Consider the following 69,121-nt stretch of genomic DNA (forward strand, 5'->3'; position numbering starts at 1 on the left):
GAAAGCCAATAAGAATCGGGTGGCCCGACCATGGATCATCACGATGGGTCACCGGCCTATGTACTGCTCCAACGCAGATCTGGATGACTGCACGAGGCATGAAAGCAGGGTGAGGTCCCTTCCCTGGGCGCCAGTGTGACGCATTGGGAGGATGGGCCTCCTCACCTTCCTGTTCTTCTCAACAGGTCCGCAAAGGCCTCAAAGGCAAGCTGTTTGGGCTAGAGGACCTTTTCCATAAATATGGTGAGTGACCCTGGGGAGCCCCGGCCCCATCTCTCTCCTTCCAGAAGCCTGACCGGCACTCATTCTGCCTTAGGTGTGGATCTGGAGTTCTGGGCTCATGAACACTCCTACGAACGGCTATGGCCAATTTACAACTACCAGGTGAGGCCCAAGGAAGACTCGGGACAAATGGCTGATGCTCATGTGGTCAGACCCTCCCCGGGGCCTGGCCAGCTGTGACCCACCGTCCACTTTGTCCTTTCCTCCAGGTACTTAACGGCAGCCTGGAAAAGCCCTACACAAATCCCCGAGGCCCAGTTCACATCATCACAGGATCTGCGGTGAGCAGGTGGGAAGGGACTAGTTTAGACTGGTTTAGATATGCTGATGGCGGCAGGCAGCGTTGTGAACTGGGAGACTGGGTGTTGCAAATGGAATGTTCATCGCACAGATGGGGACATGCAGACTAGGGTAGGAAGCATGGTGGGTCACAGGTAAGTAAACCTTTGAAAGCCCTGTGTGGTGGTGCGTGCCTGTAACTCCAGCATTCTGGAGGCTGCAAGCCAGAGGCCTGCCTTGAGTTCAAGGCCATACAGTGAAGTCCAGACCGGCCGGGACTATATACAGTAGGAGATCTTATTTCAAAAGGCCAAACAGGACTGGAGTGAGTAATGGTGCTTGCTGCTAACCCTGATGACCTGAGTTCAATTCCACATGTGAAAAGAGAATCACACACGCACACACACACACACACACACTTGCTGAATAAATATCCTGCCTTGAGCTCTAAGGTGCTGGGATTACAAAGCATACACCACCACGTTGGGCTTTGCGTTGTGCTGGGGATCGAACTTGGAGCTTTGTGCATGCAAGGCAAGCATTCTTTCACCTGAGCTACAACCTCAATCCAGTGAATTGATTTTCATTTGTTGTTGTTGTTTATTTTTGTGTGGGGTGCAGAGTTCACATGTGGGAGTCAGAGACAACATACTAAGATGGTTCCCTCCTACTATGTGGGTTCTGGGGCCCAAACTCAGGTTGCTAGGTTAGGTGGTAATGTCTTTATCTGCCAAGTCATATTACCAACTCCCAGTTTATTTTGTTTGTTTGTTTTTTTTTTCAAGACAGAGTTTCTCTGTGTAGCCCTGGCTGTCCTGGAACTCCCTCTGTAGACCAGCGTGGCCTCGAACTCAGAGATCAGTGCTGGGACTAAAGGCCTGTGACACCACTGTCCTGTCCCTGTTTATTTTTGAGACAGGATCTCCATAATCCAGGCTGGTCTGGACCTGATTATGTAGACCAGGCTAGCCTCGAACTTTGTGGCCCTCCTGTCTCAACTCCCCAAGTGCTGGGACTGAACGTTTGTGGCCAAGTGGTAACTGACATGCTCTTGGAGGCCGCAGAATCCTGGCCTGATGTGTTTCCTGCTGTGCCTGTGTCCTGTGCTGTCTGTCTGACTGTCTGACTGTCTGTCCTCCACAGGGCTGTGAAGAGTTGCTGACTCCCTTTGTTCTAAAGCCCAGACCCTGGAGCGCTGTGCGCGTGAAGGAATATGGGTACACTCGGATGCACATCCTTAACGGTACCCACATGCACCTCCAGCAGGTGTCTGATGACCAGGTCTGTTGGGCATGGGTTACAAACTGCACAGCCTGGCCCAGGGTATGCGGGAGCTGAGTGCTTAAAACCTTGGGCTCAAAAATAGATCAAGCTGGTCATGGTAGCACAAACCTTTAACACAGGACTTGAGAGGCAGAGGCAGGAAGATCTCTGAGTTCAAGCCTAGAGTGGTCTACAAAGCAAGTTCCAGGACAGCCAGGGCTACACAAAGAAACCCTGTATTGAAAGCAAAAAAGTAAATCAAAATACTGGGTGTGGTAAGGTATGCCTGCAATCCCGTCAGTCACTTGAGAGACGGAGGCAGAAGAATTAGGGTCATGGCTCAGCGTACCTGCCTAGAAGTGTTATAGCACTTGCCTGGAATCCCCCAGTAAGGGGCTAGGGGTGTGGCTCAATGGTAGAGCCCCTGCTTAACATGTGTGAGGCCCTAGGTTTAATCCCCAGCTCTGAAAAGAAAAAAACCAAACAAAATAAAATAAAAATATAAAGAGTTGGGAGGTTTAGGTAGTAGGAGCTAGATTTCAAGGCCAGTTGAGCTTAATAACGTCTCTGACTTCCCTCTGTGGTCTTCAGATTTTACTGAAATGGGTTGACCACAGATTCTGATTCACAGTGTGCCGTGGCCATGCAAATGCTAAAAACCCATGAAATGCTAAGAACACAACCTCACAGTGGGAAGCTAGACAAGGGAAAAGTTTTTCCGGAGTCACACAGGCTCCAGACAGCATCTGACCCATAGGCCACATTTTCAGCACAAACAACAAGCAGTGCACATACTGTTGTCATAGTGACCCTGTAGGGCAACATGGGCGCTGGACACACAGGAACACAGGTTCTTGACGGCTGATGACGTAGTCCAGATAAGCTAAGCACATGGCTCAGTTCGTAGAGCAATCACTTAGCAAACATGATGTCCCGGGTCTGATCCTCTGCACCGAATACATGATGGGTCAGCACCTAAGAGAATGCATGGGATGTTCAAAGTCATTCTTGCTTATATACAAAAAAATTCAGGGCTAGCCATGTTACGAGAAGCCGTATCTCAAAACAAAACCAAAAACCAACCAACCAACTAAATAAACAAAACAAAACAAAAAAAAAAAAAAAAAAAAAAAAACAAGCACAAAAACACCCATCCCTAGGGTTAACACTTTACTACTGCCTCAGGCACGAGGTTAAAACAGTGTGTTCCTACACAGCCCAGGCTGACCTGGGTCAGGTCCCTCTGCCTCTGCCTCCCAGGAGCTGGCATTACCAGTGTGTAACACACCACACTCTGGCTTCACCTTGACTTTTCAAATGAGGGAAACTGAGGCTCAGAGAGATGTAGGAACTCGCCCAAGGTCATCCAGCCTAAGAGGGGGTGGTGGGATTTGAACCTAGGTCAGCTGACCCCAAAGGCCAGGCCTCCCTTCCTCATTGCTTCCTGTTTCTGCTTCACAGGATGGCAAGATTGTAGACGACTTCTGGATAATTAGACCTTTGCTTGGCCGGATGATGTACCACTAGGACCTGGGTCTCCCTCATGAATACACCTTACAGCTGTGACCAGGCAGTACCCTGGCCTGGCTGGGGAGTCAGGGCAGGACCCCCATTCCCCTGCCATCCAGAAGCCTGAGGGTGCAGTCCTGAGAGAGGCCAGATGGCTCTTACCTCCTGGAGAGGTGGGGGCCCAGACTGCTTGGAGAGGGAGGGCAGGTCTGTGGGCACAGCAGGGCTGCCTTGCCGACATAGCCCCGCCCTCCTGCATCATTCTGACAGGGCGGGGGACCCATGGGCCTCAGAATAAAGAGGCTTACAGCCATGGCTCCATCGACTCAAACTTCCACGTGGGCCGGCTCTCCGCCTGCCCTCCCCTGAAGGGTGTCCTGTGCTGGGATCAGCGAGGTGGGCACAGCCCTCATGAAGGAGTTGCCAGCAGGGTTACTCTAGATCCGTTTCCCCATCCTGACTTGCGTGGACCTGCCTTATGTCCCCTTGTGCCTCGGTTTCTCAGCCAGTACTATCTTCTCCAGGCAGAGAGGATAGGGTGACACGGTGGCCTCCCACAAGGCATGGCTGACAAGCACACAGATCTACTACATTCTCCCCTCAATGGCCCTCTCTTTTTCTTCTTCCTTTGAAATCTCCCACCATGGTTTATTGAGCATCTGTTATGCGCCAGGAATGGAACAAGACAGACCTCTCTCCTCCAAGCATGGACATGGAAGCAAGGACTTGAATAACAAACAAACGTAAAAGGGATAAGTGCTGGGCGGTTGGGGGTGGGGGAAGCAACGTCGGTTTGCAGGGAGAGGGTGACATTTGGACTAAAGTTGATGGGGGGGGGGGGGCACAGGTAAGACAGGAAGGCCGCCCAACGCAGAGGCGTAGCCAACGCCAAGGCCCCGCGGCAGGCCGGTATGTTCCCCACTGGCTGAGGAGGCTGCTGTGGCTGCCACCCAGCAACGAAGGAGAGCAGAGGACAGAGCAGAGAGGTCACATGGAGCTTGTGGGCCACAGTGAGGGCTTCCGATGGAGGCGTGGGATGACCTAGGCTGAACCCAGCGGACTCCTGTCCCATGGCCACCTCATAGCTATTCTTCCATTGTGCTCAGCAGTTCATTTCTCAGCCTCTTTGGGTCTTGGCCTGGGTTGCCTGTCACTCAATCGGAGGGGACACACGGAGTGCTTTCCCTTTCCCTTTGCAAGGCCGATGCCCTCGATGTCTGAGCTTTCTGAGTTCATTCTCTGAAGTGCCTCATGGTTGGAAGCCCCCTCACCCCCTCACCCCCTCGAGCTTAGACAGGTCCTCATGTAGTCCAGGCTGGCCCTCAGCTCCCTATGTCCTTGAACTTCTGATCTCCCAAGTGCTAGAATTCTAGGTGTGCCCCATCATGCCTGGCTTGGGGTTGACATCTTTTCTGCCTTAGGTTTCCTCCCTGTCGACCCCTCCTCACAGGCCAGGTCTCGGGCTCCATAATTCTGTTCCCAATGCCTTCACTGTCTGCCTCAAGCATCAGTCATTGTCCGTGTCCTTCTTGGGCACAGGATTCTGCCATGGGGACCAGTGGCATTTGTTCACACTGGAGTGTATCACCTCCATCTAAACCTACTGGGTTGGACTGGGGCCCTTGGTGTCCCCTCCTATTGGGCCGTCCATGCTAAGAAGGGCAGGGTGCAGTGAGGCCCAGCATAACAGAGGAAGGATATCACATGCCGAGCTCCGACCTGGCCGTGTTGGGGACAGCGATGAATCAGGTAGAGAAACCAGGTCACCCAACCCAAATGATAAATGAGGAGAGAATGCTGACCAGTGATGGCATGTGGCAAAGGGCCAGTCAAGGCTGTGGAGGTGCCACTGTGGCCTGAACTGAAGGTCTCGTGCTCTGGGCCAGGCGGTGGACATGCCTGAAAGGGAGAGTAGCGTCTACAGAGAGCAAAGGCCTGCAGCTAGGCAGCGCTAGGGGCCAAGGCCCGCCTTGCCACTTCCTGTGTGATGATGGTAAGAACCTCTGTTCTTCATCTGTGTGGAGAGAGGGCAGCCTGTAGGGAGTAGCCTTGCATGGCGTGAAAAGCTCATCACCGGTCTGTATTATTCTTTCCTTCCACTCCCCTCCTCCTCCCCCCCTCCGCACCCCCCCCCCCCCCCCCCCCCCGTCTTGCTTTCCTTCAGTCTCCACAGGCTGGCCTTGATCTAGTGGTCATCTTGCCTCAGCCTCTCGAGCTGAGTTGTAGGCATGCACCATCATTTCTGGCTGCCTTTATTATTATTTTTTGGTTGTTTTTTTATTTTTTGGTTGTTTTTATTTATTTTTATTTTATGTGTATGAGTATTTTTCTTACATGTATATCTATGCACTATGTACTTTCCTTCAGACCATGGAGGTCTGAAGAGGGCGTCAGAGTCTTCTGAGATTGGAGTTACTGCTGGTTGTAAGCCACCATGTGGACTCTGGGAACCAAACCTGGGTCTTCTTCAAGAGCAGCTAGTGCTCTTAATGGTTGAGCCATCTCTCCAGCTCCCTAGCTGCCTTTTTAATTTTTGTTTTTCCAGACAGGGTTTCTCTGTGCAACTCTGGGTGTCCTGGAACTCACTCTGTAGACCATGCTGGCCTCAAACTCACAGAGATCCGTCTGCCTCTGCCTCCCGAGCGCTGGGAAATAAAGGCGTGTGCCACCAACGCCCGGCTAGGCCTTAATTTTTTTTAAAAATGTAATTTGCTGATACAGAATCTCACTGTATTGGGTTCAGGATCTCACTCATTGGGTTCAGGCTGACCCCAATCAAGTGCTGGTGTGATGGGCCATGATGCACCACATTACCACACCCATCCCAAGACTCAGAGATCTTAATTAACACCGTGTAAATGCATTTAAAAAAAAAAAAATCTGTTCTTTTTCATCTTCAAATCTTGAACTCTGGGAACCTCAGGAATTTCTTTGGATTCTGTTGCCTCCCCAGCCCAGGTCACTAGTCCATAGTTAGCTAGAGTATTGAGGAAGGAAACTGGAAGGGAAGCGTCCTCATTCAGCCCAGCACATCCCTCCAGAGCCTCACACAGAACAGCGAGGCCCCTGCTCCAGGTGCCTCACGGAAAGGCCAGCCATGGAGCTGCAGAGTGCTGAGAGGGAGACACATGAGCGCTCACACACATGGCCATTGTCACATCTGGTCCATGTGCCATGCCTGGGAAACCCAGGGGCTTTGGAAGGAACTGCTGAGCACAGAAATGTTCTGGCCAGTCCCACGAGAGTGTGTGACCTGCTTTTCCTGTCTGCTAAAATGAACATGGCACACATCACTATCTCTAGTGTGCTGTCTTTTCATGTTTAAAAATATGAGTTATCTTGGGGAATGGTTTTACAGACAAACTGGAGAGATAAAAGAGTTCCCACAGGAACCTCGAGCCCAGCTTTCTTTTATGATTAAAAATCTCGTATGATAGTACATCTGCTCTTTGGTTTCATTGTTTGGTGGTTTGGGAGCTTCTTTCAAAAGATTTATTTTTACTTTGTGTATATGAGTGTTGTGCCTGTGTGCCTGTGTGTGTGTGTGTGTGTGTGTGTGCTGCATATGTGCAGATCTCCTAGAACTGGAGTCACAGACAGTTGTGAGCTGTCATGTGGGTGCTGGGAATTGAACCCAGATCCTCTGGAAGAGCTGTCAGTACTCTTAACCATAGCGATATCTCTTCAATTCTTGAATATTATTTTTTTCTTTGTCTCTGTGAAGAATATAATGGAAATTTTAATGGGGATTGCATTGACTCTGTAGACTACTTTTTATATGATCATTCTTGTTAGTATTCAGGCATCTGTACTGGCCTGTCTTTGGGGTCCTGACAAGATACGCCCTCAGCTGCAGCCACTAAGAGCACCACCTGTGCACATTCACTACGTTCTCTTTTTGAAGGGCCCTGCCCACCTCCCATCTCTCTCTCTGCTTCTCTGCCCATCTCTCTCTCCTCTCTCCCTCTCTTTATCTCTGCCTCCCTTTCCTCAGAGGTCAGTCTGCCCTCTCCCCTCCCCCCTTACCATTTACTTCCCCCCCCAATAAAAACCCTCCACCCAAGCTCTGTCACATGGCATCTTTCTCTCAAGTGCCGCTTTTTAAAATTACAATTTTCCCAATATTGGTTGTGCCAATACACAAGCACAGGGGGTCTTTCTAGTTCCTGATCCCTTAATTTTCCTTCCTTTAGTGTCTTTTTTTTTTCTAAGACAGGGTTTCTCTGTTTTATCTTGGAAACCAGGCTAGCCTCAAACCCACCTGCCTGTGTTTCTGAAAACCACCCAGCTATACTGTTCACTTTTAAAGCAGCAGTCAATTGTGTCCTGTTATATCTCCATAGTAATATTTAAAAGGGTTTATAAAAAAAGATATGAGCTGGTGGCGCACACCTTTAATCCCAGCACTCGGGAGGCAGAGGCAGGCGGATCTCTGTGAGTTCAAGGCCAGCCTGGTCTACAGAGCGAGTTCCAGTGCAGGTTCCAAATACAGAGAAACCCTGTATACAGAAAAACAAACAAACCAAAAAAAAAAAAAAAAAGAAAGAAAGAAAGAAAGAAAGAAAGAAAGGAAGAAAGAAAGAAAGCCCAAATATGGCTTTGGCTATGCAGGCGTGTAAGTGCTGCTAGCTACCGCTCCAGCACTTCCCCTCTTCTGCCCCATCCCCACTCCATTTGTATTATTTTATTTTTATGTATACGTGTATGTCTGTGTGAGTGAATCCAGAGTGTGTGTGCAGGCACCAGAACAGGGCATTAGATTCCCCGGGGCAGAAGTTATGGGTCATTGTGAGATGCTAGACATAGGTGTTGGGAACCAAATCGGGGTCTTCTGTCAGGACAGTATGTATTCATAACCACCAGTCCATCTCTCCAGCCCCAAGCAGGCCACTCTTAGCTAGAAATAGCATTGGTGTCTCCTCCCCTCAAAATCAGTGAGCTGGAGCCCGTGAACACCGTCCATCATGTGTAGCGCTGTGACTTCACAATCTCTCTCCTCTCCTGGACTTCTACTCTCCTGCGAGGCTGTGACAGAATGAGAGGAGGGACATGGGCGCTGGTATTTGATCACCTTGCACTTCACACTCCAACCGTTGATCTGATACAGCACGGCAACTGGGCGGCCAGTGTGACCGGATGGACACACGGATGGAAGGATGCTCAATGTATAGACTGGTGAACATAAACAGGAAAACGAAGGCTGGCGTGGTGGCTCACAACCGCAATGCCAGCACACTCATGAGATGGAGGCAGGAGGCTACAGTGAGATTCATGTCTTTGTTTCTCATGTAGCCCAGGCTGGCCCACAAATCCAGCTGAGGATGGACTTGAACATCTGCTCCTCTTGCCTCTGCTTCCTTGGTACTGGGATTTGAGGGAAGTAGCTCCACATTCCTGCTTGAGAGGGAACCTTTCTATTTCCCAGGGTTCCCTGCAGCAAACACCCCCAACTCCCATCAGCCTCTGGCATAAACTAATCGACTTTTGTCACTATAGGTTAGATTTGCCTTTCTTACAATGCTGGGAGTGGAGCTGTGCTGTGTTAGACTTTTGTAAATGGCTTCTTTCAGTCAGTCCATCCATGCTGTGCTCCACAGGTCAGCCAGAATGCCAACCCCTCCCTCACTGGGGGATTCTATGGAAGTGATCTACCGCTGAGTCACACCCCAGCCCCTCACTGGGGGATTCTAGGCAGTGGCTCTACTGCTGAGTCACACCCCAGCCCCTCAGTGGGGGATTCTAGGCAGGGGCTCTACCACTGAGCCACACCCCAGCCCCTCACTGGGAGATTCTAGGCAGGGGCTCCACCACTGAGCCACACCCCAGCCCCTCACTGGGGGATTCTAGGCAGGGGCTCTACCACTGAGCCACGCCCCAGCCCCTCACTGGGGGATTCTAGGCAGTGGCTCTACCGCTGAGTCACACCCCAGCCCCTCACTGGGGGATTCTAGGCAGGGGCTCTCCAGATAAGCTGTATCTTCAGCCCTACATTTTTTTTAATGGCCATTAAGGAGTATCTTATGATACATAAAATACTTTCTAGTCTTCATCGTTTTATGTTGTGTTTTAAAAATTTTATTCATATCATTTTTTTTCTCTGGGAAAAAAAGTGGTCTTAAGTCCAGACTCTGAAGTCAGACTGACTATGTGATTTTGGAAAAGTTACTTACCTTCTTTGTGCCTTTATTTGCATATTTTTTGAATGTGGATAAACAATAGTGGATACAGTTTTTTGTGATGACTTCAGTGACCCCAGCCCTCCAAATCTTAGCTAGATTTTTAGCTAAGTCATCTTCTAGCCAATTTCCATGCCAAACTGCAGCAAGACAAACCACCCTTCCCAGGCTCAAACAGCATTTGCTGACACCTACAGTACAGTATCCTTCCCTAAGGACCAAGAAGTAACCACATTAACACCTGGGCCTGTAGTTAGCTGTTTGACCACTAGGTGGCGATCTAAGCATTGGTTTATATCATTTGGGGGTTAACCTTAGAGCACCATTAAGGTGTGGGGTGGGTTAACTTGGGGGGGGGTCTTTGGTCATTTGTAGCTCTCCACCATCCCATAAATAACCCCCAATAAACTTGTGTGTGTTATTCCATTGGCTGTTGATAAGTACCATCCCTGTCTGGAGACAGATGTTAATTTTACATCTTCCTGGGTGAGCCCCACCACAAAATTTAAGGAGTGTATGTTACATGATTAGTACAGGGCCTGCAGTGTAACATGCTCTGTCAATGTTGGCGTTATCAATATTCAATGTGATTGGCTCACAGTGAGTGCTCAGTGGGTGGGTGTATTTATGGAGCCAGTGTGAGCAGACTTTGATGTCAAACCTCAGTTTAAAATCCAGTAAGGCAGCTGCAGAAGAAGCTCAGTACAGTGGGTTAACACAGCTTGCCACCAAGCCCCATTGCCTGAATTTAATCCCAGGAAGGAGCAGAAATTCTCTTCGTTCTCCTTGTTTTGGTTCACACTAACAAACAGTTCTAATGATGTAAAAAGGAGGAAAAAACAACTTAAACACTGGAAAGGATACTTTAAATGCAGGCTCAAGTGTGAATCCCTAGCGTACGATCTTGTAATGTGCATGCCCGACCATGGGGAGGCAGCAGAGGGTGGTCAGTGAGTGAATGAGCAAGAAGGATTCTCCCAACTTAGGTCTCCAGAGTCAACTGGAGACCAATAACTCCACTTCAGCCTAAAACTCCTGGTGCATAAAAATGTTTGGAATATCAGGGCTGGTGGTGCATGCATTCAATTCCAGCATTGGGGAGGCAGGAGCAGGCAAATCTCTGAGTTTGAGGGTAGCCTGGCCTACAGAGTTCATTCCAGGATATCCAGAACTACACAGAGAAACCCTGTCTCAAAAACCCAAACCGAAACAAAAAATTAGAGGCTTGTGCCACCACCTGGTGCAGATAATGGTTTATAAAAGCCAAATGCTCAACAAGAAAATGTGGTTAAACAAATTAGAGTTCTTTGATAGGATGGCTTCTTCAGCAGCCCTAAAATTAATCTTCTTGAAGAATACTGAGTGACATGGAGAGTCACTGCAGGTATATATAGTCTTGGTTTTAAAAGGTATTTTCTATGGCTGGAGAAATGGCTCAGTGCCTGAGACCACTCTTTTTGACTGAGGACACTGCATATACATGTGTGTCATATGTGCATGCACACACACACACACACACACACACACACACACACAAGAGGGGAGTAGAAAAATTTTTTTTTTTTTTTTTTTTTTTTTGAGGCAGGGTTTCTCTGTGTAGCCCTGGCTGTCCTAGAACTCATCTGTGGACCAAGCTGGCCTCGAACTCAGAGATCCGCCTGCCTTTTCCTAAGTGTTGGGATTAAAGACAGCAGCACCATGCTCTGCTAAAATAAATATGGTTTTTAAAAGAAAGTTATACTATTCTGTCCAGTCTTCCAGGCATAGTGACATAAGCCTGTATTCCCATTGGCAGAGCACTCTTTTAGTGCATCAGAGACCCTGGGTTCAACCAGAAATAAGATGGAGAGGAGGGAAGGAGCGAAAAGCAGGAAACAGGGAATATCTCATCAGCAGCCCTTCATTCATGCTCTCTGCAGATGTAAACAGAACGCGGACATGTGTCTGGCAGTGTGCACTGGTGTAGAGGACAGGCAACAAGCATTTAACCAAATCTTTTTGGTGGAATTACCCCTTATTCAACCAGCCCTTCAGCAAATATGTACTGAGTACTTACACGCCAATAAAGTCATGGCCGAGCCGTGAGCAAAGATGAGTTCAAGGTCAGCCTGGGTTACAGAGCGAGGTCCTGTCTCATGAGACCAACAAAACCGTCAAACAAAAGCAACGTCAGCCAAGGGAATTAAGCAGAAGTGGACAAAGGGTTTAGGACAGAGGTGAGGATGCTGGCTCCTCCAGAGAAGGTGGTGTTTGAGGGAAACTTGACAGAGCCCTGAGCAGGAGCAGGAGGATCCCTTGAAGAACAGAGGAAAGAGCCAGTAATAGAACCAAGAGAGCCAGACCGGTTGGGGGCAAGCCTGTAATCTCAGCTTCCCAAGTGGCTCAGTGGTAAAGCACTGGCCTAGAATTCTCTAGGCTGGGGACTGCTTGCCTCCCACCTATGAAGGCCTAGGCTCAATGCCTACTGCCCAAACTAACAAACAAAACCCTCAAAAACCTCAAGGTGAGGTCTCAGTAAGACCATAGATCCAAGGGTGCATTTATGGGTTTCTTTTTTCCCCAGTGATTTCCATATTGACTAACTTTAAATTTTTAAGTTATGTTTATTTATTTAATTAATGTCCATGGCTCACTTGTAAAGGTCAGAATGGAACTAATGGGAATTATTTCTCTCCTTCCACAATATAGTTTCAGGAGATCGAACTCAAGCCGCTGGTCTTGGCAGCAAGTACCTTTTACCCAATTATCGACCTCACACCCCCGCGACTAATTAAAAAAACAAACAAAAACCCTAAACTTATTAAAATGATTAAGATCAAGTAGCGTCAGGTTTTCAGGTTCTGCCTGCACACTTCTTTCAAAATTTGTTATCTGATTCCTGAGGTCATAAACCAAGTAAGCGTCCGTTTAGCCTGCTTCTTTACCTGCAAAATGGGTATTAAATCAACAGCGCTGTGGTACCCCGCTTATTTCATAACCAGTCGCATGCTGAGACAGGCATAAAAAGTGTTAAAAACTGTTTCTGGCCATTATGTTACTGCACCCCACTGCCTTCCTTTGGAGTCGGTAGGAATCTGCGTGCCCAGGAAGCCGTCGTTTCTCCTTTAAGAACCAGAGTGGGCGGGGATGAAGCGTCCCCGCACCTTTTCCAAATTTTCCAATCTCGGCTCCGCATTCTCTCCCGGAGGTCTCCGATTGGACAATCTGCACCAATCAGCGGCTGCAAGGAACCCTGCCCGCCGTCTGGCCCCGCCCAGAGCATGCCCCGCCCACCACCGGCCAGCTCCGTTGCTATGGGGACTAGTGGGCGGCGAGGAGTAGGGGAGGCCCCGGATGTTCGTTGGGGTTTCAACATGGCGGCGGCAGTGGCCGCGGCGGCGGCGGCGCGAGACGGCTGAAGGCGGTGCGCGAGCGCGGAGTCCCGGGCCGGGTAGCTAGGCCGCGAGCGACCGCGGCGCCAAGCCGGTAGGCTAGGGGGTTACCGTGCAGGACGGAGGCTTGGGGCTGACGGGCACGGGGGTCCGGGCACGCGCTGTGGGAGAGCGGGTGGGGGGGGCGGGGCCGGAGGGGGTCAAAGTTCACTCGTAGAGGCCAGGGTCGCGTGGTGAAGGGTCGCGGGACGTGAGGGAGGGGGAGGGGGCTGTGGCGATCGGAGCTCGGGCCAGCCGAGGGGGCGTGGCCGAGTGTGAAATTTGTGCAAAGTTTCGAGCGCTCAGTGGGGGCGCGCAGGAGGGGTTCGCCCCGTTCTCAGTAACCCAAGAGGAAGGTGTGCGGGGGGGGGGCGGGTCAGAGGTCACCGCCCAGGGAGTGCGGGAATGAGTGTTAGGTTTGGGGGTGTGCGAGACAGACTGGGCGTAGGTGGAGCGTGCAAAGATAAAAGTCTGACGGGCACAGAGACTTTGGCAGGGTCAAAAGCTAAAACATCCAAGCGGGGCGCGTGCAGCGGTTAGGGGACCAGGGACGTCTGACAGAGCCTTGCAGAGTGCATCCTGGTGGTGGGGGACTAGAAAGGGCGCCCCCTCCCACAAGCAGCGAAGGCCACCCACCGGGAAAACACTGGTGGTAGGCTGGGCTCACCCCTCAGCGTTAACGCGCACTGTGTATGCACTCACTCGCTGTTACTAAGACGCTAAGTGATTTGCCCCAGGTCAGCTAATGAGTAAGGTGAGCAGCTGGGATCCCAGCTCAGAAGCAATGGCCCTGAGTGCTTCTGTGGCCTGCTGCCTTTCAAAGAATCTTGGTGCCCGTTAATGTTTAACGAGGCAGAGCACTGCGTGTGCCTGGTCCTGTTTCTTCCCTTATCTTGTGAGATGGGTGAGCTGAATATTAAAAGGACAACCCTGTTTTCCAGACAGAAAAACTAACGCCAAGAACGCTTTGCTAAGAGGCAGAAGCTGACCAAAACTCCTCCCCCCCTCCCCACCTGAAACTCACTGTCCACTTCCTAGGAGGTCTGTTCCTGGAAGCAGACAGCCAAGCCACTCCCTGGGTGGGAACCCAGTGTCTATCTAGCCTCCTTGGGAGGGTGTGACCTGGGAGGGGAGGTTCCCTTGGGCCTATGGGAGTGGCGTGTTGCTGGGTGGCCCAGAGTCCAGTGAGCTTCTGGTTGGGTGGGCGCCACCTTAGGAATTCCCTCTTTAACACCCGCTTGCTCTCCCTGTGGTCGTCACTGGCTCCCACCCTTAACTGCTATAGTTCCTGTGGCCCCAAACTCTTCAGTTTGAGGCTTTGACCCCCCTGCCCTAGCCAGCCATCTCTCCACTTTGGTAACTGCAGTTGGTCAGCCTTGGGCAGCGCTTGCCTTGGCTTTCTCCTGCTGTGAGAAAGCCCATTCTGCCTCTTCCTGGTTCCCGAGGGTGCACTGCTGCTGGTTCAGGGTGCTTCTGGAACTTCAGCTGGCTGCCGAGTACTGGGGTGGGGGAGGCTGTTAGGCCCTGGGCTGGATTCTGGGGCAGCCCATAGGGCCTGCTCAGTCTCCTGTGGGAGTAGGCTGGGACCAGACCTCAGCCGGGGACACTGAGCCTCACCTCTGGAAATGAAGCTAAGACAGGGGGAGTGTCCATACTCTGGGTCTGTCCTGAGGCTCCTGTCCTTGGAAAGTCCCTCGAGGAAGCTCTGCAGGGTGAGTAAGAGGGACAGGAAGGGATACAAGGTCACCAAGAGCGGTATGTGCATAAGCCCTCCTTGCTAGTAGAGGCCGGGGGACAGTCCAGACGCTCAGCCTGGGAAGGGCCACTTACCAGGACCCTAGTTTCCTCCCCCGCAGAGTGGCCTAATGAGTGCTGGGTGTGAGGGCTTGGCCTGACACCTGGCACACGGCCAGCCAACCCCCAACTGCTACTGGCAGTGCCAGGTGCCAGCCCCAGGTCTGTGGGCCACCTAGCCTCCCAGCCCTACAGTGCCAGCTTGGCACAGATAAGGAAAGATGGGCGTTGTGGGAAGGACCTTGTCTCTTACTATTTGATCTTTTTTTTTTTTTTTTTTTTTTTTTAAGTTTTTTGAGACAAGGTTTCTCTATGTAGCCTGTGTCCTGGAACTAGCTCTGTAGATAGGCTGGCCTTGAACACACAGATCTGCCTTCCTCTGCCTCCCCAGGCTCAGTTTGGGGTATTATGAGAGTGTTTTATATCGACTAGTTTTGTTCCTTATGCTCCGTGGTAGGCTGTGGAGAAAAGCAGAGCTTTCAGTGTTAGGGGGTCACCCAGCCATCCCTGTCAGGCCACAGGAGAACAGCCAGGGATGCCATCTACCCAGCACATGTCCCCTCTCCTAGCTTCCCTGGGGAACTGGATCAGCAAAGCCCCGAGAGACATAGTTGATTGGTGATAGTTCCTTCCCTAGCTGCATCAGCACCACCTGATGAGTGGGTCCTTGCTGAGGTGGCCTCCGTCCTTTGGAAGCCCCTGGGTGGCTCGTGTCCACTGCTGTTTCACAGTGCACAGACACTGTGTCACCTGAACATGCCCGGCAGTGTCCTGCCCAGTAAAGGTCTGGATTGGCCACTTGTTTTCCATGCTGTTTCGTAATTCTTTCTCATGATGGGTCACACAGGAGTCATCGTCTCACATTTTGGTGGCCATGTGGTCAGTTGCTTGTTGGGTCTGGCACTGTGCTGTGATGAATATTCTAGAATGTTTCCTTGTGAGCCACAGCCACTTTCCTTGTGGGCCACAGCAGATCATACTTGGCCCCGCGGCTGGGAAATGGCTCTCCTAGAGGGTTGTGTTGCCTGCTTCCCAGCAGTGCTCTGACAGTTGTGGCTCTGTGTGGAATGCTTTCCTCAGGACATGGTGGCCTCCCATTACTCCAGGCAATGGACACCACCTGAGGAGACAGCCTGTGTGGCTTCTGTACCTGATGCCCATCTAGTCTCATGTTCAGGACAGAGGGCAGGCTTCGGGGGCTTTGGCAGGTACTCTCTAGGGCGTGTATGATACTGGCCACAGCTTTGACCCCTCTTCCCTTAGGGATGCCTCCCAGGGTAGACATTTGGGAAAAGGCCTGGACTTGGGAACATCCCGAGGTAATATCCTCAGCCTGTGAGATTATTAGTCCCAGGGCTAACTAACAGAGCCTGGCAGAGGTGTCTCCGGATGGCGACACCCAGATCAGAGGGGTTTGAGTGGGACGGTCAGATCTGGTTGAGGAAAAATTAAACCAGGCCCCGAACAGAGAGTAGAAAAATTGCACAGGCGGTGAGTGCTGAAGGTGCCAAGGCCCCGGGGCCTCAGAGAGCTTGGGTTAGTGGAGTTGAGCAGACTGTGGTGTTGGAGACTGGGCGTGCATGGCAAATGCTGCAGAGCTGGGACAGGTGAGGAGTGTGGCTTCCAGTTGTCACAGAAGGGCTTGGGCGGCGGCGTTTTCCCTTTATAAAGCTTGCTTTCACTGGCTGGGGGGTGTTGCCTAGCATGGCGAGTCCCTGGGTTCCATCCCAATGTGACATAAACCAGACTTGATGGTGAATGCCTACAGCCTCAGGGAGTGGACCAGAGGGGCCAGAAGCATGACGTACTCCAAAAGCCAAGGCAGGTAGCCCAGGTTGCTGTCAAAGGAGAGGCAGCAGAGTTGTCGTGTAGGAGGAAGGGGAGGGAATTGATGGAGGGAGGGTCCTGTGAGAACCCTTCCCCCACACTAACAATCTAGGAAGAAGATACTGCAACTGTAGACACAGGAAAACAGACCAGGGGAGGTAGGAGACATGTCTAAGGTACCCAGCAGGCAGGTGTCAGGACAGAGGGTCAGGATTTGAACCCTGGCTCAGGACTCCAGAATCCCTGGTTACCCTGACAGCCCTCCAGTGACTTGAAAGTTGCTTTGATTGGACAGTGTCCATTTCTATCCCCATGAGTTCCTTTCAGACAAGTTCCCTGGGGACCCATTGGACACGAGTGCTGGATGTTGAGTTCGTGTCCCCTCCAGCACCCCCACGACCCTGCCCTTCCTTGAGCACTACTGTGAACCCGCTCCTGGCCTGTGGCTTATGATGAGCTAGACTTCCTGGCCAGACGCCGGTCAGGGGTGTCCTCAGCAGCTGTTTCTTGCATCTCCCTAACAGACTGGTGGCCACAGATGCTGGAGTAGGAAGCTGCCCCTTTCCAAGTCAGCAGCCAGGGAAGTAGACTGCCCCCCTCACTCATCCGGGCCGAAGCTTATTGTCTGCTGGATGCCTTGGCCCACAGGAAGGTTTGGGGGGTTGCTAAGGAAGGTCAGAAGGGGAGCTCCTCCAGATCCCAGGGGAGCACACGTTGATAGATGTGACAGAAGCCATAGCCCATTGCAGTCTGTCTCCCGAGACTGCTGTTGTCCTGCTCCTTCCCAGCAATCCAAGGGGCAATGGGGACTTCCCTGACGGATGCTCAGCACTGGCTTATCTCTTGGCCAGTCCCCTTGCTGGGATCCTGGTAAAATGGGGTGGCTTCAGTTCCCTGCCTGCCAAGCCCAGGCAGATTTGAGGGATTTCTGTAAAGTGCTGCCCAGGTCAGAGCCTTGATGGCTTTTCCAGATGTGTCATCTGGCGGGCGCCCCGTCCCTGGCCTTACCTGAAGCACAGCTGCACTGCCCCCCCCCCATTCCTCTTCCACATGTGCTCTGCAAAAGGACCCTGAAGCCATCCGTCACTGACCTCATTTCTCTTCCTGCATTTCCATCTTATGAAGACACATTGTTCTGCACGTGCATTGGTTACCTAGTCACTGCGTAATCGCGGGAAACCACACGCAGTCCCCAGATACAGGGGCTAGGGTGCTGGTCACTTTCCACACAATGCATTGTTCCCGGCTTCAGTAATTCTCTCTCCCACCGCTCTTGTTACTGCGAGCACCCCCTTCGCTTTTGCTCTTACTCAGTTTGTGTCATTCGATCCTCCTGCCTCAGCCTCCCCAGTGCAATGCCGGGATTACAGGTGTGTACTATCTCCTGGCCTGCATTTTGCACTTGGCCTCCAAAGCCATCCTTGAGTGTCCCATGGCTCTCATGCCCCCTGCCCCTTCTGTGCTGCAGACAGGGTTGAATTACTAACAGGGCTGTGCTAGTATGGACACTCAGAACTGAGCGAGAGGGTCAGCGCTGTGGGGGTCAGCGCTGTGCACCTGAAGCCGCACCAGCACGCTCCCTCTGCCAGATGGGTGCTGCCTGGTTACTGTACATCCACCCCCAGGGTCTCAAGACCCCACACTCTGCTGCTTCCAGCAGAATGCTATGGGGCACTTTGAATGTGGACCCGTGGGTTAGTGACTGAGTCCTTTAAATGAGTGTGTTATTGAAAGGCCGGTCCTTCAGCATCCTTTTCTGGGTGCTGCTATATCCAATCACTTCCTTTTTTCTTAAAAGAGGCTTGGAGCACAGTCTTGTAGCAAGCTGGTAATAGATCTGGGGACCCACCCCACCCCCTGCAGGACAGCTGGCTACAGAAATCAGGGCTGGGGTTGGGGCCCAGGAGGGCCGCTTGCTGGCATCACTCCCAACCTGGTGTTTTCATTCCAGACTGCAGGGGAGCTCCGAGGGGACCTAGACAGGTGGGGCCTCTCACAGAGGATGTCCCGCCCCCTCCCTGCCCCAGGAACTCTGATAAAGCCCCATTGTGCAGTTTTCCAGATCCCTGGTTTAGTTCACCACTCCCACAGGATAGAGTGGCCAGCCGTCCTGGCCAGTGGAGATGCCAAGTCCTGCCCCTCCTGTCTGTCCCCACAGTTAACAGTCACATTGGCCAGGGGAAGAAATAGGACACCAAAGACTTGTCTGCATACTCACCCCCCTGGGGACTCCTCCTTAAGACAGCCTTATTCCTCTCTCGAGGGACCCCTCCTTCCCTGCTGCCCACAGGTCTCCACGGCCTGCCTTTCTTTCCCCGAATCTCCACAGTGGCCCACTTAGAGATTATTCAACTGGAATGCTGTGTCCACCTACAGCATTTATGATTGTACTGTGTGTGAGAGTGTGTTGAGAGTGTGTGTGTGTGAGAGTGTGTGTGTGTGTGAGAGTGTGAGTGTGTGAGAGTGTGAGTGTGTGTGAGTGGTTGCGTGTGAGTGTGTGTGCGTATGTGTGAGTGCGTGTGTGTGAGTGTGTGAATGTGTGTGTGTGTGTGTTTCTATGCCCTCTCCCCAGGGTCTCTCTTGCATGCCTTTTCCCACAGGCCACTCCCAGGAGCAGAGGGCAGGATGTCCTCTCCATCAGGAGACAAGGTAATAGTGAGAGTTTGCCTCACTCCGTGTTCCCCAGTCCATACCCTGGAGCCCTTGACACACCTGGTACTGTCAGATGCTCTGCTTGACCTTGGACCGGTTTTATTAACTTATTTATTGGTTTGTGTGTTTTGAGACAGTCTGTCAGTGTAGCCCAGACTGGCCTCAAACTCATGGGAATTCTCCTGTCTCAGCCTCCAAAAAGCTGGGACAGCACGTTTTCACCTGTGTTTCTGTTAATTCCAATTCTTCTTTGTTTTGTTTTTTGTTTTCTTGTGGTTTTTCGAGACAGGGTTTCTCTGTAGCTTTCGAGCCTGTCCTGGAACTCACCCTGTAGACCAGGCTGGCCTCAAACTCACAGAGATTCGACTGCCTCTGTCTCCCTAGTGCTGGGATTAAAGGCGTGCACCACTAACGCCCAGCTGTAAATTCCAGTTCTTATGCCTTCTAGGAATAAGAGATAAAGCCTGTACCAGGGACTCTAAGCAGAGGCCCCAGGGGCCCCAAAGTCAGGCTCAGTGTAGCTTAGGGACACAAATCTTGACCAAAGAATGACACTGTGACAAGTATCTGGAGCAGGCTGTGCCTTCCAGCCTGCCTTCTCCTGGGCACAGGTCTGAGCAATGGTCTCTGTGGCTTGCACAAGCCCTCGCCTCCCTCCAGGCCAAGTGGGAGACTCTTTATTCCATCCTTCCCACAGCCCCCTTAGACTGTGGCTGCATGGCCAGAAACCCTGTTGAGGATGCTCCCTGTGGTTCCAATCTCCTTGCAAGACCCTTGAACACCCAGCCCTCACCTCAGACTACTTCACTTTACTCTTCTCTGCCAAAGGGTTCCTGGAACATTCCAGGCTGAGTCCTATCTTAGATCTAACTGCTCTGAGAGCCCTGGCCATGTCATCATCTCTGCTGACTCCCTACCCTCTTTGGGAGACTACTAACTCCAAAGTCTGCGATGGCTCCCTGCCCCCAACCCCACCCCCACCCCAATACAGTTGACAACTTCATGCTTCTCCGTAGTACCACTGTAGTTGCCTGGACCCAGTTGTGACCTGGTCCCTGTTGGTTTATGGTGCATCCCTGCCTTAGCCAGCTTCACACTGGTAGGCTGCGGTGGAAGGGCGGTGCTGGTACCTTGTCCCTTACTCTGTTCTTATTGGTTTGTATACAGTGCTTGTAAATGCTGGTGGACCCAAGTAGGTGGTGTGGCCATGCTGCCTGGAGAACCCTCCAGTCCTAGCCTAGCTCCTGTGGATGCTTGTCCCTTGGGGAGAGTCTATAGGAGCCTTTGAGGAACTGGTGTCTTGGGGGATCAGGTCCCAAGTAAGGCTGCATTTAAATCATGGTAGTCACTCTGGACTTTTCCTACTTAGTGTGTGTGCCTGTATAGAGTGTGGCTCCTTCCGTTTCCTTGTGTTCCAAGAGGCTCCGCCCCACACCAGCTCGTCCCCGTGCCTGCCACATAAATACAATGACACTGTTTATCTTTCTTCCTACAAGGGCATGCTGGCCTGTTGTGACCTCTCATTTGGAGTCTCTCTCTCTCTCTCTCTCTCTTGGCCTCAGCTACCTGGGGCTTCCCTGCTTGGGGCAAAGGCCTGATACAACCTCTGGCCTGGGAAGTTCATGTAAGGATACACATCCTCTTTAGGCCTTTAATAGGGGAAACTAGTTGGAGGTGCATGCCGGGGCCCCGAGCCCTATACAGGGCTCCTTCATTTCAAGCCCGGTCTTCCTGGAATCCCAGGGTGCCACACCCGTCTGATCCATTTTCCAGTTGAGACTATAAGCCTGGCACCTTGGGGAATCTTTGGTGCAGCCACAGCCTGGTGCCAAGATGATCCTGGTATCTCCTCCCTTGTGACTGGTAGCTTCTCAATGGCCTTCAGAGCTCAAAGGCCCAGGCAAGTCACCTGCTCCCGCTGCCCTCGGGCTATCTGCCCTTTTAATTTTCATTTCTCATTTCTGAGTTAGTGTGCATGGTGCATGTGTATGAGTGTGTGTACAAGTGTGCCACAGCGTGCTTGTGGGGGCCAGAGGACATCATTGTGACATTGGCTTTTCTTCTTCTATCTTTGTAATCTCATTTACATTCCAACCACAGTTCTCCCTCCCACCCCTCCTCCTACCCCCTGGCCCCCAGCCCATCTCCATCCACTCTTCCCAGTGGGTAAGGTCCCCCGTGAGAAGTCGAAGGCTGGCACATTAGGTTGGGGTAGGACCAATCCCCTCCCCTCTGCATTGAGACTGAGCATGGCATCTCATCATAGGGAATGGGCTCCAACAAGCTAGCTCATGTACCAGGGATAGATCCTGGTCCCTCTGCCAGGGATCCCACAGATAGTCCAAGCCTCATAACTGTCTCCCACATACGGAGGGTCTAGTTCAGGCCCATGGGGGCTCCACCGCTGTCAGTCCAGAGTTCGTGGGTTTCCACACACTTGGTTCAGCTGTCTCTGTAGATTTCCCCTCCATGATCTTAGCCTCCCTTGCTCGTGTGTTCCCTCCTCCCTCTCTTCAGCTGGATTCCCAGAGCTTGGCCTAGTGCTTGGTTGTGGATCTCTGCATCTGGTTCCATCAGTTACTGGATGAAGGCTCTAAGGTGGCAGTTGGGGTATTCACCAGTCTGGTTACAGAGGAAGGCCAGTCCAGCCACCCTCTCCACTGTTGCTAGGACTTCTTCCATCTTTATGTGGGTTCTGGGCATTGGATTCAGGTTGGTACCCACTGAGCCATCTCGCCTGTCTCCCCCTACCCCAATCCATGAATGTGGTATGTCTGTCTATTTATGTCTTCTCTCAAGGCCATCAGAACAGGTTAGAGTTTGCCGGCAGGGGTCCTGCCAGCCTCCTGTGGGTTTATTTTAGCTACTTTACTGTGGAACAGAGGTCTCTGCCCTTCACCACCATTAGACATCTGGTTCTCCAGATCTGACTGCAGGGCAAAGACCTCCCCAATCCCTGCTTTTCTTGTGGTCCCACCCTGGGTCCTGCAGAGGACGGTAGGGTGCCCAGAGAGGCTGTAATTTTCCTGAACGATTTCAGGGGCTAATTAAAGGTTTTCCTTGACTAATCAGCTTACTGTTTAATTATCAGGGAATAGACTGAGGAGTGTGGAAGACTCTGCTGGGTCTCCCCAGAGTGTGGTGGGAGGGAACCAGGGGGCCCTTGACAGGCTCAGTAGGATTTGGGGACACCCTGTATCTATGCAGCCTCAGCAGGGGGTCGCCGTCCCTGTGTCCCCCCCCCCCCCCCAGCTAGTGTCTGCTTCGTCTCACTTTACTCTCAGAACTCAGGGTAGCTGGGAAGCCTTTCCGGGTGCTGGCTGGGGATCAGCCCTGTAGCCCCTGGCTGGGCCCTGTAGATGGGGGCCCTGAGGGGACAAGGAGCTCTGGAGTGGAGCTCTGAGGAGAGGGCTGGTAATGGCAGGAGGTGTAGCAGGGTCACTGAGTGATGGCCTAGGCTTTCTCAGGAGAGGCTGCTGCCTGGACCCCAGGGGTCCCGAAAGTATCTGGAGGGGGAGGGACCCAGAGATAGCTGCGCCAGGCACGATTTCATTCCTTGCATTCCTCAGCAGGCCCCAGACTTCTGGTGACCCTAGGTGGGGGAGGGTGGCCTGGAGAAAGGCTTCTGGGTATTGGCCCTCCTGCCCTTGTCCCCACCCCACTGTCCGCCCTCCTTGGGAGTCTCTAATGTGCCCTGCTGAGTTCTTGGCTAGTTCCCACCTCATCAACAGAAAGACTCACCAGGTTTAAGGGATGCCAAAGCCGAGGCCCATGCCATTGGACACACCACCCCTCACTGTAGAGTTTTTCAAGTGCCTCTGGTGGCCTTTGGGTGGGTGGGGGTGGCACATTTGTATTAGCTTTCAGGACGTGTTGAAACATTCCTGCATTTTCTAAGCATCTGACCAAGTCGCAGCACACTCTGGGGAGACAGGACAGAGTGGCAATGGCCGGCCACAGTAGCAAGAGGAGTGGGCAATGCTCTGCACACACACTCACATGCATGCACACACATCTCTGTGACCCACCCTCTTTCCCCATCCCTGGCAGATGTTTCTCCAGGGAGGCTGGAGGGGCTATGGCCTCTGTAGGCCCAGGACATGCTCCCCATGGGAAGGATGCTGACCTCACTGGGCCTGCCACCCACCTGTCCTCACTCCTGGGACAAAGAGGCCCAGTGCTGTCACCTGCAGCCTCCAGCTGCTCTGTGGGCCTATGTGTGGTCACCACTGCCAGCTGCAGCTGCGACTTGGATAGCCTGCCGACACTACTTTAGTGCCAGCGAGGATTTGTGAAAGATGTGAATAGCACATCCAAGAGCTTATGTTACTTCACTCCCCACGAGCTGTGGCTGCACCACCTCTGCCTCCTTCGGCCCCTCTAGGACGGCTTCCTCCCTCTCCTGTGTGTGTGCGTGTGTGTGTGTGTGTGTGTGCGTGCGTGTGTGTGTGTGTGTGTGCGTGTGTGTGTGTGTGCGTGTGTGTGTGTGCGCGTGTGTGCGTGTGTGTGTGCGTGCGTGCGTGCGTGTGTGCGTGTGTGTGCGCGCGTGTGTGTGTGCGTGTGTGTGTGTGCATGCGTGTGTGCGTGTGTGTGCGCGTGTGTGTGTGCGCGTGTGTGCGTGCGTGTGTGTGTGTGTGCGTGTGTGCGTGCGTGTGTGTGTGCGTGTGTGTGTGTGATGACTGGCTCCTTGCCAGGGCGGCTGGGGGATTGAGTCAGCAGCCTGAGTGCAGACTGGAGCTGCCCTGTCATTAGGGTCCTGATCACTGTGGTTGGGGGAGGGCGGTGCTCCCAGAGTCACTGTAATTCAGGCATCTCCCTCCCTTCACAGACATGGGACACCTTTGAGAGAATTGCTTCCTATCCACCCCAGATGCCTGTTCCTACCTGCAGCAGCTGCCAGGTGTAGCCGCATCCCAGGTGATCCTTTTAAAACAAACTCTACACAATATATACTTTAGTCAGAAAATTCTCAGCTCTGTCTGTTGACAGGAATTCTATTATTGCCTCACACTTCGAAGTTACCTTGAGATCCCATTTTTCATTCTGTCTGATTTGGTCCAGACTAGGCTGGGTCCAAGGCCTCTTGAGCAGCCTTCATCCGTGCAGTTGCCGTGTGTGTGTGTGTGTGTGTGTGTGTGTGTGTGTGTGTGTGTGCGCGTGCGCTTGTGTGTGTGTGTGTGTAGGGGAGATGCCTGTGTTTGTGTGTCAGTGTGCACGCTCACACAAGCGACAGTTTTGAAGCTTTTGCTGTGGGTAAACATATGAGTTTAATGATTTAATGACTTAATGTTTGCATGGCTGTCAAGTTAACTTTGAGGATACATGTTTTTTTTTTTTTTTTTTTTTTTTTTTCCTGAGACAGGGTTTCTCTGTGGCTTTGGAGGCTGTCCTGGGACTCGCTCTGTAGACCAGGCTGGTCTCGAACTCACAGAGATCCGCCGCCTCTGCCTCCTGAGTGCTGGGATTAAAGGGGTACGTCACCAACTCCCGGCCAAGGATAAAAATTATAAAAAGAAAAGAAAACCATGGCGATGCATCCCTGTGCGTAAGGAGTCCTCAGGTTTCAGGCCAGGCCACGTGGATAGGGACACGGCCCTAAACAGTCAAAGCATTGTTGAGTGACAGAAGGAAAGAATGATGGAGGTGCAGTGAGTGGTCCAGACCTGGTGCCTTTTCTCTCCAAGCCTCTTGGTCCTCCTCTGTAAAATGGAGCCTTAACCGCCCCCTCTCCATGCCTGTACAATTGCATAGTACCCACACATAACACCTTGCAGCTGGCCTCGCTGCTTTCCTGTATCTCCAGCGTGGGGCACAGTCGGGCCACCAGGGGCTGTGCTGCTGCTACAATGCACCTCGACAGGGACGCCTCAGACCAGGATATCCCAGTGTCGCAGGAGTGAGTGCCCCAGTGTATGGTGAGGCCTGGGTCTGAGGGTTCCAGGGCTGTCTGTCTGTCTCGGCCTTTGTCTCCTACTGCAGCAGGATGCTAGAGGCCTGTTCTGTTTATGGCAGGGGCAAGAGATGGACAGAGGCAGAGGGATTGGCCATTACACACACACACACACACTCATAAGCTCACAGGGCTCAGCCTGTTCTGCAGTACAAACTCTAACCCTGTACGAAGTGTGGTCAGTGCCTCGGTGTCAAGCTCATGTCCCACGTGCCACCTAGAGCAGAGGACAAGTGTTGGCTGCCGCTACAAGCCCCTTTCCGGAAGTGAGCTCGTAGTGGCTCTGGCTCATGCTTTCTGCCCCTTCCTTCCCTTTCACTGCCCAGAGGAGAACAGAGAATCACCTGCTGCTCTGGGTCCCCTGCCCAACTAAAGGCATAGCCCAGGGGCCACACCCTGTAGTCCCTGCAGCACCGGGGAACTTTCCCTGCGTGTAAAGTAAACTGTGTGGGGATAGCATGGGATTGGCTGTGGCTTGCTCTGGGATTTTGCTCTTGAGAGCTCACCAGTGAAGGAAGGAAGCATTGGCAGGTGTGTTTTCCAGCAGGGTCCAGGTGAAAACTGATCTGCTCTGGGTTCCTCCTGCTCAGGCCCCGCCTCCTGTCCCCCCTCCACCCCGCTCAGCAGGGGAGAATTTGGGAGATCTGTCACCAAATAGGGGTTAGCTTTAGTTCTAAGCGCTATCAAGCTGCTGTGATGTCCCCTGGAGGGGCATGGCTGAGCAGGAAGGGAGTCTCTCTCTTCTGACCCTGACCACCCCGTTAAGCTGGTTTACAGTGGGGGGGGTGGAGGGGGACACGGGGGACGGACACTCTAGTGACTTCTGTGCAAGAGTCTAGACCAGCTGGAGTTTGTCACCCAGTTCCGCTACTGTGGTAGTTTGGTGGCATGTGCAAACCCTGCCACCACCTCGGGGAACCTCGTTTTCCCATGTTGGAAACCATGCAAGGGTTAGTCCACCACAGTGAAGCGCTCAGAGGAGCTGGCACCCCTTAGTGCCCTCCGTGCCAGTTGTGCTCTGGTTGTGCTGAAGGAAGGAGGGTCCGTCTGCACTCGGGTGGGGGTACGGCGTATCATGACCCGGAAGGCACTGGCCGCTAATGACCGCCAGCAGGAAGCAGAAAGGTACGAACGCTGACACACTACTCCTTTCTACCTTTAAAGCGTGCGTGCGTGCGTGCCTGCCTGCCTGCCTGCCTGCCTGCCTGCCTGCCTGCCTGCCTGCCTGCCTGTTGGGTCCTCTGGAGCTGAAGTCATGAGTAGTATGAGCCGCTGAACATGAATGCTGGGAACTGAACTCAGGTCCTCTGGAAGTTCAAGCAAGCTCTGAGCCATCTCCCCAGCCACTCACTTCTCCTTTTTTTTTTTTTTTTTTCTTAAGGATGGGAGGGAGGAGGGGTCTGAAAGGACTCCTTTTTTTAAAAAAAAAAATATTTGTTATCTATTATGTATACAGTTTTCTGCAGGCCAGCAGAGGGCACCAGATCTCATTACAGATGGTTGTGAGCCACCATGTGGTTGCTGGGAATTGAACTCAGGACCTCTGAGTGCTCTTAACCTCTGAGCCATCTCTCCAGCCCCTCACTTTCTCCTTTTTACAAAGCCCTGGACTCCCCGCTGTGGGCTGGTGCTGTCTATGTTGGAGGACGGGAGTCTTCCTGTTCAGCTAACCTTCTGTAAGTACCCTCATAGACACACCCAGAGACATGTTTCTGTGGCGATTCCAAACCCGGAAATTGACAGCCATCAGCACTGTGGTCCTTGTTGCCTTTCATTCCTTCACTTGTCACAACTTTTAGCCCTCCTGCCATGCTGGCGGTCACCTGCTAAGTCGAGGACCAGCACTCAGAGAACGCCTAGTCTAGGTTGGCCACCAGAGTGATGATGCCCTGATGAAACCCGGGGTGGCTTCCTGGAGGTGGAGACATGTAGGCTGAGAGCAGAATAGGAACATGAACCAGTCTGTGGAGAAGAACGGCACATTCATTCGTCTGAGCATGGTGGCATTCACCTGCCAGCCCGGACGAGGCTTTGTCTCAAAACAAAAAGAAGGTATAAGATGGGAAAGGTCTGTCATTTTAAATAGATGCCTAATGCTCTCAAGTCAACGTACGTCTTGAGGTACCTGTAGGCCCCCATTACAGTTGTAAGGCTTTACGAGCTAGCTCTGTCACGCTCTTCCCCATCTTCCCTCAGTGGTAACATCTTGCAAAGCTGCCTAGATCCCGAGCCATGATGTGGACTTCTGTGTGGTCAAGGCTAAACATTGATCACAACCGTGTGTATGTCATCTTTGGTCCTCGCCAGACCTGCTACAGCCACACCCCTTTCGCCCCCAGGCTTCTTATTTATTGTTTGTTTTGGTTTGATTTTTGTTTTTTTTGAGACAGGCTTTGGAGCCTGTCCCGGAACTCGTTCTTGTAGACCAGGCTGGGCTCGAACTCCACCTGCCTCTGCCTTCCGCGTGCTGGGACTAAAGGTGTGCGCCACCATCACCCGGCCATTCCCCAGTTTTATAATTCTCTCATTTTAGGATGGTTACATAAGCAGAATCGTTCCAGAGAACCTTCTGGAATTGTCTTCATTCACGCAGTGTAGTTCTCTGGAGATGTTCACAGATGGCAGCGTGTGTCGGGAGCCCCTCCCTTGCTGTTTCTGGGTGGCACTCATGGATACCCCGGGGTTTTTCACCATCCGCTTGTGGAGGCATCTGCTTATGTCTAGTTTTTTGGCTATTACAAGGTAGAGCCTCTGTAAACGTTCCCATAGTGGTTTTTGTGTGGAGCATAAATTTTCGTTTTTCTGGGACAAATATCCCAACGTGTAATTGCTCGGTGGTATGGCAGTTACAGGTTTTAAGGAGGACGCCAGGCTGTTTGTCAGAGTGGCTGTGCCGTTTTCTGTTGCCATCAGCAGCGCAGACTGAGCTGCTTGTCTGCAGGCCAGCCAGCATTTGCTAATGTCACTGTTTTTTATTTTAACTCTTGTAGTGAGTGTCTAACGCTGCCTTTCAGGCGCAGTAATGCGCATCTTCCTAATGGCTAATGATGTTGAACATTCGGCATGCTTATCTGCCATCTGTGGATCTGCCTTGCTGACATGTCTTCTGGCTTCTGCTCCCTTTCTTATTGAACTGTTTGCTTTTTAACTGTTCAATTCTGTGAGTGCTTTATCTTACACACTAGGACTTTGTCAGATATGTGGCTTGTAAATGTCTCTCTCAGTCTGTTCCTTGCCTTTCCCCCCCCCCCTTCAGTACTGGGGATTGAACCTAGGGCCTCTTGTGTTTGCTAGGCAAGCACTCTATCTACCACAGAGCTAAATCTCCAGCCTGTAGCTTGTCTTCACGTGAACTTTTGTAGAGGAAAAAAAAAAATCTTTAAACAAAACAAAACTTTATTTTTAAGTATTTTGTTTATTTGCATGTGTATGGGTGTTTGCTTACAATATGTGTGCATGTATGTATATGCTCGTGTGCATACCTGATGCCTGTGAAGTCCAAAAGAGGACTTTGGATCCCCTGGGACTGACTGCGGTTCCAGATGGTTGAGAGTCCCCTTGTAGGTGCTGGGGACTGAACTTGGGTCCTCTGGTAGAACAGCCAGTGCTCTTAACTGGGAAAACCTTAAATTTTGGTGAGGTCATTTCTTCTTTTGTGGTTTGTGCCTTTGGTGTGTCGTCTGAGAGGTCTGTGCTAAGCCCAGGAGGCTTTCTTCCCCGTGTGCACTGCTGCGGATGGACCTAGGGCCCCACACTTGCTAAGCAGACCCTCTGCCACCCACCTGCACCCCTGAGCCTCTTCTGCTGTTTACCAGCCCTAAGTTGCCCAGGCTGGCTGTAAACTCATTCTTTTGCCCAGGCAGGCCTTGAATTTAAAATCCTCCTGCCTCCATCTGTTTTATTTTCTGGAAGTCTTAGAGTTTTACCTTTAAGGGCATGCTCTTTTGTATGTGTGTATAGTGTAGTTTCTGTCAAGGTTCCCTTTGTGTGTTGGACGGGAAGCCAGTTGGTCCAGCACCTTGTATGGATTTTTCTGCTCTTCTTTAACTGACTTTTCTAGTTACAGCGGTCTGTCACCACCTCATACTTACCAGGGTAGCCTCTGTCAAACAAAAGAAGAGTAAGTAGGCATGCTGGCTCAGGCCTGCAGTCCCCACTCTCAGGAGGCAGAGGCAGGAAGAGCTTTCTCTGCAAAGCTGGCCTGGGCTATGTATGTACTGAGACCCTGGGGGTATATGGAAAGTGAGGGAAGTAATTCGGGAATTGCGCACAGAGGATTGGAAATTCATTCATCATAGGCAAAATGGCAGCCACCATGAGAAACAGTGTGTCATCCTCTTGGAAGGTTAAACACAAAACACAGACTGTCCATATGACCTATCACTTGCAGTCCCGGGTGCACATTACAGGGGTGAAGGCAGGGGCCAAGCATTGCTTTGCACGCCTTTCATCCCAGCACTTGGGAGGCAGAGGCAGGAGGATCTCTGTGAGTTCGAGGCCAGCCTGGTCTACAGAGTGAGTCCCAGGACAGCCAGGGCTGTGTAGAGAGACTCTGTCACAATAAATAAATAAATAATAAACCGACGACGACAAAAAATTCCTGAAAGTGGGAACTGGAGAGATGGCTGCACACTCAGTTCCCTGCAGTGTTCTTTACAGCAGCCAGAAAGCGGAAACAATCTCGAAACCCTCCCCTAACGGAAAGAAAGCTGGCAGGTACACAGTATGCCTTGTTATTCAGCCACAGAAAGGGATGAAGCGTCAGTCGATGCTATTGTGTGGTTGACCCTTAAAAACATGCTTAGTGAGAAAAGCCAGGCGTGAGGAAGCGTGATTGCATGGTTCCACCTGTACACAGTGCCTGGCAGAGCACAGAGGAGCAGAAGGTAGAGAGGCGGAGGGGACAGAGAAGAGATGGTCATACAGCACTCAGTGTATTTGAAGATGCTGGGTTGCGTGCACACTTCGCACACTTCCAAGTGGTTAATGTGATAAATGCCATGTGCCTTTTACCACAGTGGGGGGGGGGGAAGAACCAATCAGCTTTTTTTGTTTTGTTTTAAATCTTGTTTGTTTTCTAAGACAGTCTCACATGTGTCTCTGGCTAGCCTAGAACTCAATTCCTATTGCCTTTGCCTCCTGGGTGCTGGGTTTACAAGCATGCTCTACCACACTGGGCATAAAATCACTTAATTTTTAAAGTCCGGTGCATTGGGGCTGGAGAGGTGACTCAGAGGTTAAGAGCCCTGGCTGCTGTTGCAGAGGACCTGGGTTTAGGTCCCAACCTCCAGCCAGCTCACAACTGTCTGTAACTGCAGTTGCAGGAGACCCCGCGCCCTCCACTGGCTTCTGTGAGCACTGCACATAGCCGTGTGCACAGACAAACAAGCAGGCACACACTCGTACATAAAATAAAAATAAATCCCTAAAGAATAAAAGGAGTGAAGTCATGTTGGTGGGAGTCTGTCCATGCTCCTGCACCGGATCTGTGTGTCACAGCCTCACGGTCTCCTCTCCACAGTGTGGCGGGCTTTACTGTCTGCTGGGGAGGGAGGTGCTCCACTTTGCTGTTTCCCCCATGGGTCTGTCTCAGACATTGTGGGACTTCTCTTCTCCAAGATGGTACTCGTCCCTCAGCCTCATCGCCAGTGTCCACTTAGCACAGTGCCAATGTGTGTATACACGCGTGTGGGCAGGCATGTGGAGATCAGAGGTTGGTTTCCACAGTTACTCTCCACATTGTTGAGGCCGCATCTCACCAATTTACTTAGACCAACTAGCTAGTGAGCTCCAGGAATCAGCCTGACCCCGCCTCCCCAGAGCCGGGGCTATAGACACTCATGCCCAGCTTTTCACGTGGACGCTCGGATCCAGCCCGGGTCTTCGTACTTGCATAGCAGGCACTTTACCAACAGAGCTATCCTGCTGTTGCTCATAGGGGATGGAACTTGTGGCTGACCCCCTCCATCGCCCTCACTCCCCTGGCTGCCATCCTCAGCTGCCTGGCCCATGCTCCATCCTGACCACTTTTCTCCACACCCACTCTGGCCTTCTGGATCCCGCCCTCCCCCAAGCAGAGTTAGAGCCTCAAGCTCACGCCTCTCCCCCACAGCCTGCCACAGCTCCTCATGGCCCGCCTCTGCCACTTGGTCCTCTTGAGGTCCTGTCCTTGCTGCCCCTCCACTCGGCCTGCCAGCCGAAATTCCAAGTTCCCTGTGTGTGGCATCTGGTCAGAAGTCCCACAGGGCATCTAGTGGGCCCGTGGTGACCCTTGCAGGCGCCTGGGTAAGGGTGGGAAGAAATGAGGACAGAGGTGGGCATGGCCTGGGGGCTCGTGGTGGGGAGGTGGCTGTAGCTGTGAGGCCCCAATTGGTCTTCAGCAGAAAGGGACACAGTCAGATTAGCCTCACAAAGGTCCGACTGACCCAGCAGAAAAGCAGGCAAGGGTATTGAATAGACACTTAGTGGAAGAGGACATTCCGCTAGCTTCTGAGCAGGAAAGGATGAAGGATGCTCAGTGGCGAGGGGAAGGAGCCGCAAATGAAAGCAGGCTGAGCTGAGCAGGAGCTGTGCACACCTCTCCTGTGCTGCCGAGCTCAGGGGCGGTCAGCACTGGCGCTGCATGGGGCCAGTGCTGCCCTGGGCTTGCTGAGGGTGCTGAGGAGCAGGGCATTCCTGATGCAGGGCCCCTGGCTCCGCCCACACAGGCTGGCACCTGCGAGGTGCCTGCTGTGCCCGGGTGGCAACCCTGCACTGCCTATGAGAGCAAAAGACAAAGCTAGCAGCCCCATGGGCTGGTCCAGGCACCACGGTACTCCCACAGGCCACCAAAGTGGGGGCCAGCATTCTGCATAACGAGGTATGGTGAGACTCCCAAGACACACATCTAAACATGAGTACATAGTCTTCTCCTTTAAAACCGTGACTTGATGTTAGGATGCGTGCTGAAAATTGCCTCACACGCTACTATTACAGCAGAGCAGTTACTATACAGGGAACGTGTTTCTTGCCCCTTCAGGGAAACAGACAGGTGGTGCCATCCATTGTCTGCACTCTCCAGTGCTCCTGGTCCTTCTCCTATGTTGGGAGTTGAACACTTGTAGATGCTGAGCAGGCTTGCTACCACTGGGCCATGCAAGTCCCCAGCCCCTCCCTGGCGTCTAGGCAGGGCCTCCACTGTTAGGTTGCCTGCCCTCCTTTTATACTTTGGTGGGGGATGAGATACGGTCTTGCTATGTATCCCTGCCTAGCTTGTACTGGCATGCATCCTAGGGTGACCTCGTACGGTAATGCCACTGCCTCAGCCTACTGAGGGACCACCACCGGCTACTTTTTTGTTGTTGCTTTTTGGTACTGAGATAGGGTCTCTCATCTTGCTGCCCAGGATGAGATGGAGTTCACTGTAACCCAGGCAGCCTTGAACTTGAGATCCTCCAGACTCTTGGGACCATCATCCTTTGCCCTTCCTCTTTGGTTTTGCACCTGTAACAAAGTCCCGAGCCACCTCCTTTCCACAGGTTTCCCACTTTACCATAGTGGGACCCCTGGCTTTGTTAGAGACCCGCCCCTGTGTAGTGCAGGCCATTAGCTCCCCATGCTGTCCTTGGAACCCAAAGGGCACTTGCCTTGTTTCCCATGTCTGGGGACTGCTGTGAACCTTTCCAGAGGCCCATGGGCTGGCATTTTGTTTCTGTTGTACCCAGGAGAAATTTGCCAGGTCCCTGGTGTGTTTCCTCCTGACTGGGGCTGCCAGAGTCCTCCCTCGCAAGTGCCAGCCGTGTGGCAGGGCGTGCTTTGGAGTAGGTGCAGGTGCTGTGTGTCACATGGTGTGCGTAGTGTGGGGCTCTGTAAGGTAGGCAGGTGTATTCATGGAGCACGCAGGTCTCCAAAGGGAAAAAACCAAAGTGAACGCAGAGGGCATGTCCTGCCTCTGTTTACCCTGTGGTACCTTTTGCCATTGGCTGTGACTGTGTGCTGGAGACAGAGGCAGAGATGAAGTTCAGGAAAGGGAGAGACAAGCTCCCGTGTGACAAACCGTGATTAGTGAGTCACGCACTCAACACTCCCTCCTCTTGGACCTGTTTCCTGGAGCTGGCCAGAGCTGGCCAGGCCATACCCACCTCCCCCACCAGAGCCCAAACCTGCTGGTCTGGTTTGAGGAGGCGGCCCTACCTAGCTCCTCTCTGGGCGGCGCTTCCTGGGTGCCCTGCCCCCCACAGGGAGGCGGTGACCAGATACCTGGCTTCGGGTGTCCCAGGCCTTCTTCTGCAGTGGGGAGGGGGTGGGACATAGGTGTCTCTGGCCGCTTGCTGGTGGTCCCCACTGCCCTTATAAGGGCTCCACAGACCGGGCGCTGTGCTCATTGGGTCAGGGCCTTCTAGCCCCACCCCGGGCATTTTTGGCCATATAGCCTGCCACTGAGTGAGTCCTCGTGTATGCGAGACGCTTGGTAAATTTGGGGGCCACAGACAGTGGTACATAGAGGTCACAGCTGCCGTAGCCAGGCCCAGGAGGACAGACAGCCCGAGAGTCTGCTCCTGCACAGCTCCTTAGCCAGAGGTTTGGGGTGAGCGTGTCTCCTTCAGGGTGAGCTGCTCTCCGCAGCAGGGTTAGCCTGGCATACATTGGTCCCATACATCACCACCCCCCCCTCCTGTCACCCACCTCTCCACCTTCTGCTCCCCTGCCTATACCACCGGCTACAATCCCACCCAGAGGAGAAAAGGGGGGGCAGAGCCCACCAGACTCTCTAGCTACACCCCACCTCAGAAGACCCTCAGCCCCTCTGTCCCTCAGCCCGCCCTGAGGCACTGTCCTGTACCTAGCTCCTCCCCCACTGGTCCCCTAGCCACTCTGGTGTGCAGCCTAGGCAAGCCCTGGTCTCCTGGGCCCCTCTTATCCAACCTGCCGTGTGTGGAGGTGGAGTTAGTTGGGATGGGTGTGTCTGTTGTAGTAGGGGCAAGTCCTGCCGAGGCCCGGCTGTGTCTGGGGGCCCTGCCAACCCTCCCCTCTGTCGCTCAGCTGTGGGCTACTCTCCCAGGCCTACTGGCCCAGCCCCGCCTCCCGCCTCCCTGCTTCCCGCCCTCTGTGGGTGGGAGCCACAGCCCCAGTTGAGCTGTTCCCAGCGCTAGAGCTTTGGGTGCAGAGCCGGCTGGCCAGTCTCAGGCTGCCCTGAAGCCTGTCCCTGCTCTTTGCACTGGGCGGTCCGGCCACCAGCTGCCCTTGGAGAGGTGGCCCCGGAAGTAGGAAGAGAATGGTGGAGGTAAAGAGGCTGTCTGTGGACCTTTAGGAGAAGGCAGGGCTGGCCACTGGAGCCAGTGTGGGATGGGCCCCACCTTTCTTGGGTTCTGGGGGTGGGGTTGTTCCCATGTGTGAGGTGGCAGGCTCCTGGGAACTTGGTGTGTGAGCACAGGCCCCTCTGCAAGCATCTTCCTGGTGACTCCTGAGTGGGCTGCTATCGGATGTTAGGCGCTCACTGCTTGCTGTGCATGGACCTGTGCTGGTGTGGGTCTGAGGGTCAGTACATCCCTCAGGAGGTCTGGCAGTTTCCAGACATTGGGATTGTTCACGTGCACCCCTGTGCCTGCAGAGATGCTGGGGTCTCTTATGTGTCATGGCTCTTGAGCTGTGACTGTAGATGTCTTTAGGGAACCTTGGCCTCCTTGGGGTGGAGAGGGTCTCCGCGTTTCAGAGCAGTCCACAGTGGGCTGCACAAGGGCCCCCAGCCCCTGCGTGCTGAGCACTTTCTCAGGGCCTGGGCACGCAGTCTGCTTCCTCCCGTCCCGCTGGTGCCTAAGCTGCCTCCATCAGGCTGTGCCTGCACCTGTGTTGCAGGGCAGGAGCTCAGCTCTGAACTCACTTAGGGGGCTCCATGGTAAGCGCTGGCCCAGCCACTGCACACCCCATGACAGCTGCCACTCACGCTGAGGGGGCTGTGAGGTGATGGGGGGCTGACTGTGGGCTCCAGCTACTCAGGGGTTTTCAGGGTGACTGCATGTATCTGGATGCCCAGTACATCTGTCTGTCCGTCCGTGGGCTTGCTTGGTTTATCGTTGCAGGGCCTGTGATATGGCAAGTGTGTGTTGTTTTAGTAGCTATCCATGGCTGCTTGGGGCTGGGGGGAGTCTGTCGTGGCCTGATGTGTGAGGTGATGAGGTGGTATGGCAGGGAGGGGACAGGGGAGTTTAGGGGGGCCGGGGCCTCCCTTCTGCCTCTCCTTCCTGCAGAAGGGAGAATGGATGAACCCTAATCTGGCGTCTCCAGCCCTCAGAGCTCACATATACTCAGGTTTTCTGTGGCAGCCATTCCATCTTGGGTACTGTGGGGACGAGCATTGGAGGCAGTAGCTGGCCAGGCAGTCTCTCAGTCAGCCCCTCTCTGCAGGTCACTGTCCCTGCCCTTTGGTGCACACAGCTGGGGATACAGTGTGGCTACAGTGGTCCTAACCCTGGCCTTCTGAGGTCTCAGTGTAGTGGATCAGACAGTGGCAGCCCATCCTGTCCCCCACCCCGGGGAAAGTGACAGCCCGCATGTATGCTGGGAGGGCGACTGTGACCAGTGTCCTCGGCATGTGTCCAGTCATTTCACACCGTAGCAGTAGTGGGGATAGGAACGGCAGCAGTCTGCGGGGACCATGGCCGTCCCGACTCTACATGCCTTGTGCCGTCTGAGTGTTCCCCACAGGTAGGGCCTGTCACAACCCATGGTTTGCAGCTAGAACACTGAGGTCCAGAGAGGTTAGATGACTTGCCCAGGGACACACAGCTGGAATGGCCAAGCTAGCACCTGGGTCTAGGCAGTCTGCTCTTAGGCCCACAGCCCTGTACTGAGGCAGCTCTGAGTTGGGCAGTGACCAAAAGAGACAGGCTCTGTGCTAATGAGCCGTCCTTCTAGCAGGAAGATGTCCATAGAAGGGCCACTGAGACAGAATGAGAAGGATAAGTGTGACAGACCTTCACGGAGCTGGACTCGGTGACGCACGCCTTTAATCCCAGCACTCGAGAGGCAGATATCTATGAGTTCAAAGCCAGCCCGGTCTACAAAGCGAGTTCCAAGACAGCCAGAGCTACACAGAGAAACCCTGTCTGAAAAACCAAAACAAGCGAACAAAGAAAGTAAGCTGGCAGTCCCGAGCAGAAGGCACAGTAGACAGAAAGGTGTGATAAGTGCTCGTGCTATCTGATTTGGATGGCTCAGCTGGAGGGTGGCAGAGGGAGGGGACAAGTGTGAGACGCACAGGTCTGTAGCAGGCAGGCAGGTCGGTGTGGTCACCCTTGGAGTGGCTGGCGCGCTCACGGCACATTTCCTCCTCAAGGCAGCTTCTCCTAGGCAGCTCCTAGGTCCAGTCATTGTCAACAGTGTCTCTGCCCGCTGCTTTGTCCATAGACCCCGTAGGTTCTTCCTGTGCAGTGGAGGCCCTGGGTGGATGGGGCCACACGGAAGCAGGAGACTGATGGAGTGTTAGAGGCTGCCTTTGTGGGACACACTGGGGGACTCTTGTGGCCTGGCGCTAGGTAGCATTGACTTCACCTTTGTGGGCCTCAGTTTCCTGGTTTAGGGAAGAGGACACCCAGCCCCCCCCCCCCGCCACCCAGTTCTGTTTGGGGACCCACGGTGCCTTGTCTTTGTGCCTGGCACATGCCTGCCACAGCTCCAGCTGTGTGAGGCAGCCGATCATAGGCTGACACTGCCATGCTCAGGGTGGTAAGCACTCGGCAGGGGGTGGACTGGAGGCCCTGCCAGATGCCCGGGTAAGCTGTGCCAATCGAGCCAGGCCAGCAGAGTTCACACCCCATGCCCTGGCACCATCCCGTCACCTTGGTCTTTAGAGTGAGCAGAACCTGCCCACTCTGCGCACTCCACAGCCCCCAGGGGTCCTGTCCATCTTATCTCCTGCTGGATCTTCCAGCCATCCCCCTGGTTCCCTGTTCCACCCCTCCCCTGCATAGACCCTTCCTGCAGCTCCATCTTACTCGGGAAAGATGGAGCCCTTGCTGTGGCCCACAAGGCTCCATCCCAACTGCCCTGCGCCGCCGGCTGTATCCACCAAGTGCCTGCCTCACAACCTCCTCCATCACTTATTTTTATCTCCTGGCTGCCCCATGCAGTGGACTTGACTGACACTTCCCACCACCTCGGGTGGACCTGGCTTATTGACAGTCACCTTTCCCCAGTCTGACCCCTGCAGCAGCTCTGCATAGCTGTGGGCTGGCCAGACGACCCTCGCTTGTCACTCAAATGGGCTGATAGGTAGTTGAGGGCCCAGTGGCTGTGACAGGTCGCTTGTGTGGTGTGTGTGTGTGTGTGTGTGTGTGTGTGTGTGTGTGTGTGTGTGTGTGTGTGTGGTCCAGTGCTGAGGGGACAGAGGCCATCCAGGAGGAGGTCCAAGGAGTCCCTGGAAGAAGTGACCAAAGGAACAGAGCGAGCACATTAAGATTACGTAGGTAGGAGCTTCGGCTTGGCAGAGCTGACTATGGGAGGGAGTAGGGATGGGCTCAAGAAGGCAGGGACCAAATACCCGCCCCCACTCCCCATCCCCCACCTCCCTGTCCCCCATCCCACCCCACCCCGCTCCATTCCCAGTTCAGTCCTGGAAAGCAGAGGGCACACCAAGACAGGGGAGGCTCTTTTGGAGCCGGTGGCTCAGTCCTTCTGGGAGTGTGGGAAGTGGAGGTTTTGCCTCTCATAAAAGGTTAGGAGTAGGGCAAGGGGTAACTGGAAAACGTGAATATCCCACAGTTTGAAGAACTCAAGAGATTTTAAAAAACTAAAATAAGCATTTAAAAATACAGTATAGTTTTGGCACATGTCTTTAATTCCAGCACTAGGGAGGCAGAAGCAGGTGGATCTGTGAGTTTGAGACCAGCCTGATCTACACAGCAAGTTCCAGGACAGCCAGAGCCATACAAAAAAAACCTGTCTTGGGGGAAAAAAAATCTTCGCACGTGCGTGTGTCTGTCTGTGTCTGTGATGTTACAGTTTTTAGTGTGTTTCCTGACTGGGTGGGGCCACACATTCCCTAATGGTAGTGATGGCCATGTCAGCACTAGAACAGAATGAAGTACATTTGGTGGCAGGGATGAGTTTTCAGGCATCTTTTCTGTGGTCACCTGTCTTACCAAAGGCCCTGGGAGGAGAGTCCAGGAGGCCATTCCCCAGGGGACCAGGAACAAGCTAGGTGGGAGGTGCGGTCCAGCCCCTGCAGTACCAGCTTGGGAGAGGAAAGCAAGGTCTGCAGCCAGGGAGGTAGAGGCAGCATGGTGGTCATGCCCAGCCCGTGGTTCTCACTTTCCCAGGTTCAAATCCGGGCAGCCTCTCACTGACTGTGTGCCTGGGCAGGGGAGTTTTTCTCTGGAGTCTGTTTCCTTCTGGACACCTGGGGTGATTAGCTTCTGTCATAGGGCTGTGCAGGTGGCATGGGGCTGTGCACTAGAAAGAGAGACCACAGGCTCTGGGAGAAGTGGCCTACTCTGACATCTACCCTGGCTTTGCCCCTGGTAAGTGAGGGGTCCTCTGTGCCTCTTTTCCCTTATTTAAGGCCTGGAGTCCATGGCCTTTTCTGGGTCAGGAGCAGAGGTTGAGGGGTGCACATTCCTGCTGGCTACTGTCGTCACTGTGACTGGCATTGAGCGCTCACTCCTAGCTTGGGTGATAGTGGCTCTGAGCCAGGGCCCTAGTGCCTTGCTTGGTTTGTGTTCTGTGGGACTCCTTGTCAAAGCTGCCGGAAGCAGCTGCTGTCATCACCATCTTAACAAGAGGGAACGAGGCCTGAAGTGGGACCTCTTTCCCTGGGGTCACACATTGAGCTTCCTGCCATGGGCTGTGGGCTGGGTCCCCACAGATACAACAGGCAGGTCATGCAGGGCTAGCTAGCTGTCAGCTGGGGTTGTGAGGCCTGGGCTGCAGGGCTCTGAAGTTCTGAACCCATGAGGTCGGGAGCTGCTAGAAGGGCCTGGGTGGTGCCTGCACCAGGTCACTATAAACATTACCAGTTCCTCTGTTTGTCCTTCCCTCCATATGCTGCCCAGAGGAAGGGGTGGCCCAGGCAAATATCCGGAGGTGTGCCCTTCCGCCCTTCTCCTGCAGGGTCACAAGTGGCTGCAGTGAGTAAGGGGACTTAGAGGTCACGAGTGGGGTCTGTGTGGGAGCGTGGGAAGGCACTGCCCATGCTCCCCCCCGCCTTTTCCACCCTGAGCACCTCCCTAAGCTTAGTGAGAGATCACATACACCACCACCCTGTTCCGCCAATCTGGGAGCTGCCTTGGGGCTGCCCGAGTGTGGGAGGTGGGAACCGAGAGCAGAGCCAAGCTAGACAAGGACAGGGAGCCCCGTCACAGCACCTGGCTCCACACTGTACCAGGCAGCATGAGGTGTGCCACTGTTGAGGTTCTAGAAACAGGTCTGGCTTCAGGGAAGGCTGGAAAGTCAGGTTGGCTGGAAGGCTGCACCAAAGCCAGCCTTGGCGCAGAGGTCAAGGGGATGGGGATGGGCGAGGCAGGAGAGGCTGGAAGGAAGGATGCGTGATAGAGAAGGCTAGAAGCCAGGCGTGGCCATTCTGTCCCAGATGCCCCAACTCTCATCGAAAACCCCTGGACCTGGGTCAAGCAAAGAAACTGGACCAGCTGGGGAAGCCCTGTCCAGGCAGAGGGCTGGCCACCTGCTGGCCTCCTGGGACCAGTTGAGACAGGCTGGCTGCTGGGGTCCCCCCCCATACACACATACACACACACACACACACACACACACACACACACACACACACACACACACCTGCCTCTCACTTGGCTGTACTGCCAAACCGGTTTCCCTGGCTTCTTGCCCATTAATGTCCTTGTGGGCTGAGCTGGTGGCTCCCCAAGAAAGAGAGCTGTGCCAGGAGGTGGGGAGAGTGGGCTGGGGCTCCCTGCACGCTTGTCTTCAGCCTGGGGCTGGGGCTGGGGGCGGCTGTGCCGCCCTCCGCCCTGTCAGGTACTGGGGAGCCAGGTCAGAGGAAGATGGCAGTCCTCTGTGGCATGCTTTGGTCCTCTGGGCCTCCACTCACGGGCACCTCCTACAGGAAGCCTCCCCTTAGCCATCCATCCCTCCAGGGCTGGCAGCACGTTGTCAGCCCTGTCCCTTCCAGGGGTTGCTGTCACTGTCTAGGGATGGTTTGTGTGTCCTGCGTGGACACCTTAGTGGGTCGTATGCTGTCTAGGTTGTCATCATGTCCCCCCACTACCCAGGGTACAGTGGGTGTTAGTGAGTGAATCGGTGACTGATGGGGCTTCCCTTGCTGTCTTGCAGATGAGTAACTCAAAGCCCCAGGAGGAGACGTCACCCACGCCAGGGTGTTTCTAGCCCAGCCAGCTTCAGACCAGGTCTGTGTGACAACGGGGCTCCTCCCACAGGCCAGTCTCCCTGGCCTAAGGGTCTGTGGGGGGCAGGGAGGCTGGATCACTCTCAGGGCCACAGTGAGAGGCAGAGGAAGAGGAGGCTTGTGTTGCTCTCCACCCCAGGGGAGCCTTTTGCACCCTGCCTAGCTGGGAAGCAGGGATGGATGCCAGCCCATGCCCTGGCCAGGCTTGCTTTTGGATTCTTTGTTGTTGGTATTATTTATTTTTAATTTACTTTTTAAAAACTATTATTAGCTTTAAATTTTATGTGTATGAGTATTTTGCCTGCATGCATGTCTGTGCCTCACATTGGTCCCTGATGCCCTCAAAGGTCAGAGGAGGGCATCAGATTCCCCTGGAACTGGAGTTACAGAGGGATGTGAGCCACCATGTGGGTGCTGAGGATTGAACCCTGGTCCTCAGGAAGAGCAGCCAGTGCTCTTACCGGCTGAGCCATCTCTGCAGCTTCCCATCCCTTTTTTATAGAGAGGATCTCCCTATGTAGTCCTGGCTAGCTTAGAACCCACTATGTAGACCAGGCTGGCCTTGAACTCAGAGATCTTCCTGCCTCTGTCTCTAGAGTGCTGGGATTAAAGGCATGCACCACCATGCCTAGCTCATTTATTTGTGGCTGGGGCTATGTAAGTGCCCACCCAATTGAAGGTCCAAGCCCTAGAGATAGGGTACCATCACAGCTGGGGGGGGGGCAGCCTGTGTGCCTGTAGCTGCTGGGTGTAGTGGCCAGACTGGAGGTGGGTACTGCACAGTCTACACCTGGCACACTCACACTGGGCCAGGCCCAGGGGAAGACCAGGGACACTGTGGCTGGGCTGGTTTAGGCACTGTTAGCGTTAGTAGGGGTGGGGAGAGACCGGCAGCAGGTTCCCTGCAGGTTAAGGACATCTGAAGGTGCTGTAATGGCATCAGGCTGTGTGATTGGGAAAGGGTTGAGTGCTACCTGGAGGAGGAGAGGGAGGGAGCTCGGGATAGGGAAGGATGTCCCAGGCAAGGGGAACTGCCTGGGCCAAGGCCCTGAAGTATGAAGCTAATGGGACATGCCTGAATGGGCTGCAGGAGGTCTCTGGCCACAAAGAAGATTCTAGCTGTAGCTGTCAGTAGGAAATGTCTGGGCCTGACCTGCTAGCTCTGTGGTTCTCAGCCTTGGGCCGTGACACCTTTGGGCCTTGACATCACAGTTCATAACAGTAGCAAAATTACAGTTATGAAGTAGCAACAATAAGAATTTAGGAACTGTTTGTTTATCGTTTTTTTTCAAGACAGGGCTTCTCTGTGTAACAGCTCTGGCTGTCCTGGAACTCACTCTGTAGACCAGGCTGGCCTCAAATTCACAGAGATCCGTCTGCCTCTGCCTCCCTGATGCAGGGATCAAAGGCATGCGCCACCACCACCCAGCTGAGGAACTGTATTAAGGGTCAAGTGCTAGGAAGGTTAAGAATGACTGCTCTAAGTGCTCACAGAGGAACCCACAAAAGTAGCTCTCAGAGCTCAGGAGGAGGCTACTGCCCCCTGCTGGTATGTAGGAGCGCGCGCTGCAGAACCAATCGGCAGAGGCAGAGAACTTGAGTGACAGACCCCCTGCCTCTGGTCCCACCCCCTTGCTGCTTCCCTCCTACAGGTGCCTGTGAGCGCCCAGCCAAGGGCTGCACACCTGTGGTGCTAGGGCTCTGGAACCATGTTTGGAAAGAAGAAGAAGCGGGTGGAGATCTCGGCCCCATCCAACTTCGAGCATCGTGTGCACACAGGCTTTGACCAGCATGAGCAGAAGTTCACAGGGCTGCCCCGCCAGTGGCAGAGCCTGATTGAAGAGTCAGCACGCCGACCCAAGCCCCTTATCGACCCTGCCTGCATCACCTCCATCCAGCCGGGAGCCCCCAAGGTAGCCATCGCCACTCATACCCCGCAGCTAGGCTGCCACAGTGGCCCAGCCCTTCAGCTGCTCTTGGCCTCCTTGCAGAGCCCACCGGCCCCACCCCTGACCTGTCCACACCGCACACTCACACTTGGTCTCCTCGGTGCTTTATGACGTGAGAGACAGCTGCGTTCCAAGGGGGAAAGGGACACCTGAGGCCTGAGGCAGGTGGCCCCCAATGAGGCAGCAAACCCTTCAGTCGTGTGGGGCTTTTCCCTGTCATCCTGAGGAGAATGGAGAGCTGGGATAGGGCCTGAGGTCTGGATCTCAGTTCCCTACCCTTCCCCACCCCTCCATGTGCAGTGAGAATCGTGGTCTCCTTGCCCAGGCACAGGCTGCAGCCACACACGCCTAGTCATAAGTATATCCCTACTGGGCCTACTGAAGCCAACTTTGGAGTTGGCTTCTTTCCCCGGGTGGCGGGGCCTCGGGGAGTACAGCCAGCTTGTCCCCAGTGGGTGGAGCTGAGTGTGCCTGTGGTCAGCAGACTGGGTGCCTGGCCCTATAGCTGACTCATCTCTCTCAGGGATCAGCCCGGGGCTGGCTTCAAAGAGGCAGAACCAGCGTGTGGCCAGGGCCACAGTGCTGAGGCCCAGACCGGGCTCTTTTCTGTCATTTCCCTGGCCCTGCAGGGTCACCTGAGCCTTGTCTTCTCTCCATTGCTTACAAAGTCCCTCGTCAACTGACCCTGTATGGGCTTCTCGTGACCCAGGCCAGCTGGAAGCCAGCAGAAACTGGCTCTGAAGTAGCCCTGCTTTTCGGGTCCTTGTCCCCAGACAGCGCACTCTAGGCCCTCCCCTCCTGTGCTCCACTGAGCTCCGTGGCCATTTCTCACAGGTCCTGTCCCTGCTAGATGTCCCCAAAATTTCACCCCTGCTCCTTGGACCGTCCACCCATCCACGCCCCCCGCCCCCAGCCTGCAAGGGGAAGGACCCTTGTCCTAATTCACATGAGGGCAACCTTAGCCGGAACTGTTGGCCCCAAGCTCTATTCCCAAAGGCTAACAGATAGCCACTGAATGAAAACATAAAAATAAAAAAGGAGACATGAGTGCTCTCCTGGGTCTGGTGGGGGGGGGTATTTAGATGTGAGGGAGGGTGGGGAGGGGAGGGCCAGGAGGCCAGGAGGGCAAAAGGTTAAAAAAGGTAAAAGGAGCAGCTCAGCCACAATGGCTGGGTTATGTAGGGAAGGGCACTTCAGCCCGTAGGGTAGAGGGCAGGGTGTGCCAGCCAGGTAGGGACTGAGGGATGCTGGGAGAACCTGGCAGCCAGGTCAGCTTTGATATCTTAAATAGCCACCTCGGCCATTTGTCTGGGATTTGAGACCTAACATGCACCTTGCTTTCTTGGCTCCCAGAGGAAGGCCAGACTTCTCGGCAGACGGCCAGGGCCTCAGACAGGCTGGGACCACAGGTGGCTCCTGTGAGCGGCATACCCTCAGCCTATCAGAGGCTGTCTAGGTCCTGCTCTGCCTGCCACCTGGGGGGACAGCTCCCCCACCCTGCTGTGAGCCCCCTGTCCCCTCCCCTCACGGTAGGACACTGACCCTGGAGCCACAGAGAGAGCAGTCAGCCCTCGGGAAGCCCACAGGGTAGAGCAGCCTGGTGGGTGCATAGCCCGGAGCCCGGAGGGAGGAGGAGAGCCAGAGACCTGTGGGCTGGCGTTTAAGCTAGGAGTTAGTGAGGCCGCAGAGACCTTGTGGAGCGGAGCAGGCAGCCATGGAGACACTTGGAAGATGTAGGTGAGGGCAGAGCACAGAGCTGACGGGCGCGTGTCTGGTGTCCTGGGGAAACAGTGAAGGAAGACGCCTGTGTGCCGGGGACTCGGTGTAGAGGAACTGTGGAGACCACAGCTCCACGGGGGCAGGGAGGTGGGAGGGCGGTGGTTCGGGATGTGTATGCCACACAACTCCCAGGCCCCCTAGGCCTTGACTTCAGGCTGTGGGCTTTGTACTCTGCACCCCGCCCTCCGCCCTAGAGGATCAGCGTGCTGGTTTGGGGGTTAATGATGCTGGCAGCCCGCAAGGGAGGAAGTGCTGAGCCAAGTGGCCTGTAATTTGCAGCTCTTGGCGGGGGGGTTGATTATAGGCTGTGTTTACCTCCCTCACCCCAGTCCACAGGGCAGAACTTGCTGCCAGACTGGGAGCCAAGGGAAGTCAAGATGCTGGGGGAGCCCCCAGCGTGGGTGATGGGCGTGAGAGGAGTTCGTGGAGCACTGTGGGTCCCCTGTCCCCGTCACCCCATCACCTCACTCGTCTCCATTCCATCTCGTTTTCGTGTTGTATCGTCTTGTCTGTGTTGGATGTACCACCCTCCTTCCTGGCCTTACCCTGCCATTGCCTGGACCCCAGACCATCGTGCGGGGCAGCAAAGGTGTCAAGGATGGGGCCCTCACGCTGCTGCTGGACGAGTTCGAGAACATGTCGGTCACGCGCTCCAACTCCCTGCGCAGAGACAGCCCACCGCCACCTGCCCGTGCCCACCAGGAGAACGGAATGCTGGAGGAGCGGGCAGCCCCGGCCAGAATGGCCCCTGACAAGGGTGGAGGCAAAGGCCGGGCCACAGGCCACATCGAGGCAGGCAGTGGCGACAGACGGCGGGTGGGGCCGGAGAAGAGGCCCAAGTCTTCGAGGGAGGGCCCTGGAGCGCCCCAGGAGGCCCCCCGAGATAAGCGCCCCCTCTCTGGGCCTGATGTTAGCACCCCCCAGCCTGCCAATCTGGCCAGCGGAGCGAAACTAGCGGCTGGCAGACCCTTTAACACATACCCACGGGCTGACTCGGACCACCCGCCCCGCGGTACCCAGGTAACCCTTCCCCCACTTCAGCGCCTCAGGGTCCTCTTCCGGTTGCTCCCCCTTCCCCAGCCACACCCCATGTCATCCTGCCCTCCCGTGTGTGTCACCAGCTGGGGAGAGCTAATGCGGCCTCCGCTCACGCTCACACCCCTCTTTCTCTGTTGCAGGGGGAGCCACACAGTGTGGCCCCTAATGGGCCATCAGCCCCGGGCCTGGCTGCCCCTCAGTCCTCATCCTCCTCCCGGCCTCCCACCAGAGCCCATGGTGCTCCCAACCCAGGAGTGCTGGGCCCCCACGCCTCTGAGCCCCAGCTGGCCCCCCCAGCACATGCTCTTGCTGCCCCCCCTGCCCCGGGGCCCCCTGGGCCTCGCTCTCCACAGCGGGAGCCCCAGCGAGTGTCCCATGAGCAGTTCCGGGCTGCTCTGCAGCTGGTGGTAGACCCAGGGGATCCCCGCTCCTATCTGGATAACTTCATCAAGATTGGCGAGGGCTCTACAGGTATCGTGTGCATAGCCACCGTGCGCAGCTCAGGCAAACTGGTGGCCGTCAAGAAGATGGACCTGCGCAAGCAGCAAAGGCGTGAGCTGCTCTTCAATGAGGTAGGCGAGGCCAGGAAGCTCCGCGCTGTCCTCACCTCACAGCTGTCCCCAGCCTAAGGCTCCTGCCTGTGCCCATGACCCAGGCTGCTTTGTTCCAAGCAGTTCCGGGCCCGTGTCCTCCCCTCCAGATGACTTTTTTCCGGGTCCCTGTCTCTGGGAAACAGTCGTACCTCACTGTGTGTGGACCCCAGCCCATCCCCCTCCTCCAGTCCCTCTTCTGTGTAGCCTCTCTGGCCCCTGGGCCCTGCTCCAGCGTTTGCCTCAGGTCCCCCGGACGCCCTGTATATAACGTCCAAGGGAAGTCTCCGTCACTGAAGCCCTCACAGGCCTCCCGTGTCTTCAGGGCAGAGTCCAGCCCTGCGGTTGCTGTTACTGTTTCACTGTGTGACTCTTTTACTCTTTGTTATTTTGGGCTCCCGCCACCCAGCTCCCAGATAAAACTCAGAGGCTTATTATCACCTAAGAATGCCCACGCTTTAACCCCAGCACTCGGGAGGCAGAGGCAGGCGGATCTCTATGGGTTCAAGGCCAGCCTGGTCTACAGAGTGAGTTCCAGGACAGCCAAGGCTACACAGACAAATCCTGTCTCAAACAAAACCAAAAAAGAATGCCCAGCACTTGGTTCAACCCATCTTCTGGCTCTGGGTGTCGGCAACCTCGGCATCCGTCACACAGGCTGACAGTGTGTCTGTGTGACAAGTCCTCCTGCCTCTGCTACAGGAGTCCCCAGAGGTCCAACTCGGAGACTGTTCAGCTCCTAGCCCTTTCTCCCCGACCTTTGCCTGCTCCTCACACCACATCCCAGTGCTCCATCCACACCAGGGAGTCCTCCTTATCCAGATCCCAGTGCTCCATCCACACCAGGGGGTCCTCCTTAGGCTGGACTTGCTTCCGTGGCTCCTGTTAGCATAGCGTTCCCCACCACCACCCTTAGCTCCCAGACCTTTCCCTCACCGGTCGGCCTTCGTGGAAGGTTCTTCATTAACCGCCCCTGCACACCACACACACCTCGATTTTCACTTTCCTTCACACCTGCTTGTCCCCTCCTGATGGTTAGAGCACCCAAAAAAGCAGCCAGGACCAGTCAGGATTAAAGAACCTGGAATGGTGGGATAGGGGTTCAAGGTACACCCCGAGAATGGAGGGGTCTGCCCCAGGCTACCTTGGAGGTATTCTTGACTTTGGGGGCAGCCAGGGTGAGCCAGTTTGCGTCAGCACAGCCTGTTGGAAGGTGGTGAGAGTCTGGCCAGCACCAGCTCTAAAGAGAGAGGCAAGACCCATGGTCCCAGTGTTGACTCTGCCCCTAACCAGGTGGTGATCATGCGGGACTACCGGCACGACAATGTGGTGGAGATGTACAACAGCTACCTGGTGGGTGACGAGCTCTGGGTGGTCATGGAGTTCCTGGAGGGAGGCGCCCTCACGGACATCGTCACCCATACCAGGTGCTGCTGCCGGCCCGTGTGCCCCTGGGGTACAGCTGGGGCCCTTCAGCTTCTGGTGATAGACAAGTCCCTCCGGAGTGCGGGTGGGGCAGGGAAGCCAGGCACACAGGGTGGGGTCCTGGCATCTTAGGTCCCCCCAACCCCTATTGAGGTAGGTCTCTGACCTCTTGATGTCCTGAAGCAGAGTAGGGGTCTGTCTGTCAGCCGCCCACCCTCACCCCTGGGCCGGACATCCCAGAGCACCCTGCCCACCCAGATGCTCCTTCTGCCCACGCAGGATGAACGAAGAACAGATTGCTGCCGTGTGCCTGGCTGTGCTGCAGGCGCTGTCTGTGCTGCATGCCCAGGGTGTCATCCACCGAGACATCAAGAGTGACTCCATCTTGCTAACCCATGACGGCCGGGTAAGTGGAAGAGTGGCTGGATGGGTGAGGTGGCTTTTCATTATTTGGTTTTGATTTTCAAGACAGAGTTCCTCAAGTGTCCCTGGCTGTCCTGGAACTCGCTCTGTAGACCAGGCTGGCCTCAAACTCAGAGATCCACCTGCCTCCGCCTCCCGAGTGCCAGGACTAAAGGCGTGCGCCACCGACGCCCAACAGTTTTTCATCTTTTTGACAGAGCAGCTTGAAGGAGGACAGTTTTGTGTTTTGTTTCTTAGTGTTTCAGTCCATCGTAGTAAAGTGGAATGGAGCCAAGCAGCTTCCTTCTTGGCGGCCAAGAAGCAGGAGAAAGCGTGTACTGAGGGTCTCCCCTCCATTCCAGCCTGTAGAGGAGCAGGAGTATCCGCATGCAGGATAGCTCTTGTCAACGGCTCATCCTCTCTGGAAATGTCCTCAGACACACTCAAAGCTAGGCACCTCTCAGCCTTCTCCAGCTGATGGTCAGCGTCACACCGGTGCTGGGATCCCGGCCAGGCCCCCCATTATCAATCTGCTAGGGTGACAGTTGAGCTTTTGGTGACTGGAGGAGCAGCTGGCTGATCTGTTCCTCACAGGAGAGCGCAGAGAAGGATCCAGATTGGTGGAAGGCACTGACCTCAGCACTGGAAGGTAGAGCCCTGCCCAGGGCCGGAGAGGAGGCTTAGGCCAGCAGCCACAGTGCTGAGCTACGTGCTTCCCTGCCGAGCAGCTGCCCTGGAACTGGCTGTGTAAACTAGGCTGGCCTTGAACTCACAGAGATACATCTGCTCCCACACCCGGCTTATGCTCGTGTTTTTGAGACAGTGTCTTCTGTGTGTCCCCTCTGGCCTGATACTTGCTGCACTGGCCCAGGCTGGCTTCTAACGCCTGTTTTAGACTCCTGAGAGCTGAGATTACAAAGTCATCTCTTCCTCCAGTCAGGACCCCAAGGGCCTTGATGCCCGGGCACTCCGGCATTGGACACCTGTGCCAGTGGACCCAAGTGTCAACCTCCCTCTTGGCCCTTGTGTGGTCCTGAGTGCCTCCCTCACTTTAGCTAGCCAGGTTGGAGCACAGGGTTGACCAGATGACGGTCTGGGCCCTGTGGTGTGAAGCTGACTTTGCTGGCTTCCCCTCTTTTAGACTGAGGTCTTGACTCTGAGTCTGAGGCCCAGGTTGAGTCAGTTAGCACCCATAGCCTAAGGGGACATGAGTGCTGGGGTCCAGAAGAGCCATACACGTCAGGGGTCCAAAAGGCTGAGACCCAGGTACTGGCTAGGGCAGAGGTGTGCTCATTCGTTCTTTCCCTCCCCTCACTCTTTTGCGCTCTCTCTCTCTCTCTCTCTCTCTCTCTCTCTCTCTCTCTCAGCTTGTGCTGTGTTCCCACTAAGTCCAAGGGCCCAAACCCTGGGCTCTCAGAGCCTGCCTGTCTTGCACCCCCCCCCCCCCCCCCCCCGAGCCTTCACCATCTGCAGGCCTTGAGCCTCATCCCCTAAGAACCTCAGGCCACCTGAGAGCCCTGCCGGGAGGGAGCAGAGCCCTCGCCCCTGGCGCTCAGGGGAGCCTGTGTCTGAAGACAGCCGGCCGGGTAGGCGGGCACCTCTGACCTGCAGCCTCTGTCTGTGCAGGTGAAGCTGTCCGACTTCGGGTTCTGCGCCCAGGTGAGCAAGGAGGTGCCAAGGAGGAAGTCGCTGGTGGGCACACCCTATTGGATGGCTCCAGAGCTGATCTCCCGCCTTCCCTACGGCCCAGAGGTGAGCCCAGCGGTGCCCTACCCAGTCCTGAGCAGCCTGCATGAAGGTGGCCTGAGTTTCCTTTATCTGTTGGAAAGGCTGGGGTGACGACGAGGGGGCCTCTGCTCCTAGGGAAAGGGTGGCGCCTTCATTCTGGCCTGCTCTGTCTAGCCCTGAGGTTTCCCCCCATCAGTCAGCAAATAAGACCCCACTAGACATGGGGTGGGCAGGCTGGACGGCCTCACGAGGAGCTAGGCGGGCATGAGAGTCCTTGGGACTGTCTGAGGCAGGGTGGCTTGTAAGTGACAGGAATGGAGCTTGAACAGTTGGCAGGACTGCTGTCCCCAGTTATGGGCCCAGGACAAGGGACAACTGGGGGCCATGTTTCCTGGGACTTACAGAGGGTTGGCTGGTCTCTGCATTTAGCCCTATGGTCCCTTTCCCCTAGGTGGACATCTGGTCATTGGGGGTGATGGTGATTGAGATGGTGGATGGGGAACCCCCCTACTTCAACGAGCCACCCCTCAAAGCCATGAAGATGATCCGGGACAACCTGCCACCCCGACTAAAGAACCTGCACAAGGTGAGCGGAATTAGGTTGTGCCATTCGTGACTCCCCCAGCCCCAGAGACAGAGCCACAGGGTCCTCTGAGCCCTAGCTACCAGGGAGCTTAGACCCAGGTTGCCTGACTGTTGGGGGATTTGCATCTGGGAGGGGCCTGTCCCCCTTTTGTTAAACCACAGAAGTGGGGAGGAAATGAACCTTGTGGCCCAATGGTAACCCCTGAGGCTTCTCCAAACCCCGCCCCCCCCCCCCAGATTCCATCAGCCCACAGGACATTATAAGAAGTGGTCTTGTAGCAAGTAACCCTGTCTTCCTGACCTTTGCCCCTTCATAGGCATCACCATCCCTGAAAGGCTTCCTGGACCGCCTGCTGGTGCGTGACCCAGCCCAGCGGGCCACTGCTGCTGAGCTCCTGAAGCATCCATTCCTCACCAAGGCAGGGCCGCCGGCCAGCATCGTACCCCCTCATGCGCCAGCACCGGACCAGATGAGCTGGAGCCTGGTTCTGAACCAAAGAGCCCTGGGCCACCCTGCCCAGCACAGGCAGTAGGGGGCCGACCCACTCCCATTGCCCTGGAGACACTGGGCCACCGTCACTGTGCTGGGGGCTTCCTGGGACCCAACTACTGATCTCCAGTTCTGGTTCCATGACTTGTAAAGCAACACCGGGACGTGGGAGCAAGCGAGGCTCCCTGGGTCCCTCACCCTCCAGGACAGACCCCTCCCCTGTGCTCTGTGCACAGGAGAGAAGGCGGCTGCCCCATCACTGGAAATCTGCATCAGGGGCCACTGGGGGCAGAGCTGATGCTATGAATTCGATGAGGTGTGTGTGTGTGTGTGTGTGTGCGCGTGTGTGCGCGCGCGCACGCGCACTCGTGTATCCAGAAAGCCCAGCTCCTGCATCCTCTGCCTGCAAGTGGACGTCTCAGGCCTTGCCTGGTGCCCAGCCCCTGACCCTGAGCCATTGAAGGGTCAATCATGAATGTTTGAAGAGTGGCCTTTTCCCGGAGCCCCCACCCTCTTTCCATGAAGAGACAGGTTGGGGCCTCCCCTCCCCCAGCCTCTGCAGCGATGACTACTGCACCTGGACAGCCTCCGTTTTCTAGAAGTCTATTTATATTGTCATTTTATAACACTAGCTGTGTCCCAGCCTGGGGCACATGATCCCTGACCTGTAGATGGGGTGGCCCAGAGACAGAGCCACTTTGAAGAATCAGGCTCCTGTCCCCCACCCTGCCACCGCTCCCTCAAGTTAGTTTTACAATTAAAACACTTTCTTGGTTTAGGGTGTGTGGTGTGTGAAGGCTGCTGCCCCCTATGTGTAGTGAAGGAAATTTGGGGACTGGGCCTGGGAATCAGGCTTTGTTGGAGAGACTCCTCCCTACTCCCTGCATGGGACAAGACTCTGGAAGCAACCTGTTGGCCAGGGTACAAGTCCCCACACCCCGGCGGCCTCAAAAAGAACATGTGTGTTTGAGACAAGGTCTCACTGCACTGCACGGCTTAGGGTGGCCTACACTCACCGTGTAACCTGGTTAACTTCAGACTCACAGCGCTCCCCTGCCTCTGTCTCCTGATCAGGTTGGCTGTCCTGGGAATGGTATGTGTTGAGCCTAACTAGTGTAAGAACTAGCAGATGAGCTCTTTGGGGTTGACTGGGGCTGAGTAACCGGGAGCTCACTTGTCCGCGGACCGAGCCCACCGATGGGGAAGAGAGCATCTATTGCTGCCAGCCAGCACCCTGCCCGCCTCTGCCGCCTGAGCACTTCCATCACTGCCTCTGAGCACCCCCAAGAGGAAGCTAGTCGGGGAATGAGGGCCAGCTGGCTCCTGGCCACCGGGCTCAGGGCTGCCCAGTTCACTACTGCCACACGGCTCTGGCCTCCAGAGGTGGGGACCTGTATGTGGTTGCCCATGTCAAGGGCCTGGTGATCTTACAAATGTAGACATGGTAGTGTGAGAAGCAGTTACTGTTGAGACTGGATGGCCTGAGTGGAGTGGATCCCTTCCTGTGAACAAGCAGGCCAGAGTTGGCAGGGGGAAAGAAAGACATGCCCAAAGATAAATGAGCCTCCGGCCTGGCTGTTTTTATAGGGAGATCCACTTTGCAATATGGCTCAGTTGGTAGAGTAGTTGCTCTGGGTCCAGCCCTCGGCACCATGTAAAACCATGCCTGTCCTCCAGAAAGAACACGGTGTGAGGCAGGGGGATCAGATATTGCAGAGTTGGAGGCAGCCGGGCCTGAATGAGACCATGAAACAGAAATAAGATGGGCGTGGCAGTGTGTGCCTTTAATCCCACCACCACTTGGGAGGCAGACGCTGGTGACTGAGTTTGAGGCCAGAGTGAGCTAGAGTCAGAGCTGCACAATGAGACTCTCAAAAGTGAAACAGATGATGGAGCAAACATTAAAGGAATCTAGACTTGCAGAGAGCAGGACCAAGGGACTAACCCGCTGGCGATCCTGGGAAAGGGAAGCTTCCAGAGCCCTGATGCTGAGTGCCTGAGCTCCCTGCGGTCCCCGTGGACAACTGAACGCCTCTGGGAGGCACAGTGCAGGTGAAGAAACGGCAGGAAGTCACCGCCCTGCCATATGCCCCACTCGACGTCGACCGCTGGTTTGGACATCTGCACTGTCCCTGCATTTGGAAGGGGTGGCTCCGTGTCTCACAGTAGGAGTTGCTACAAGCGGTTCACGCCCCTCTCGGCTCTGCCTTGTGCTCCAGTCAACTGTGCAGGAATGTCCCCAAAGGTCAGCCACTTACCATCAGGGCACACCTAAACCCCTGACTGTCCCAATCCGGATTTAGTGTAGGGATGTCAGTCACAGTGTCGGGAAGATGGGAGGAGACAAAAGGCCAATTCCCCAAAGACCTACGGGGCCACTGTCACAAGAGTGGCGGGGGGGGGAGTGGTAAAGGGGGTCAGTGGTGTTACCCCAACCCTGGAAAGGTCACTCACCTCAGCTGTGACTAGAGCAGAATGGCTCCTCCCAGGTGCCTGTCCTGAAGCCTTTTCGGTGCATTGGCAAGGGTGTTTCTACAATGGCTTTCTTGGGACCTCTAGACTGCAAACGGGGGACCCCAGGCTAGGAAGTGAGAGGGCCGCGCATGCCACCTGCGATGGCAGCGCAGGAGGAAGACGGAATTACCGACTCGCTTTACCCAAAGGCAACTGGCCGACACCTCAGCAGCATTAAATCGACTGAGGTGGGTGACAGTAGGACCCAAGAGCAGGCCGGCGAGTTCCAGATGTTTATTCTTCTGGCCAGAGGGGTGTGAGCAAAGAACCCAAACAACCGGTGGGAACTGGTCAGACCAGCGGGTCTCTCAATCATTCACCCTTGATCCACCAAATTTGCAAATTTGATTTCCTGGGTCCCGCCCAGGCTGATTCAGGACCTGGGTGGGTCCATCAATCTATATGTCAACAAGGGACTCAGATGTCTACTCCATTGTGGAAACCCCAGAAACAAAGCAACCTTTCTGTGCTAAACACGGAACTGGAATTCGGCCCTTCATGTCACGGGGACCCCAGTCTCCATCAGCCCTCCATCCTGTGACTGTCACCTCCTTGTGAAGGACAGGCTCCTTTAAGGACTTGACCCACTGTTTGCGCCACCTCTTATTGGCCAGGTGTTTGGCCACGCCCAGGGGCAAGGCAGGCTGGAAAATGTAGTCCTTGCAACGCCAGGGGCTTAAGAAGCCCCACCCCAGGGGCTCATGGGATTTGCTGGGTTTGACCCTAGGAACACACCCAAGAGTCCAAAGGCAGATAGGATGGATATGTGACAGAGGTTTTCATACAAGAGTGGTGATCTCTGCAAGGCAAGAAGGGAAAAGAGATTGTTGAATAATAGTGCATAGGAAGCTGGTGCATTTCACCACGAGGAAGAAAAATGTCCCTGGGATTGTACAAGAGGGGTCAGCCTACAGGCCGGCGAGATGCTCAGCTGGTAAAGGTGCCTGCCGCCAAGCACAGTGACCCGAGTTCTATCCCCAGGACTCACTGGGTGGAAAGAGAACCAATTCCTGTAAATAGTCCCCTGACACAGGCAAGAACATATTAACAAATATTTTAAAGGTTTAAAGGCACCCTAAACTTGTACTGTCCAAAACAGGACACCCCAGGCAAATGTGGGCTGGCTATTTAATTTGAATCTAATATGTGATCCAGTGGAGTGTTTGTCTACCATTCATGAGACCCTGGGTTTAATTCTCAGCACCACAAAACCAAACAAAAATTAACATGGTGCTGGAGAGATGGCTCAGTGGTTAGGAGCACTGGCTCATTTTGCAGAGGCCCCAGGTTCAATTTCCAGCGCCAATATGGCATCTCACATATGGTTCCTTGAGTGTGTTTGGAAGTGACTAGCGTGTCCCACACCAGCGCTAACCCTCCAGCCCCAACCATTTTCTCCTTGTAATTCAGCCTGAGATCTCAGACCATGGAAGTATAGCATTCATGTTCAGGGTGTATCTTGCCCCCTCAACTAACTTAATCTAGAAACCCCTCAGATGTCTGTGAGGAACAGAGGCCTGTTTTCCCCTCGGGAGTTTGGTCACAGAAATGAAAAGCTGTGACCAAGAGTAGACAGAAGAAAGCCCTGTGCATGACTGCAGAGGCAGAAAAGGACATCTGAAATAAAAGTACATAAAGCATATAAATGAAAAATAAAAGGCAAAAATAGGTGATAATATGAAAATCAAAATGTTTCACTTACACCAGAAATGGCAGTGCAGCTGCCTTTCCAGCACACGGGAGGCTGAGCAGGACAGAGACGAGAGTCCAGGCCACTCTGGGCTACATCGGGAGCCCCTAACTCAAAATGAACTAAGTAATTAAATAATTTTCACATGTAACAGGCAGGTTTCAGAATGGGGAAAATGTTCCCTCCATACTGATCAGATAGCCTAGCAAGAATAGGAGGGTAACCGTAGCAGGGACATGGGTGATGGTGTTGACCAGACAGTTGGAGAAGCAAGAGCCCGAAGGCCATGCGGTCAAGAGCGAGGTTCTGACTCGTTACCCAAGAAATGCAAATCTACAAAGGGGTTGCCATTGCACACCACCCCTCTGGACAGAAACGGCTACTTCCTGGTGTGCTCCCTCATGACTGACCCAGGACAGTAGAGACCAGGGGCTGAAGCTCTAAAACCATGGCCAAGTACTCCCTTTAAAAGACAAAACACCAGTGTGGTGGCCCACACCTTTAATCCCAGCATTCTCCAGGCAGAGGTGGGTGGAGCTCTCTCTGAGTTCAAGGCCAGCCTGGTCTACAGAGTGAGTGCTAGGACAGCCAGGGTGGCAGAGAGGCCCTGTCAAAGAAAAGTAAAAGAAAAGGCCACTGAGCCCAGTAGATGGCTCACTGGGAAAATGTGTTCTCCATGCAAACATGAAAATCTGGGTTCAGATCCTCATAACCCAGATCAAGGTGTTTTAGCTTGTGTCTGTATATTCAGTGTTCCTAGAGCGAGGTGGGAGGTGGAGACAGGAGAATGTGAAAGGCTTGGATTGACACTTGAGATTTTCCTATGACCTCCAACACACACTCACACTAGAAGGCTAAGGATGCAGCTCAGTAGTGGAGCACTTGCCAAGAATCTTGCAGTGAGGGGATTAGGGTGTAGCTCTGTGATAGAGCCCTTGCCTAGAATCCCCCAGTGAGGGGCTGGGGCGTGGCTCAGTGGTGGAGCCCCTGCCTAGAATCCCCCAGTGAGGGGCTGGGGCGTGGCTCAGTGGTGGAGCCCCTGCCTAGAATCCCCCAGTGAGGGGCTGGGGCGTGGCTCAGTGGTGGAGCCCCTGCCTAGAATCGCCCAGTGAGGGGTTGAGGGCCCTGGAGCAGTTACACCAGGAGGATATGTAACCTTTACAAGGTTTTGCCTAACAGAAGGCCTTCTGGTCCCTGGCTCCATCTTATTCCTTGTTCACTTCTCAGCTGTGGGACAAGGATCTTGCATCTCCACCTGCTTCCCCAACAGTGTCACTTCAGGCCCAAACCAAAAAGGCTGATGATGACTTATGCTGCCTCCAAAACCGTGAGCCAAAATAGTCTTCTCTGTGGCCAACTTGACTAGATTCTAGGTGCTTGTGGTAAATTTTTTGCTGTTCTTTTCTCTTCCTCGGGGTCTCATGTATCCCGACGCTGTTTGTGCAGTCTCTACCTTAAACTCCTGCCTCTCCCTTCTGGCGGCTTTCTGCACCATGTTCCATTTCATCGCTAAGGCGCAAGACCCGGAGTGTGCTAAGTCAGCGCCCTGCAAGCCGAGCTTCATCCAGTCCAGCTCTGCTAATTATAAGCCAACAACAGCCTCCTTGGACAAATACTTATCCTATTTCATTTCCTGTCACGTGAGCAGTGGCTCCTGAGCCCAATATTGTACTTATTTTCTACTTCCTGGCTTTGTAGGTAGAAATCCCCTCAATTAAAGTGTAAGGTTTTTTTTTTTTTTTTTTTTTTTTTTTTTTTTGGTTTATCGAGACAGGGTTTCTCTGTGGCTTTGGAGCCTGTCTTGAACTCGCTCTGTAGACCAGGCTGGCCTCAAACTCACAGAGATCTGCCTGCCTCTGCCTCCCGAGTGCTGGATTAAAGGCGTGCGCCACCACTGCCCGGCATGACTGGATTCTTGATTGTTTTGTTTCCTATCAAGACATAATGAACACATGATAAACACACTCACTTAAAAAAACATCTAGATGGGACCAAGCAGTATTGGTGCACGCCTTTGATCCCAGCACTTGAGAGGCAGAGGCAGGCAGATCTCTGTGAGTTCAAGGCTAGCCTGGTCTACAGAGTGAGTTCCAGAACAACTAGGACTATTACACAGAGAACCCCTTTCTGTCTTGAAAAAGAACAAAAAATACATCTAGATGCATTTTGACAAAAGCATATCATGTTGTGACAGTTAAGATAGAACTTTCTAGGTCTGGTGTGGTGGTGCACGCCTTTAATCCCAGCACATAAGAGGCAGAAGCAGGTAGATCTCTGGTGAGTTACAGGCTAGCCTGATGTACCTATCTAGGTTCAGGACAGCCTGGGCTACACAGTGGGACCTTGTATCTCACTGCGTGTGAAGCTTCCCTCATGGCTTTTGAGTGTGATTCCTTTAACCTCTAATGGCTACCAACATGATTTCTTTGATGCTAGTTAATCTTGCCTTTTCCAGGATTTTTTTGTTTTGTTTTGTTATTTGAGACAGGGTTTCCCTTTGGCTTTAGAACCTGTCCTGGAACTAGCTCTGTAGACCAGGCTGGCCTCGAACTCACAGAGATCTGCCTGCCTCTGCCTCCTGAGTGCTGGGATTAAAGGTGTCTGACTGTTTGGCCTGTTTTTTATTGTTCTGCATAGAGATTTTTAGACTCATCCAGGAATCCACACTGGATAGTTCATTCCTTTTGCTGGCTGGGTAGAATCCCAGTGTAAGGATGCAGCAGTAAGCTAATTAACTGTCTGCTGCTATAACAAAAATATGTGCGACCTCAACTTTAAAAATGAGATGTAACTGAGTGATAGATAAATCAGCAGTTAAGAGCAGTTGTTGCTTTTCCAGAGGACTGTGGTTCGATTCCCAGAACCCAAAGTATTCTGCGATATTACTTGAAGATGTATTAGATTCCTTTTTATGCTGTGGGATATTTACCTAATGATGCAAAAATGTGTTGCGTTCTTTTACGTTGCATCTGTCTAATTCTGTGAAGCTGTGTTACTTTGTCTGCCTGAAACACCTGATTGTTCTAATCAAGAGCTGAATGGCCGGCCAGTAGCTCAGCAGAGGATAGGGATAGGTGGGCCGGTGGGCAGAGAGAATAAATAGAAAGAGGAGAGAGAAGAGGGAGGAGCAAGAAGAGAAGAGAAGGATGCCAGGGCCAGCCTCCCAGACAGACACATAGCCTCCCAGACAGACACACAGCCTCCCAGACAGACACACAGCCTCCCAGACAGACACACGGCCTCCCAGACAGACACACAGCCTCCCAGACAGACACACAGCCTCCCAGACAGACACATAGCCTCCCAGACAGACACACAGCCTCCCAGACAGACACACAGCCTCCCAGACACACAGCCTCCCAGACACATAGCCTCCCAGACACACAGCCTCCCAGACAGACACACAGCCTCCCAGACACACAGCCTCCCAGACAGACACACAGCCTCCCAGACACACAGCCTCCCAGACAGACACACAGCCTCCCAGACACACAGCCTCCCAGACACACAGCTTCCCAGACACACAGCCTCCCAGACACACAGCCTCCCAGACAGACACACAGCCTCCCAGACACACAGCCAGACATGGAATAAGAAAGAACAGGTACACAGAAATAGAGAAAGGTGGAAGTCCAGAGGCAAAAGGTAGAGGGAATAATTTAAATTAATAAAAGCTGGCTAGAAACAAGCAGGCTAAGGTTGGGCATTCATAAGAATAAATCTCCATGTATTTATTTGGGAGCTGGGCGGTGGCCCCCAAAGAGTTAAAAATGGTCTCACTGTGAGGACTTGCAGTCATGGTGTTCAGGAAGAGCACAATGGAGAGGGACAGGACACACTCTGGGGACCAGAAGATGACCTACTAACCCCATCACCTAACAGTGCCAACTTGGAGACCATGCCCTTCACACACCGGCCTTTATGAGCACCCAGACTGCAGTTACATCCCAGGTGTTAACCCAGGTGTCTGCCCTTGAGCTGTTCCACCGTGGGGCTGCCTTGACCAGCATGGATATCCTCTGCTCTTGGCTAAATGCAGCACCGGTGACATTCCTGATCTCCCAGTGGCCAGAGCAGAAGCTGGTAGTGTATGAATCCACTTGCTCTGCTAGAACAAAAGGCACACATCCAGAGTCCTCACACTCAGGCAAACTCTGAGGTTCTGGGGCCCATCCCAGACTTCTGTGATGGAACAAGGGAGCTCCCCTGTGAATCAGACATACCCCAGGATTTGAGACCCGCTGAGCATGGACGCACAGGCAAGAAGGAAAGAAAAAGCCTAAGCCTAAGATAGGGCTGGAGCATGGCTCGGTGGTAGAGCCCCTGCCTAGAATCCCTCAGTGAGGGGCTGGGGCGTGGCTGGGCAGAAGCTTGGTTAGTATTCACAAAGCCCTAGGTTTCATCTTTACCAACACAAAAGAACAATTCAGCACACTCAACAGGCCATGTGACAGCCCAGTACTGTAGCTGGGGGACTTGAGGACATCCTGAACTACATAAGAATATATTCTCAAACAAAACAAACAAATAAAACACATCAAAGTAGGGCAGGGGCATATTAGTTTCAGCCGGAGGGAGGGGGTGGATAAGGATAATATGATCAAAGTACATTTTATAGTCATATCTGTTTATGTGTGTATGAATTAGAGGAGAATAAATACATTTTTAAACGAACCCAAAGCCTCTATTGTCTTGGGGCTTCTTCCTGCGGTCCATGCGGGCTGCGGCCACACCCTGCCCTGGATTCTGGCCCCAGTCATCAGACCTCCCTCCCACCCACCACCACAGGCCTGAGGCAGGTTGGCAGTTGAGCTGGGACAAGGGGCGTGTGCTGAGATGGCCACAGGAGTGTGTGCAGTCTTGGGTGTACCATGGGCTCTGCTGGTATTTTCTGGGAACCTGCTGGGGTGTGGCAGGGTGACACCTGGAAGGTGCATTTGTCACTTCAGCCTTCATAGGGCCCTGGTGACTTCCCAACCCTTCAGAGTGCAGGCCAATAGCCAACCATTTCCTGCCTCAGCTCCTCACGGGGCTCTTATTAAAGTGAATGGGTTTAAGTGATTGGTAACTATTATCGTCTGGAGCCGGTGGCTGTGTTTCTTGATTCGAATCTGATCACTGTTGAGCACACCCGAGACTTCCTGTGCATCTGTCCAACTTGCCGTGTCCCCGCTGTGCAACATCTAGTGAGTCACTAGACCTCTCTGTTTCTTCATTGGCAAAATGGGCAGAAGGACAGGGCAGACTTTCTGAGGTGGATGAGGAGATGGGATGGCTTACCCAATAACCCGGCTAGAAACAACGAGGGGGAGGCAGGCGTTATCACTGGGGCCTGAGTGTCCCTTTCAGGTGTCTGTCTGAGGCTGTCTTGTTTTCTGAGTCTGTGGAAGTGTGCTGCCTGGCCTGGGAGCGTGGGGGTACCAATTGCAGCAGCACACACAGGACGAGCCGGCACAAGCTCATTTACCATCATTTGGGAGGTAGAAGCAGGAGGATCAGTAGTTCAAGACCAGTCTGGGCTACATAAATACTTTGTCTGGAGACAAAATAAACAAAACACAAAAGCCCCAAACCAAAACAAAATAACTCAAAAGCTTGGCGAGGGCCGTTGCGGGTGAGATGTGGACTGGGGGGCTTCAGGCCGCGGATCTGCTTACAAACTGCCCATCATCTCATTGCTCCGCCCCTCTGTCAGTGGAACGGGGTGAAGGAGCGAACACTCCGGCCACCAAAGTTCACCGCTGCTGATGGTCTCTGCTCAGGGCTAACCAGACCGGGTGGGGGATGAGCCACGGACAGGAAGTGGCCTTGGGTATCTGGCCCTACAGGTTCCTCACGCCCCAAAGTCCTGCCTCCGCTATGCCCCATCCTCTCTGAAGGAGGAGGCAGGGAGGCACAGTCACCCAGGGAAGCTACGCCAGACTCCTAGGGTCCCCCACCTCTGACAACACAGTCTCACTACTGAGATGTGTCCCAGGAGGGGCGAGGATGTGCCCGTGCCAGACCCCTGCCCATTCCTAGCCCCGCATAGTGTGAGAAGGGAGGAGAGGGGGTGGCTTTAACTGGCCTCAATCCTGCGCGGTCAGCCTATCGTTAGAGAGCCTGACTTTAGCCCCAGGGCCAGGGGGGCTCCTCAGCTGGCCCTGGGGAAACGGGACAGAAGAGTGTGAAGCTGGGGGCTGGGGGCAGGGACTGAACCCCTTCTGAGGGAGGAGGGCCCCGGGGTTCAGATCCTTCCCCTGACACACCTCTCTTAAATGCCTAATGACTTGCCCCGCCCCTCCACCCCCAGTTAACCTGGATCCTCAGGGGAAGCGCGACCCAGTCGCCCAGACCTTAGGGATGGAGAAGACACAGGACAGCGACGCGCTCAGCGGAGGGATGGGAGCTGAGGGGTCCCAGAACTGCGAGGAGCTGCCCCCGTCTCCGCAGTCCCCGCCACCGCCGCCGTCTCCAAGGTCTCCCTTGTCCCCGGAGACGCCCGAGCTCCCACAGCCCAAAGTGCCGACCGAGGTGGAAGCCAGGCAGCTGCTGCTGGAAGAATGGGGACCCCTGAGCGGGAAGCTGGAGCTGCCCCCGAGCCTCAGCTGGAAGCTGCTGTTTCTGGAGCGGCCGCTCTACCGCAACCTGCTCAGCTCACCCAACCCCGAAGGTGCGGACGCACGCAGCTGCGAACACCCGGACCCGGCGCGCCGCTCAGGCCGTCGGCCTTCTTTCTCATGTCCCTCTGGGTCCTCGACTGTCACTGCACGCCTGTGTCTCCGTAGCTCTGTCCGATTCTGCATCTTGTGTCTGTGTGTCTCACCCTGTCCCTCGCCTCCGTCCCTGTTTCCGTTCTCCCTGTCGATTTCTTCCCGAGTCCCCGTAACCGCCCACCAGCATCCTTAGCCCCTGCTAGGCTGGTCTAGCCCGGCTTGGAGTCCTGCCCTTCCAGTCCTGCTCCAGGGGTAGGAAGACCGGAGGAGGTGGGCACTGGCCTGAGGCGCCATTCCCTTGTGTGATTCAGGCATTAATATCTACCAGCCGGCGCCCCCTACGGGTCCCACCCGGAAACCCCTGACGGACCTGGGTAAGCATTGGGGGCTCTGCCAGGGAGGATGGCACCCCTCAAGGACTGATGGCTCACCAACCCCTTCCCTTCCCCACCGGCCAGGTAATTTCCGCGGATGGTACATTACTACTGAGAACCTTCAGGGGCCCCTCAGGTGAGTTGCCGCAGGGCCTAGGAGTGGCTTCTGTCCTCCAGCCTTTGCTGTGGCTCCTGCAGAGGGACCTCTCTTTCTCGCTCCGGTAACAGGGTTAGTCATAACAGAATGCCTAGGAAACTGCAACATAGGCAGGCAAGAAGTCTGGCTAGCGCGCAGAAGGTGTTTGATAAATCTTACTCACATCCTCTTTCCCTGGGAGTCACCCTCTATTAGCTCCAGTCGGGCTCCTGATGGTGGATGAGGGGATGGAATTCAGGGGTTCAGAATCAAATCCCATTTTTAAAAAAAATTGCGGTTTTTGTTTTTGCTTTACTTATTAAACTTAAACTAGACAAATCTCCAGGACTGAGTTTAAACCCCAGCCCCTCACTGGGGGATTCTAGGCAGGGGCTCCACCACTGAGCCACGCCCCAGCCCCTCACTGGGGGATTCTAGGCAGGGGCTCCACCACTGAGCCACGCCCCAGCCCCTCACTGGGGGATCCTAGGCAGGGGCTCCACCACTGAGCCACGCCCCAGCCCCTCACTGGGGGATTCTAGGCAGGGGCTCTACCACTGAGCCACGCCCCCAGCCCCTCACTGGGGGATTCTAGGCAGGGCTCTACCCCTGAGCCACACCCCTAGTCCTCTTTCCACTTTTTATTTTGAGATAGGATCCCACTACATTGCCCAGGCCTCAAACTTCCAGGTCTCTAACTCAGCCAGCAGAGTAGCTGAGATCGCAGGTCTGACTCAAATCCTGTTAAAGGTGTCAGTTTTCTTCTGGAACAAAGGGCTTGTGTACATTGCCCTCCAGGGTCTCCTAGGAACCAAGGACTCACAGGCTCTCAAGTGTGGGGTAGAGGAGGGGTCTCCTGCTGTCACTAGAGCCCTGTGACCATACTTCCTCCTCCGTGGGAGGCCTCAGGATTGTGGGACTGCCAGACACCTTTCCCCTCTTGTTTCCCTGCAGCTGGACCGTGAAGGAGCAGTGTGTGAACCTGCTGGCCAAGAAGCTCTGGGAAGAACTGCTGGATGACGAACAGCCTGACATCACCATCATGGACTGGTGTGCCCCGCCCTGCCCGGCTGCCCCGCCCTGCCTGGCTGCCCCCCCCCATCATGGCCATTCAGGCTCCCTGGAGTTCCGGCTCCCGTTTCCCGGGGCCTGAGCCCCTCATCAGCACCCGTGACATTGTGGCCCCTTTAACACAACCTTTGTATCTTTCAGGCGTCAGCTGGGTGGGGTCCCTGTGGCTCAGGCTGCTCCTTTATCTCCCGAAGCCTTTGCCCCTCTGTGATTCCCTGGTCCATTCTCTTGTTAAGGGGTAGTTTCACACAGCTCCACCCGAATGAAGGCCTACCCCCGTTACAGGAAGGGGCCGTAGGCCTTTACTCCACGCCCACCCCTGCCGTCACCGTGTTCTTGCTCTCCCTGTACCCTGGACGCCTTGATTTCTGCCTGCTCCTCTCCATCTACAATTGTAGCAGTCGCTGCTGGCGGCATGCCTGCTCCCCCACCGCACAGGACACGGGGTGTGGGGCCGAGATGGTGTGACAGCTGCATGACAGTGAAAGCCTGGCCCTCCTGCAGGTTCGAGGACAGCCGCCTGGACCAGTGTGTTTATGAGCTGCACGTCTGGCTGCTAGCAGCTGACCGCCGCACCGTCATTGCCCAGCACCACGTGGCCCCTCGGACCAATGGGAGAGGTCCCCCTGGCCACTGGGTTCAGGTGAGTCCTTGAGTCCTGCCACACCGGTGTTCTTTCCCAAGACCTTGGGCAGGCGGAGGAGGGACAGCAGGCTGTGGCAACCTGCGGAGACTTTCTTCCTAACCCTGGGCTGCCACAGGTGTCCCACGTCTTCCGCCAGTACGGCCCCGGAGTGCGCTACGTCCACTTCCAGCACAAGGCCAAGAACCGCATGGAGGCCGGAGGGCTGCGGAGGACAAGGGTGACCGACTCCTCCGTGTCGGTGCAGCTCCGGGAGTGACCACGGCCAGGCTCTCCAGCTCCGTCATGGTCCTTGGAAGGGCGTCTGCCACCCCTGAGCCCTTAGCATGCCCATGATGCGACTGCTTCCTGTTTCTCCCTACGTGTGTGCTTAGCCACAGTCTGACCCCTGTTCGCGCCTGACCCCTCCTTACCCCCTGACCCCTGTTCACCCCTGATCCCTCCTTACCCCTGACCCCTGTTCACCCCCTACCCCTGTTCGCCCCTGACCCCTCCTTACCCCCTGACCCCTGTTCACCCCTGACCCCTCCTTACCCTCTGACCCCTGTTTACCCCTGATCCCTCCTTACCCCCTGACCCCTGTTCACCCCTGATCCCTCCTTACCCTCTGACCCCTCCTTACCCCTGACCCCTGTTCGCCCCTGATCCCTCCTTACCCCCTGACCTCTCTTCACCCCTGATCCCTCCTTACCCTCTGACCCCTCCTTACCCCTGACCCCTGTTTACCCCTGGCCCCTCCTTACCCCCTGACCCCTGTTCACCCCTGACCCCTCCTTACCCCCTGACCCCTGTTCACCCCTGACCTCTCCCCTCACCTTCATACCCTTCCTTTCCTCGCTGACCCTCAGCCCTCTCCTTCGCTCCCTGCCTCCACCTTGCTTCCTCTTCCCCCAGCTCCTCCCTGCCCAGGTCTCTCAGATCTTGCTTGGCCTGGGGTCTTCTTTGACATCCCCCGCATCTCCCTCAATGTGACTCTGAGCGAGGGCCGCTCCTTGCAACCCCATGGCTGGTCTCATAGTAGGTGTTCAATAAAACTTCCTAGAGTGGCCATAAGAACACACATTTGCTCAGAGAGGCCGAGAATCTGCGTGGTCTTCGCTCCTGAGAGCCTCCCTCAGTTCATGTCTCCCCACTCAACAAATCCTCGACTTCTGGGTAATTCTGCGACCTCATATTTTACATTGACAGTGAGCTCTGACTCTTTTGCAACGCCCAGGATTGACCTGAGTTTCCTTTGTGTATTCTGGATAGGCTCTCTACCACTGAAATATGTCCCCAGAGCTCTTTTTATTTATTGAAATTCTGAGACAGGGTCTAGCTAAGCGGCCAGGCTGGTTTCAATTTTCAATCTTCTGCCTCAACCTTTCCAGTAGCTGAGGTCACAGGTCTGCACCATGGGGTCTAGCCTGACCTCTATTTGTTCCTTCTATCTTGTGGGTCTTGGGGATTGAACTCAGGTCATCAGAATTGGCAGCAAGCCCTTTTACCTGCTGATCCATCTCAGAGGCCCCCCATAGCATTTTTATATCCCCAATATATGGCCCCTGAAGTATTCCCATTTACCTATTCTCCCTCATCCCTTAACTCTTAGACTCTCCCCAAATCCCAGGCCTGTCTCCAACTCACCCTGGATTTCATTTCTGCAGAGCTGTACCCATATGTCTCCGCCCAGGACATATCCCCATCCCTAGAGCCACCCAAACCAGATGGCCATTAAGAGCCCTTATGCCATGCTGGGCATTGGTGGCACACACCTTTAATCCCAGCACTCAGGAGGCAGAGGCAGGAGGATCTCTGAGAGTTTGAGTCCAGCCTGGTCTACAGAGAGAGTTCTAGGACAGGCTCCAAAGCCACAGAGAAACCCTGTCTCCAAAAGCCAAAAGCCAAAAGCCAAAAGCCAAAAAAAAAAAAAAAAAAAAAAAAAAAAAAAAAAAGAGCCCTTATGCTCGGGGCAAAGGTGAAGCAGAGATCACAACTTGAACATAAACATAAATTTTAACTAAAGTGTCTTCCATGTGTCAGACAGGGAACATTAAATGCAATTAGCAATCCAGAGGCTTGACTCTGGAGGCTACTAAGGAGGCTCAGGGGAAGGGGTCTCAAATTAAGATAGTCTGGGCAATTTAATGAGACTCTGTCCCCAAATGAAAAGTAAAGAGGGTGCTTTGGGTGTGGCTCATGGTAGAGCCCCTGCCTAGAATCCCCCAGTGAGGGGCTAAGGTGTAGCTTAGTGGTAGAGCCCTTGCCTAGAATCCCCCAGTGAGGGGCTGGGGTGTGGCTCAGTGGTAGAGCCCCTGCCTAGAATCCCCCAGTGAGGGGCTAAGGTGTAGCTTAGTGGTAGAGCCCCTGCCTAGAATCCCCAGTGAGGGGCTAAGGTGTAGCTTAGTGGTAGAGCCCCTGCCTAGAATCCCCCAGTGAGGGGCTGGGGTGTGGCTCAGTGGTAGAGCCCCTGCCTAGAATCTCCCAGTGAGGGGCTGGGGTGTGGCTCAGTGGTAGAGCCCCTGCTAGTATGTGCAAAGCCTTGGGTTCCATCTACAACATCTAAATAAATACAGGAAAAACAATAACAACAGCAACAGAAATCAAAACTATATCACCCAACACGCCATGGCTCTAGCTTGGCACAAGGATCTAGAATGACCCGATGTTCTAGGTATGAATGGTGAGGGTCTGTAAGCTCCCTAGGAAGTTGAAGGATATTTGCCTGAAGTGACAGTGAGTGTTTAAATACTTAGACCGTGGCCAGCATCGCCCTCCATTGACACCCTAGGTGTCTTTGTTCACCCCTAACCCCAAGTCAGGGTCTAAGGCTGTGTCTCCAGTATGGACTGACCCGGATCTGATCACTCTGCTGCCCAACCCCATTCTATCCAGTCCTGGGTGAATGTGGGTCTCAGACACAAGCAGATGGCACACGGGTAACTAACTTCTCAAGGGCTGTATTACAGGGCAGCTGCGATGGTAGGCAGCAGGGACATCTTGCCTCCTGGCTCTTGGGGCCACAGCAATCCCCAAGGTCAGGCAGGGTTGGGCTCAGCACTGTGTGGAATTAGAGATGACAGGCCCTCCAGGCATCAGTTGCACCTGTAACAGAAACAGGAATTCTCAACAGGGGGTGCCAGGGCACAGGACTACCCCCACATCGGAAGATCTGGGGAGGGACTTCAAGGCTCTGAGCTCAGGAGCTTGGGGTCTTGGCCTGGGAAGGTTTGGGGACTGGGTTTTTTTTTTTTTTTTTTTTGAGGGGTTCTGTAGGGCTGGTTTGGAATGGTTCTACAGTGGGATAGAGGGTACCTGGGGTCTGTGGAACTTAGGGATGATTGCTGGACTTGGGGACCCTCCAGGATTGGGTTTGGGAGATCTGGGGGGGGGAGGGCGGGCAGTGACTTTGGATCTAGACTCCCAGAGGAACCAATGAGCTCCTCGTTCTCAGGCCAGGAAACCTGATGCAGAATAGCGGCACTACTGAAGGGGAGGGCCTTCTAGAATAGAGGCGTAAGTGGAATACAGTGTAGCGTCCTAGTCTGGGGAGCCCAGAGTGTGTCTCAGAGACTGGGGGGGGGGCTGAGGGCCATAGGGTGGAGGATAAGAGGCCAGGTCTGGGGGTGCACTGGGAGATGAGGCCTCCAGAAACAGCTTCTAGAGGAAATCTACTTTTCTTAGTAAGGTCTCACTTGCAGTAGACGCCAGAGATGGCGTTGGCCCAGTTTCCGAAGATGCCTCTGCGGTATTCTTCCAGGCGCGGGTAGCTGCCTGCAGAGAACTTGCGAGTCTTGCCTTTCTTGCCTGGGAGAGACCACACGGTGAGCTCGCAGCGCGGGGCCACTACCAGAGACGAAGCGGTGTTGGCCCAGTCCGAGGGCAGGTAGGGCAGGTCGCTGCCAGGCTCCAGTGACAGCTGGGGTCCCTGGCAGCAATTGTCATAGTAGGGATCACTCTTGTCATAGAGCCTGGCGCACGTGCGCGTCCCATCTGCTTTCTTCAGGTCTGCAGGCACCGGGCACTTGCCTCGGGCACCGGGGACGGCCACCAGGGTCAGAGCCAGCAGCAATGGGCACAGCGGAGACATAGCGACAATGGGCCACGAGAGATCTGAGGTGCATTTATGCATCTGACCCATGGGAAGACAGAAGCTGCAAGATAAAGACTCGGGAGCAAAGAGGACACGCCCTCTGCCTTAGCCTGGAGAGCTCGATGCTCAGTGTGGAAAACCCCACAGCCCTCCATAATAAATACAAGATGGGCGTAAGACCCTAGTACCTTGGGTCTGACTGGTCAAACACCATTATAAAGATAGTCAAGGGGCTGGAGATGTGACTCCTGCTTGCCTAGTACCCGGGAAGCCATGGGTTTGATCCTTGTGAGGGTTTAGCAGGCACTAGGGAGGGAGAAGCAGGGCATCAGGAGCTGGGGGGTCATCCTTGGCTACAAAGCAACTTGGAGGATACCCTGGGTGTATTCCAGACCCTGAGTGAGTGGAAGATGGATGGATGGATGAATAGATACATACATACATACATACATACATACATACATAGATAAACACATAGATACACAAATAGGTAGATATTGCTAGCTAGCTAGATGGTAGATAGATAGGAAGGAAGGAAGGAAGGAAGGTAATGACTCAGAGGTTCAGATCCTTGAAAAGGACCCTGATCTAGGGGATTCATCACTTCTGGCCCCCATGGGTACCTTGCAATCAATCACATACACATACTCCCACAGAGATACATACATATGCACACATGTAATCACAAATAAATCAAATATTTTTTAATGGGAAATGTGAGGGCTGGAGAGACGGCTCAGCAGGGAACCCTGACTTGGGCGTCCCCAGAACCCACGAAAAAAGTCTAATGGCCCCGTGTCCCTGTAACCCCTGCATGGCAGCGGACAGAGACAGGAGTATGGCTGGGGATTGGTGACCAGCACCCTGACTCCAGGTTCAGTGGGACACCCCGTCCAGAATAAGTTAGTGTTAGAGCAGGGATAATCCATGTCCTCTGGCCTCTGTGTACACGTGTACACCCGTGCCTACACCCCACACATACGTGCACATGCCACACACATGCACACAGTCACAAAGGAGAAAAAGGAAAAGACAGCTGGAAATGGTGTAGACCTCTAATCCCTGCACGAAGGAAACTGAGGGAGAAGGAGCTAGAACTCTGGGCCAGCCTCCGCTGCAGATTAAGGCTGTCTGAAGAAACCAAGGGGCTGGGCATGCTAATTAAATGAATAATTTAGCTAATTAAAAGGTTCCCACCCTGGAGCTGGAATTATTGAACCGGATAGATGCGTTCTTGTAATACTTGTCGAGTTTCTGCAGGGCGATGTACCGGAGGTGAGGGTGGTTTTCCACCCTCTGGAAATACCTGGAAATGAGGAGAAATGAGCCTCCTTCCCATCTGCCTCCACAATAGCACAGGCCCCAGAAGAAGGTGAGCGCCCTCCCAGTCCCCACCCCCACACCCCAACCCCCACACTCCCTGTACCTCAGGAGCTGGAGATA

At 54.2% G+C, this 69,121-nt stretch overlaps 4 protein-coding genes across 4 annotated transcripts in view; 3 read left to right on the forward strand and 1 right to left on the reverse strand.

Annotated features, from left to right (window-relative positions):
• Positions 1–3,648, forward strand: part of Acp7 (acid phosphatase 7, tartrate resistant (putative)) — a 15,385-nt gene extending 11,737 nt beyond the window's left edge. Inside the window, exons 7-12 of the mRNA XM_051207584.1 lie at positions 2–109; positions 186–243; positions 317–384; positions 492–563; positions 1,705–1,842; positions 3,286–3,648. Coding sequence (XP_051063541.1) covers positions 2–109; positions 186–243; positions 317–384; positions 492–563; positions 1,705–1,842; positions 3,286–3,351 — 510 coding nt within the window. The 3' untranslated portion in view covers positions 3,352–3,648. The remainder of the gene's footprint in view (position 1; positions 110–185; positions 244–316; positions 385–491; positions 564–1,704; positions 1,843–3,285) is intronic.
• A 9,171-nt stretch (positions 3,649–12,819) lies between these two features.
• Pak4 (p21 (RAC1) activated kinase 4) lies at positions 12,820–51,261 on the forward strand. Its single transcript, XM_051207571.1, is given in 11 exon segments — positions 12,820–12,974; positions 40,425–40,498; positions 42,150–42,410; positions 44,793–45,245; positions 45,404–45,835; positions 47,147–47,280; positions 47,558–47,684; positions 49,307–49,432; positions 49,860–49,994; positions 50,311–50,436; positions 50,438–51,261. Coding segments are annotated over 9 exon segments (1,767 nt in total). The 5' UTR covers positions 12,820–12,974; positions 40,425–40,498; positions 42,150–42,206; the 3' UTR covers positions 50,468–51,261.
• A 9,746-nt stretch (positions 51,262–61,007) lies between these two features.
• Positions 61,008–63,892, forward strand: Nccrp1 (NCCRP1, F-box associated domain containing). The gene is made up of 6 exons (XM_051206957.1): positions 61,008–61,339; positions 61,694–61,756; positions 61,841–61,892; positions 62,847–62,942; positions 63,468–63,606; positions 63,725–63,892. Exons 1-6 carry the CDS (start codon positions 61,030–61,032, stop codon positions 63,863–63,865), a joined length of 801 nt encoding a protein of 266 aa, XP_051062914.1. The 5' UTR covers positions 61,008–61,029; the 3' UTR covers positions 63,866–63,892.
• A 3,384-nt stretch (positions 63,893–67,276) lies between these two features.
• On the reverse strand, positions 67,277–67,755 carry Sycn (syncollin). Its single transcript, XM_051207530.1, has one exon. The coding sequence runs from the start codon at positions 67,724–67,726 to the stop codon at positions 67,277–67,279; it is 450 nt and encodes a 149-aa protein (XP_051063487.1). The 5' UTR covers positions 67,727–67,755.
• Positions 67,756–69,121: the final 1,366 nt, after the last annotated feature.

The sequence above is a fragment of the Phodopus roborovskii genome, unplaced genomic scaffold (assembly GCF_943737965.1).
Source record: "Phodopus roborovskii unplaced genomic scaffold, PHOROB, whole genome shotgun sequence".
NCBI classification, from domain to species: domain Eukaryota; kingdom Metazoa; phylum Chordata; class Mammalia; order Rodentia; family Cricetidae; genus Phodopus; species Phodopus roborovskii.

Coding starts and splice junctions, on each gene's coding strand:
- Sycn (XM_051207530.1), bottom strand. CDS start 67,726: ATGGGTCAGATGCATAAATGCACCTCAGATCTCTCGTGGCCCATTGTC.
- Nccrp1 (XM_051206957.1), top strand. CDS start 61,030: ATGGAGAAGACACAGGACAGCGACGCGCTCAGCGGAGGGATGGGAGCT. Junction 61,340..61,693: donor CAGCTCACCCAACCCCGAAG/GTGCGGACGCAC, acceptor TGTGTGATTCAG/GCATTAATATCTACCAGCCG. Junction 61,757..61,840: donor GAAACCCCTGACGGACCTGG/GTAAGCATTGGG, acceptor CCCACCGGCCAG/GTAATTTCCGCGGATGGTAC.